The sequence below is a fragment of the Silurus meridionalis genome, chromosome 17 (genome assembly GCF_014805685.1).
Source record: "Silurus meridionalis isolate SWU-2019-XX chromosome 17, ASM1480568v1, whole genome shotgun sequence".
Taxonomy (NCBI): domain Eukaryota; kingdom Metazoa; phylum Chordata; class Actinopteri; order Siluriformes; family Siluridae; genus Silurus; species Silurus meridionalis.
The window spans coordinates 8,176,914-8,249,002 of record NC_060900.1 but is presented as its reverse complement, the minus strand read 5'-3'; the positions used below and the strand labels follow the sequence as shown (position 1 = coordinate 8,249,002).

Here is a 72,089-nt window from a genome sequence, read left to right as displayed (position 1 = left end):
ATTTATTTGCAGTATTTACTTTCAATCTATCAACATAGATACATTTGTTAGCTAAATCTATAAAAATGACCTTTCAGACCATCAGATTCAGTTTTATTAAAATACATCACTATTGTTAGCTATCTTGTAGCTACCAAAACCTGTGGTAGACGAAGTACACAAACCATGTACTTGAGTTAAAGTAGACATACACTTGATTTATTTTCCAGTAAAAGTCCTCCCTTAACCCTTCACTTGATTAAAAGTACAGTGGAACTCGGTTATGTCGATGTCCTAGGGGGTTGCCAAAAAGCATCGAGGTAACCGATGTTCGAGATAAGGCCAGTGCCTTCCTGTACCCTAGACTAGGGTAAGTTCCGAAGGTGCCCTAGTTCATCCCATGACCTGTTATGCCCCAGGCCCCAGACCAGGAAAAGCCAAACCGACTGTGTCTGGTGCCAGCACAAGTCTGTGGAGAAAGTTGGATCAACTGTTTGTCCGCTATGGCCCTCCAAAGAGAGGTCTTCCTGCAAACATGCAGACTCTCAGCAGATGGATTGTGGATGCTATTTCATCCTCCTATGAGTCCTCTGGTCGCCCAGCTTCTTTTGGGGTCAGAGCACACTCAACCCGGAGTGTGGCAGCATCTAAGGCTTGGTCCTCAGAAGCTTCTTTCCAAGACATCTGCAACGCTGCAAGCTGGTCCACCCCGCTGACCTTTGTCAGGTTTTTGAACCTCGACCTTAGTGCCACTCCTGGCCCCTCTATCTTTTGACCTAGCTGTGATCTTACACAGTAGGCAGGGACTGGTCAGTCTGGCGGTACTGTATACTTGTTCCCCCAAGCGTTTTTGACGCAGCTTGAGCTCCTGAAAGGGAACATCTCCAGGTAACATATGTAACCATGGTTCCCTGAGGAAATGAGACGCTGCATCTCCAGGCCACACTGCCGGCATCCCTGCAGCGCTTCCTTCCCTTTTACTCCATGTGCTTTTTATAGCTTCCTGTTCGTGACACCGCGCTTTCCATTGGACTGATTACACATGTGATTCAGAGCATGGACAACGCGGAAGCGCTAACAAAACGTTGTTGATGCAGTGTCTCGTTCCATCAGGGAACCATGGTTACATACGTAACCTGGAGACACTCCTTATGTACCACCACCATTCTATCTCCAGAACGAAACCAAATGATTTATAAACAAGCGAAGCTCTTTTGCTTTTTATCAGTGGTTGATACTCTTGTGCAAGAGCAGGATTTGGTACTGTAATGCATGCATATTTAGAATCATGTATATTTAGATCATGGCAGGAAGACCTATATACTGCTTTTTCTGTTTGCATCCACACACTAGGAAAAATCCTCTTGGGCTACATGGGCAGTGTAATAAATTGATTTTAATAAAATATAAAATCACAGAAAATACTTATTTATTTGACACAGTAAAAGTTATATAAAGTTATATGTTTAGGCACTGCATGTTTTTAATTTTAATTTAATGGATTTGGATGAACGTGGGAAAAGATTCCTTTTTTTTTGTTGAGTCCCCTTAACAAAAAAAATTGTTCTAATTGTAATCATAAAATATGTATTAAGTTCAGGTTGAAGGACAAACGGCAGATAACAATGAAAATAAACAGGAAATAGTGATTAAACATATGTTTATGTGGGATTGTGAGTTCAAGAAGTTCAACTGATACTGGTAAGTATCTGGTAAGTATCTGTTAAGTTTGAAAGAGTTAAGAGAGTGTGGGTGAGCCACAGATAATAATTATAACAAAGATCCTTAGGCCAAACATTATTCATTTCTGATATTTCTCCAGTATAAAACCTGCAATCACCTTAGGCCTTATAGGCAATTATGTAAAATGGCACTTTCCCAGTGTTGCTGTATAGGCATTTATAATTTGGCAGTTGAGTAATAAGTACAACTTTGGTTGCTACAATCAATCATTCAAAGGACAAGAGTGGCTATGTAGAAAAATATAAAATATATAAAAGAAAAACTAAGGTTACAGTATACGCTGCTCACTATTCAGTGTAAATACAAGAGTCTGTTGTGAGGGAATATCCCAGGAAAACACAAGTTCCTAAGTAATAAAAGATTAAAAGCAGACAGATTTAGTTCAGAAATCTTCCAAAAGGAAATATTTGGTCTTAAATGTGCCACAGAAGCTATAGATATCAGTTAGAAGCTATAAATATAAGTTGACAGGCACTTTAAATTTAGCCTACTTAGCCTAATCCATGCTAGTTATTAAGTGTCAGATGATGTAGAGTATAGGATCACAAACTGTTCACTATATATAAATATGTTGCAAAAATCAAAAGCAGTGCACAGGGAGAACAAAAAAAGGAGAAACGGGAAAAGAAAACGGAGCAAACGATTGCGCCTAGCATGTGTGTTTGCGTTTGTGTCAGCTGGGAGAGGTGGGTTGTGTTTGTGAACGTGGGTTTATATGTGTGCAGTGCACATTTGTGTGGGTGTGTGTATGTTCGTGAAAGAGGAAGGGTGCACACGTGTGCATGTGTGTGTGTTTGAGTGTGAGTGTGTGGGAGGGGTCTTCAGTAAGGAAGGCCTGTTAAACTAGGCAAAGATGACAGGATGAAGGGCTTATTTTAAGCTGCTTTCAGACAGCACTGAGCTCAATGTCAACATTTTCTGTCAGAGTGTTTTAGTTCGGCTGATTCCTCTCACTCTAATTTCAATGCTTCAATCATGTGATTTACATATAGGGAAGTACTCACACACTCGCAAATTCAGTTTATCAACAGCTCTAAATCGTTTGTTGAGCATTTACTGCGTGACAGTGCGAGTAAACATACTCTGCATGGGTTTTGTCCTCGTGGGGGTTGTAGCATTGTCTTTTAAACGTGGTAATAATGTTGTAAGTTCAAAAATACCATCAGATCTAGCAGCATGACATAAAACCCATATAAATGCACAAACACCCACATACCCTAAAACATACACACAGAGGCAAACATGCACAAAAAATGCTCACCCACACAGCTACCTATAGTAAAACTATAAATACACACACTGTACACATCGAACATTAGTCACCAGTTATTGCAAATGTAAAATACATAAAACAAAATTCATTATATTTTTGCATTATCCAGGAAACTTCCATGTATCTACAGAATATATAAAAATCAATGTCAAATCAATTTAAATGACATGATGGATAAAACTGAATGCATCTGTTGTATTTTCAGGATTTTTTGCATTTTAATATTCATGTAGTCCTGATTCTTAGCCATGGTGACCTGTTTTTTTTATTTTAAAAATGCTGCTATAATAATGCCTGTGTCCACTATTGACAGATAAGTGTAATTTCAAAGATGCAAATCCTAATAAGCATTGTCTCAGCACTTGTCCGAGTGGATAATTGTGAGTATGGATGAGTGACCATGCTTTTCAAAGGCTTCGCCCTATTTTAAGCACCTCTTCATGATCGTTTTCATTTTGCACCTGGTTTGTTTATTATATGCAAGCGTTCCCAATATTTGAACGAATCCTGACTTATGTGACTTATATGACTTATATGAGTTATACTGCAAATACTTACACACAAGTAGTTAGCGTGAAGTTTGTTGGTTGCATGCTCAGCTGTTTATTCACAGATATAATCATATTTTATATATGATATAATATTCTACATTATATCGACATTACATTATATTGAGATTTTGTTGATAATTATTACTGCACCTTTTGGTTAAATATGGGAATTGAATCAAGCAATAAAAGAGATGTGCCACAGGAACCATGTTCGGGAAGGAGCAGAACAGTTTCTGTTATTTGGGTTGCCATATTGGGGTATCTTCAACAAATTTAAATTTTCTAAAATAAGTCTTATATAATAATAATAATAATAATAATAATAATAATAATAATAATAATAATAATAATATCAATAATAATAATAATAATAATAATAATAATAATTATAATAATATTTATTTTCCAAAGCCTATTCTTTTCAGCTAGTTTCAGACCTTTTGTGTAGTTTTCAGGAGTAAATTGGAAAATGTTGCTGAAACTTGGCAAACCTGGTTAATGAGATTAGCCCTTCTGTGTATGCCTAATTGGCAATAGGAAACACACCTGCTGTATTAAACATGGTGGAAAAAGTTTAAATGAAAACTACTCAAAATAAACTGCTAGAATATACTGGATGTCTGTGTGCTGTCAGCTCTCTACTGACTATTACAGGATTTCTCCAACAGTCACTGTAGGTAGAATCTCATAGAATAAGTCAAGGGTGGAAAGCTTTCGACGTAATTACGTTCGAGACCTTGGGATTATGTTATCCTGCCTCATCCAGTTAATGTTAATGAAGTTAATGAATAATTATAAGTTGCTTGATTTAATTTGTTATTTCAAACAATGAAATGTACAACCCGTTTCCAAAATTTTGGATGCTGTGTACAATGTAAATAAAAACAGAATGAAATTATTTGCAAATCTAAAAAAAAAGAAATTATTGTATTCAAAATAGAACATAACCATCAAAAGTTTAAACTGAGGAAATGTACCAATTAAAAAAAAGAAAAAAAAAAAAGTTATTTTAAATTTGATGACTGCAACCCGTTTTAAAAAAGTTAGGATGGTGAAACAAAAGGCTGAAAATGTAAGTGTTACTTTTCTGTAAAAAAAAATAAATGTAATAACATTTTCAACTAATTAGGTTACCTTTCAGGACTCGAGCTGCGTAACAACGCTTTGGGAACCACGTGATCACGCTCTGAATTACGTGTTCAATCTGTCCAATGGGACGGTGCATTGTCATCGACAGGGTGATGTCACGAACAGGAAGCTATAAAGACACATGTGGTGGAGCCAGGGCTAGCTTCTGTTTGTTCTGGAAGCGGTCAGTGTGTGTCTGTTCTACAAAGGTAAGGTGCAGTAAACTTTTTAAATTTTTTATGAGAATGGATAGCAAGCAGTCTTCCGGCTGTTAGTTCCTCCTTAAGCCACTTTATCACAGAAGGGGGATATGCACAGTTTGTGTGTCGCTTGCTTTGGAGCGGAGCATGCTCAGTCGGCTCTCGAGGGAGCCGGCTGCTCTCATTACTGCCGCATGCCTGTGCGGACGCTCAGCTCCATAGAGCACTCCTAGAGGGGGGTGTGTGTGCTCCTCGCGACTGAAGACAAGGGGCTCGTAGTTAGATCTGGCAGAGGGTTTGGAGATGGGCCTGTTTCTTTCTTCTGCCTCACCTGTCAGATCCAGTGGGTTTGGAATCATGCCTTTCGGCGGTTTCTTCCCCTTGTACAGAGAGCGCTGGGCTCCACCTCTATTCCTCCAAGGAGGGGGAGGGTATGGATGCCAGCAATCCCGTTGAGGACACGCCCCCACAGCCAGTTTAGATTAAGAAACTGTTGGAGGTAGTTACTAATGCTGTAGCCAAGCTGGAGATCGCTTGGCCAGCCGATACGCAGAAACAACGTCCCCTAAGTAAGCTGTGTAAGCAGTTCTTGCAACAGATGTTGCAACCTCCACGTCTGGGTCTGCCTTTTTTCCCCAGAACTGCACACTAAGGTGACCTTATAATAATCCTTAAGGTCCTGCACACCAAACCTCTGAGGACTACCTCAACTTTGATGGGCAAGGCGTATAGACACCATGGCTGTGTTACAGGCTTATCAGGCTGACCTGCTGCGAGAGCTCAATAAGCGAGTGCCTATGGACAGTGACAGGGTTAAAGTGCTGCGCTGTGCAACAGACCTGGCTCTCAGAGCCACAAAAAAGAGACCGCTATGGCCATTGGCCAGTCTATGTCTGCCCTTGTCTCTACACACAGACACCTTTGGTTCACCCTGTCAGATTTGTCTGACAGGGATAGAGCCTTTCTGCTGACTGGCCTGTTTGGAGATACAATGAATACAGTTGTCGAGAAATTCCAGGAGGCCAAGAAACAGTCGGCGACATTCCAGCAGTTCCTTCCTTGCTGCTTTCACGAGTGCTGGACCTCATGAAATTCAGAGACAGAGTGTCACCACTCACGCTCCCCCAGAAACTATGGACCCCTATGCAGGTTAAATCTCTATCATTCAAAGAAGAAACCATATGTGAACATGATCCAGAAATGCTGCGACCCTCTCTGGGCCAAAGCTCATTTAAAAAGAACTGAGACAAAATAAAAAACTTTTCTGTGGTCTGAAGAATCAAAATTTATAATTCATGAAAACCATGGACACAATGTCCTCTGGGCTGTAGAGGGGAGGAAACATCCAATTTGTTATCAGCACTTAGTTCTGAAGCCTGCTTCTGTGATAGCATGGGGGTGCATTAGTGCCTATGGAATTGGTGGCTTGCACTCCTGGAAAGTCTCCATCTGTGCTGAAAACAACAACTGCTTCGTTTTAGACAATATCTTTTAAGGGAAGGTCTTGCATATGTCAGCAAGACAACACTAAACCATATACTACGTCTTTTGCAACAGAATGGATTAGTAGTAGAGTCCACGTGCTGAACTGGCATGCCAGCAGACCAGACCTTTCACCCAATGAAAACATTTGGCTCACCATGAAATGAAAAATACGACAAAGAACACCAGTCAAGCAGATAGAATGCATAAAGCATAACACCGCAAATGGTTTCCTCAGTTTCCAGATGTGTACAGACTGTTGTTAAAAGAAGAGGAGATGTAGTTGTGGTACACATAACCCTGTCCCAACTTTTTTTAAACGTGTTGCAGCCATTAAATTCAGAATGTCCTTATTTCACACATTTGATTTGTTTTCTATATTCTATTTTAAATAAAGTATGGGTTTATGAGATTTGCAATTCATGGCATTCTGTTTTTATTTACATTTTACACAATTACATAACTTTGAAAAAATTGTAGTTGTAAATAGATTTTGTTTGTAAATAGTCAATATTCAGATAGAGCATTGTGGACACTACTATAATCTATAACTGCTAAATATAAAAAAAAAAAAAACCCTGAAGTAATCAATTATTATTTTACCAGCAGTGATCAGTCTTAAGGCTTAACTCATATTTGTCAAATGCCATAAGTTTTGTTATATGAAGACAATTTCAAAGATTTTACGTTAAAAAGGCTTCCCAGGCCACCACACATATATTATGGAACCAAAAATATAAGAATCTTTTCCCACCTGCTTTGCACTTCAATGCAGTCTTGGTAAAGACGATTGTACATGCAGATCTTTAGGTCCATGTTCGGCTTGGTCACCCACACAGGAACACTCTCAGCCACTCCATAGGCTGACATCATAATCTAGATATAAAAAAATGTTTGGTCAGTTCTCAGTTAAGACCATATGACACTCATTTTAAAAGTCATTTTGCAGTAATCCTTACCGCCTCACAGTTGGGTTGTGAAAAGGTGATCTTAAAATCAAGTTTAGTTTCTCCTGGAATAGTTGGTGTGAAAATGATGGGCAGTTTGATGCTACCAAAAGGCCCCACTTCACCCTCAAGCACCTGAAGAGAAAATTATGATAAGGTTCATGTTAGCTTTAATAGTTCATTGATAACTTTTAGTAGCTTAAAAACTGCAGCACCTCTGGACTAACATTCAATAGTATAACAATACACAATACTTTTACAAGTTGAATCCTAGATATGAGTCAGATATAAGAATTGATCACAATTTTCTGCAGTTAACCCAGGTTGGCTGTGCTTGTGCATATTATATATATAAATTGCATATATATATATATATATATATATATATATATATATATATATATATATATATATATATATATATATATATAAACATATCCATGCTCCAGTGTAATGAGCACTTATAATATCAACAGGTCATTAACACATACACTGAGAAATTACAAATATATATAGCAGAAATACCCAATGGCCATAACTATCTGTGAGGACACCAAGGTCCAGAATTCTTTAGTTTCTTTAATTTTAAAAACATTTTTTACAGTTGCCATCAGTTTTACAATTGCAAATCAGTATAGAAACAAAAACATCATTATTAAATGATCTCAGAACAGCTAGCTAGAAGCATAAATTAAAATATTGCTTAGAATGAAATTAATCAATCTAACTTAAGTCTGAATAGTTTGTGAAAGAATAGAAATGTAACATTACATATTTTAGATAAAAGAAATGAAAAGTAATTGGTGTAATACATGTTCAGCATTGTAGTATATGACATTTCTGCAATGTGGATCTCTAAAAAAACATGAAAATTAAATCATTATTATTGTGTAGTCTGCTGCTGTATTTGGAAATCTAAGGTATTGCATGAGTGATATAAATGCATGTACAGTATGGCATGTGTCATTATTTGACACATATTTGATTGAAAAATGTCAGGCTAGTCTACAATTTCTTGTTAAAATATGTCTGTGGCTAAAATAACCCTAAATTAGGACAGGATTGCAGTGTTTTGCTTTCCAAAAGATAATGTTTAACAATTATGCTGACATTACAGTGAAGTGTGCAGTAGGAATGACAGACTGGTTCAAGGTGGAGGTAGGACTGCATCAGGTATCGGCTGTGAGCCCTTTCCTGTTTGCAGTGGCGATGTACTGATTGATGGACATGGTCAGAGGAGACTCTATGGACTAAAGTGTTTGCCAATGATATTGTAATTTGTAGTGAGATTAGGGAGCAGGTGGAGAAGAGCCTGGAGAGGTGGAGGTACGTGTGGAGAGGAGGAGAATGAAAGTCAGTAGGAGTAAGACAGAGTACATGTGTGTAAATAAAAGGGAGGGCAGTGGAGTGGTGCAGTTGCAGGTGGAGAAGGTGGAGGAATTCAGGTACCTGGGGTCAACAGTGCAAAGTAATGGAGAATGTATTAGAGAAGTGAAGAAAAGAGTGCAGGCAGGGTGGAGTGGGTGGAGAAGAGTGGCAAGAGTGTGAATTTGTGATAGAAAGGTATCTGCAAGAGTGTAAGGGAAAGTTTATAGGACTGTGGTCAGACCTGCAATGTTGTAGGGTTTATAGACAGTGGCATTGACTAAAGATAGAAGTCAGAGCTGGAGGTAGCAGAGTTAAAGATGCTGAGATTTTCCTTTTTTCCTTTTTCAGGATTAGAAATAAATTTATTAAAGGGACCACGCATGTAGGATGTTTTGGAGACAAAGTCAGAGAGGCCTGATTGAGATTGAGACTTAGGGTTTATCGGTAGGAGAATGCTGAGGATCATTTTAGTAACTTGGTTCTTTAAATCTCATTGATTAAAATGAACTAATCTTTTTTTGAGACATAAAGTTCATTTCGCTCCTTTATATAAGCATATCCCCCAACATGTCTGCATAAACAAACTTTTTGAACATTTCCTACCGAGTCACATTATAGAAAATGAACAAATCGTTCAAAAATGACCCATCATTAATCTAGAAAAATCTGTTTATAAAAGGTAGTTAAACTGGTTTTCAGTAGCTTATGTCCCCGGAGTATCTTTTTATCTTTTTCATATTAAAAGGCAAAAATAAAAAAATGTGTATCAATATATATAAACATTATGTTGTATTTACATTTTAAAACCTTTAAAAAACATTCATTCATTACAATTCAGTTTTTTTGTATAGCACTTTTAACAATTGACATTGTCCCAAAGCAGCTTCACAGAGATAAACAGGTTATACATTTTCAGTTTATACATTAGTATCTATAAGTTTAGTGCCTGAAAGTTTAACCCTTATAAGTTTCTCTCTTAAAATAAACATGCCACACATCCAGGAAGAAACTTACTTCCCCAATGCTAAATTCAGTGATCTCAGAATCACAGCCCTGCTCAACCTCTGTAACCTCACTCTCCTCCAAACCATCAGCTCCTGAAGCCTCAACACCTACAGACGTGTCAGAGCTGATTAGGGATGTACCTAGAAACACAGTTAATTTGAATTATTAGTCAAATAAACAAAAACCCATTGTAATGGAAAACTGTTCATCACTGCATAGTGTAAATTCACAAAGCAAACTGTAGATCTGATTCACCTGTTTTCTGTTCTGTTGGAACACCACAGTTGGTGTTTTCTCCCTCTGGATAAATTTCTTCCTCTTGAGCAGCACCTTTTACACTGTTGCTGTCACCAGGTTCCTGATAGTAGAACTATTATTTAAATACTAAGAAATGTCATTAAGCAAATGTTAAGTTGATGTGTTTGTTCTGGTGGCTAATTAGAAAAGTTACCTGCTTGCTAGAAGAGGAATGGTGCAATAGATTTTGCAACTGAAGGCAGTTTGTGGGGAGTGGAGCCAGTGAATAGCGAGTACCCAGTGCCCCCCTGTTGGTCAGGGTGATTACCCGTGAAATTGTCTCCCCGACCACATGCGTGCCAAAGTCAATGAGGCTGCTATCAACAACCATCTGGGGAAAAGAGACAAAAGGCATAACACTTCCTGGAAAAAAATAAAACACTCACAGCACCATCTTATCACTAAGAGAATAGACAGTAGTCCTCACCTCGCATTTTTTTGTTCTGCACTTGATTGTGACAGAGAAGGGGCCAGTGGGGGTTTGAAAATGGATCTTGCCATCCAAATCTTCATTCAGCTAAAGGAGATTGAACATTCAGTGTATAAAAGAATATTAAATTAGCCATGTTGCACAAAGAATAGTCAACATCTGGATTTCTGAGTGTTTCATCCTTTCAATTCCCATGACCCACTGGCAGGTCTAGACATTTCTCATAACTGTAACTGCAACCATTTTTGTTTATTTTCATTGAGAGCTGAATAAAATAAGAGCCATTTATGCATTAAAGCTTATTGTAAAAATGTATACAAAACAATTTAGTATACAGTACAGTGACAGTAATTTTTTTAGTCCAAGATCAGGACATCCAGATCAACCCATACCATACAAGTTTCCTATAAAACCTTTTTTTTTTTGCTTATGAAAAAATATGATTTTTAAAATTCCTTTAAAATTCTATTTCTAACTCTAGTCCTGAAACAGGCCAACTTCTGCAATTTTTTTGTGTTTTCACTGTTCTGACCCACCCTTTAAATCAGGAATCACTCAAATTTGCTTTTTAGTTGAAACAGGGTCTTATACCATGGAAACAGGAAAATGTGCGAAGCAGGGTCATGCATTTAAAACCTGTGCTATAAAAGTAATTAGACTCAATGTTTAAGCAGCATAAGTAAAATAAATTCCATAATGGTTCAAAACTGCCTTATGATTCTTTTCAGTAAATCTGACAGAGCCATTTCTTAGTGTTTTCATAGTTGTAACCTATCTAGAAAAGATTCTCCACATTTACTCTCTTAGTATATGCACTCCATATATAGCTTTAACCTTGTGAAATTCACCCTAACATGCTGGTGTGATGTCCTATGATGATTCCCTTAAATGCACTTGGCAAGCTGAAATTGCAGCTTCTAGAAAAAAGTAATAACTGTGCTTTAACACGGTTTTCTTTCCACACCAGAACCCTCATTTTAATATATTGAAGAGTGCAATTTAAATCTGGGCTGTCAATTATTGTTCAGCAAGATTTTTCATTCTTCATTCTCCAAATCCTTAGCTATAGATTGGAACAGGAAAATGTAATAAAAGTACTTACTAAAGGTCTGAAAGCAACTTCTAGTTCACACGCCATGCCTGCTGACATTGGCCCGGGAGGCTCGAAACTGAATTGAAGTCAAAAGAGAATTAGATTAGCTAGGAAATGACACAATTAAAGAATATACAAACTATACATACAAATAATCACACCAGTTTTTATGGATTCTTAGTAATAACAAAAAAACTTAAGAAACATGACATGTAACTCTAGAATATATTTTTACAACTGAATAAGTATAATCTTTTTTATTCTGTTTTTATTCCTCTAACAATGAGAGAGTGTTTGAGGAAATGCAGGTTTAATGGCTGATCCTTATAACAGACTTCTAATACTTGTTACTGTGGCACATGAACAAAAAATAGTGTTCATGATTTGAAAAATAAAGGCAGGATCAAGGGCTATCATTCATGTGCCTGTAGCTGTTGGCTCAGCCTCAGTTATCAGAAAATACAGCAATAATCAAAATAGCATTTTTGTGGCAGTGAAAAGAATAATACTTAGATGCATGGACGGCTGATAAATAAATGGCTAGTGTCCAGTATCATAAAAACTGCTTCTGCTGGTACCAGGTGTTCCCAAAATCCTGTGTTTGTTTAATCTATTCCTTTCATTTGTTTTCATCTCTCTCACACTTCTGAAGATTTCCTGAAGCTGTTTTAGCATTTTTCACACTGTTACAGAAGCGTAGGCACCTCTCACTCTTGACCTCACACAGTCATGAACTCTTCTCACCATTGCCTCTCAATACTTCAACATTTAAACTGCTTACAAGTGCACTAATGACTCTCCTTATGTTCTCATTCTTGCTGTTTTTAACCAGAGTTTATCCATCAATGTCCACGCAAGTACATAGTAGAAAACCCACATAAATCAATTCCACAAAAGTTCAGCAGGTACATGGAGAAGAAACATGAGTACAGACTTAATGTGGGTTGTGAAACTGGTATGCCGATCTGGTGCAGATTCCCTTAGGCACGAGTAGAGAAGGTGTGCAATAGAAAATATTGTAAAAACGTCCATTCATCTTCAGTATCTGCTTCAGGAATCTATCCTGGGAACACTGAAAGCAGTGAAGGGAACACAACCTGGATGGGATGCCAGGCTTTCACAGGGAACTATGCAATCACACACTCATTCACACTAAGGGGTTATTAGCATAACCAATTTACCTACTGGCGTGTTTTTGGGCATTGTTAGTATTAAGAGGGCCAAATGCTAGTTCTCTTAGCACAAATTCCTAATAGGTCTGTGCAGTGTCTATAGGATCTTTACGATGCGAATATGTAAGGTATACAGAATGTCATTGTCTGGGCTCACACATCCATGGCTCATTACCCAATAAGGAACAATTTTAGCTCAGGCTTTGTCCAATGTATATAAATACTTGTCTGTTTTCTGCATCAAACTGAAGAACAATCGTGCCACTTTTTGTGTGCTATGTGCTTCTTCCCTGATCAGAAAAAACATCACAGGCATTTTAGATCACATCAGAGACCCCTTCTAAAACTAGAATAAATTTTGGCTCGGGCACGATCAAAATGTAATAGAGAGCTGGGAAGAAAGCAGAGATCTAGAAGGAAACCTATGCAAAAATGGAAAGAACAAACTTCCCAAAGCTCAGGATTAAACCAACTATAAATGGATCTATTAAAATAAATCTATATTAATTCAAATTACCAAGCCTTAAGAACACAACAAATCTCCAGCATGATTTAACCAGCCAGAAGCTCATTAAGTTCGAAATCGTTACGCTCTGCAGTTTCAGTCCGGCATCACTGACATTCGCACCCTTTTGAGCATTCTGGTGTTGTCAATGAGTATCAAGCATAATTATTTCAGAACTGCATCTGCTAAATTCGGCAGGGGAGGACAACTTGGTTAGATTCGCAGAAGTTCTAATGCCTCAGAATATATCAGAGTCTTTCCGTCTCTACTTTTTCACGGTCTGTTTTATTTCAGCATTTCACGTCATACAACAGTCTGTCTTTCAGTTAAATTTAGCTCACAAAGTAACACAGACTGAAAGTAACACAATCTGCCAAATTTATCCCAAGTGGGCTCAAGGTCACAAATTCAGATGTAAAGATTTAATTAATAAACTGGCTCACAGACTAAGAACACTAAGTAATCTGCTGATTTACCCCTAAATGTCACCTGTTCAATTATATAAATGTTAAAAGGAAAGGAAAATGGGAGGGGGTCCTGCTTTCAAATATGAAATCTGATTTATGGACAGATCTGACATCTGTTGCATGTGAAAGATGGCTGAGAGGATGTAATAGGAAGTGATGAGCACATGCTGAGAAACATTTGTCATCTGCAGATTGTAAGAGGAAAAGGCTTAAAAAAAAACGGCACGTTATACAAAAATAGATGAACTGTTTTAAACAGTATGTGTGCCATCAACCCATTTCCTGCTTTTGGTGAACTGAGACATGAAGCTGAAAATGTGTGTGTATGAGAGAGAGAGAGAGAGAGAGAGAGAGAGAGAGAGAGAGAAATTCTGATACTCTGGAGAAGGGGGCTCTAGCATAAATCAAAAAAAAAACACAAGGAGAGAAAAAAACCAGAGAAACAAAGAGTGAGAGAGAAAAGAGAGCCGTTTTTAGATTTTTCTGGGGGCGTCAAAGGAGGCATGGACATATGGCAAACAGAGCAGAGTCTTATTACTGCTGCTCACTTCCACAGATTGGTTTTGCTTATATAGATATTGAACCTGACAGTAGGCTACGAATAATGTACATTAATAAACAACTGCAGCAGTGCAAGCATTTCATTTCAAATCCGCACTCTCTTTTTTAAGCCTTTTGCTTCAAATATCATGATCATCATCTCATACATTTTGCCGTTAGTCTCTATTTCTAATGATGTATACCCTATGAAGCATGGATTAAATATTTACAAAGCACACTGAATTAAAAAAAAAGATGCATTCAATAATCTTTCGAAATAATTTGAAAATAAATTGGACAGTGGGCATATACATAGGGAATGTGCTTTTGACAAAAATTCACTTAGAGTAGTACTAAGTTTATGTTTAAGGAGACTCGAGGCTGTAGTAATCTACTGTGACCACGAATCAATATTACGCAATATTAGCGAACAATTTCAGTTCAACCAAATGTATATGAATATTGAAATATTGGCTTAATAGAAAACTTTTTTTTACAAATCTTTCACTTCCTGCCCTGTTGTGTTTGCTCATCTTGTTATTCTTACCTTACAGATATGAAATCCATGAGGTTCTGTGAAACTCCTGTAAATCTACAGTGGTTTGTGACATTAGAGGTGTTTGTAAGTACTACCTTTTTCTTATACGTCTTTTCAAGGTCAAAATCCTGCAAAACACCATTGTGATGTATTAATGCATTCTGCATCAATGACAAACAGTGTAATTATTTATAATATTACATCTGAGAGAGTGTAATTTAGATGTGTCATTGTGCATTTACCTTAAATAAGACTGTTTCTGGTTTGCTGATAAATGGTGGACCTCTTTTTGTTTTCTTTGTTCCTTTTGATGTCAGAGTTTTGTCGATTTCTGGCTTCGTAGACCTCAAAAAAGATGTTTTGACGGATACATGTTTATCTGAAATCATCTGAAACATAAAAATGAAATGTTAAAAACGCATATTAAAATATATACTGTTTACAGTGACATTAAAACCATTAATAAATCACTCACTACTAGGAATATATTCGAATATATTCAACTAGAAGAAAAAACATCAAGTCCAATTTTAGTTTTTTGATGATTATATTGTTTATATCTTTTTGTTTATTACTTTTATAATTTCCAGTGTCCTGTTCTGAATAGTTGCTTATATCCTGTTACAGTGTTAACTTGTTTTTTCCATTATTGTGTATACTGGTATACAATAAAAATGCCAGGATTTGCCAAATTGCTGTAAACAGTAAGATACATTTAAAGTTTAGGAAATATTTTTAATTGACATTAATTGACATTAGGAACTCAACAGACGAACTCTTTACTTTTATCACCTTTAACATTTTTATGGACTTTGAATGACAATGTTTTGGTGATTTGTGTAGTGTTGTACTGCCTCTTTAAGAAATAACGTTCCGGCATTGATTGCTGTTGTGTTTTATGAACAGAGAGCATGTAGTGTTGCTAAGTAAAAATATGCAGTAAACCTCCTTGTGACGTACATGTCTCCGGTGTTGTCTCGGTCATTACAATGGCGACGAGTGAGTAAAAGGCAAAATACAGGTAGTCGTCGACCTACGACCTATGCAACTTACGACCACAATCGCTAGCCACGGTGTACGACAGTGCGTACCAGCTTCCGGCATCATTTCACAGTACTGTAGCCTACTCTACTTACGACCAGATCGTGTTACGACCGGTACGTCCCATTCGTGGTCGTAAGTCGGCGACTACCTGTAACGTGGAAAAGCAACCGAAACCAAAAAGAAAGGACAAACTGACAAAAAAAAGAGGGCTCAAACAACAGCATCCGTTCTCTGACCAGCACAAAAAAAACAAAACAAAAAAAAAACAAACAAAAAAAGACACAGGGAAAGCCTGAGCAAAACGCAGAAAAGTATAAAGTGGATGTCACACACGTGTGTAAACTTTATACAGCTTCACACGCTTTGCTAACGCCTGAATAAACGCTAAAAGCGAAAGCTAAAAACGTGCTCAACAACAAAGCTAATATCATCCGAAAAAACATGGATGCTACTGCTGTATTGCCACATTTTCCAAGATTTGACATTGACTCAGATCAAAGCTCACTTGCAGTGAAATGGAAAAAATGGTTATCGAGATTTGGAACATTTCTAACAGCTGCTGGTGTAACAAACAAGACCAGGCAAAGAGTGATGTTACTGCACTATGCAGGAGAACAAGTACAGGACATTTTTGACCCAATTCCAGAAAATGGCGACAGTGACGATTACGATAAAGTTCTGACTGAATATTTCAGCCCAAGCCGTAATACAGAGTATAAAGTATATGTGTTCAGACAGGCTAAACAAAAACCAGGAGAAACAATCGATGCGTTTCACACAAGATTAAGACAGCTTGCAACGACTTATGAATTTGCAAATACGGACAGAGAAATAAAATCTCAGCTCATACTCACATGCACATCATCTCGATTGTGAAGAAGAGCATTGAGGGACAGTAATCTCACATTAAAACAATTGCTAGACTTTGCCAGAGCCTTTGAAACTTCAGAGCAACAGGCAGCTGGAATTGAAAATGTCACACAGGCTAATAACGTTGAAAGTGTTGCAGCCATACCGAAAACAAACCTCAATAAGAGAGCACATACAAATCACCAACAGAAAATAACACAGAGAAAACCACATACAACATGCAGGAACTGTGGTGGCCCGTTGCTCGTTGTTGTTTAAGCAGACCATGGACGGAGCATGATAACGCAAGACACACAAAGTTACGACAAAGACAGGACATCTCACAAAAGGTGAGAGCAGTAAAGCTAAGCACAGATGATGAATATGGCTATGTCACAGAAGAACCTGCGAATGTCAAGCAACCAATGACAAAAGTCTGGATAGCTCAACAACATCTAGATATACTAATAGACACAGGTGCTACAGTCAACCTGCTAGACAAAAACGCACAAAATCAAAATGTCAACAAAACTACAACCAACCAACAAGAAAATACTTCCATATGGTAAACAACAACCACTTCCATTAATAGGAAAGCTAACTACAAACATCTCAGCCCATGAAAAAACCACTGAGGCAACGTTCTATGTAGTTAAAGGAGATCATGGATCTCTGCTCAGTCACAAAACGGCTTCTGAACTTGGACTCATTCACATTGTCCTTTCTACAAACATAATTCAGCCTATACCTTCTGTCGCTGACCAGCTCTTGTCAAAGTATCCAAACATCACAAATGGCATAGGAAAGCTGAAAAATGTTCACGTCAAGCTACACATTGACGACACAGTCAAACCTGTTGCTCAACCACGTTGCAGAATCCCTTTCCATGTTCGAAAGAAAGTCGAGAAATAACTACATCTTCTGGAAGATGAAGGAATCATAGAAAAGGTAGAGGGTCCAACACCTTGGGTTTCACCTATTGTTGCGATGCCAAAACCAAAAAATCCTGAGAAAATACGAATTTGTGTTGACATGAGGTTACCAAATCAAGCTGTATTAAGAGAGAGACACATTTCACCAACCATTGATGACATTATTCATGACCTAAACGGTGCGGTAATGTTCTCCAAACTGGATCTCAATTCAGGATATCACCAACAATTAGCACCTGAATCCAGATACATCACAACATTTTCCACGCATGTTGGGTTACGAAGATACACAAGACTCATTTTTGGTATCTCATCAGCTGCTGAAGTCTTCCAAAACACCATCCAACAGGTCCTACAAGGCATCCCTGGAGTTCGAAATTTCAGTGACGACATTTTGGTATATGGTACCACAGATGACGCACACAACAGATCCCTCGAAGCAGTCTTCCAACGGCTACATGAAAACAACCTCCAATCAACAAAGGCAAATGTGACATTTTAACAAAACGTCCCTTGAGTTTTTCGGATACCTCTATTCCAACAAAGGTATCGCACCTGACCCCCAAAAAATTGAGGCGATCACAGACATGCCACCCCCACTAAACCAAAGTGAGATGAGAAGTTTACTAGGTATGGCCAACTACAGTGCGAGATTCATTCCTAACTATTCTTCAACAACTTAACCTCTGAGAGAGCTCACAAAGAAAGACTCAAAGTGGATGTGTGGAAAATAACAAAGAGATGCACTGAAAACACTCAAACACAACCTGGTGAATGCCCCGTAATGAGTTACTTCTATCCTGACAGAGAAACCAACGTCATTGTCGATGCTAGTCCCGTTGGTCTAGGAGGCATATTAGCTCAGAGAGATAAAACCACAGATCACACCTACGTTGTCGCTTATGCTAGTAGAGCATTAACCCCAGTTGAACAAAGATACTCACAGACAAAGAGAGAAGCCCTTGCCATCGTCTGGAACTGTGAACACTTCCATCTATATCTCTACGGTGCGGAATTCAACATGATCACAGATCACAAACCTCTTGAGTTGATCTTCAATAACCCTAAGTCAATACCCCCAATAGAATTGAGAGATGGGCACTAAGATTACAACCCTACAAATACAAGGTTATTTACAAGGCAGGAAAAACAAATCCAGCAGACTATATGTCCCGCCATCCACAAAAACTTCACAGATCTACAATCACTGATGACGTCGACACTGGGATACATGTCAAATTCATTGCTGACAATGCAGTCCCCAAAGCCATGACATTAGAAGAAGTAAAAGCTGAAAAAGCCAAAGACATTCTTCAATATATTATCAACACTATGCACAACGGCCAATGGCACACACTGAATGATAATTTCACTTTAGAACGTGATCATCAAGGCCTAGTGAAAACAAAACAACTACTCATGGAAAAAGTTTGGTTTCCGGGAATCGACAAACAAGCAGAACATTTACTTTCGAACTGTATACCATGCCAAGCATCCTCAACGCAGATCAAACACTCACCACTTCAGATGTCTGAACTACCTGAAGGTCCATGGCAAAATGTTTGACGGTCCATTCCCATCAGGTGACTATCTTTTAGTTATCTTGGACGAATACTCCAGATTTCCTTTTGAAGAGATAACACCATCAACAACACCGTCTTCTCCATCGCAGGAATTCCTAACATAATGAAATCTGACAATGGCCCCCCTTTCTTCAGCCAAGAAATGGCTAACTTCGCTACACACCTAGGTATACACCATCGCAAGATCATGCTGTACTGGCCTCAAGCCAATGGTGAAGTTGAGAGATTCATGAGAACGATAAACAAAAGCCACATTGACAGCTTTTGCTGAAGGAAAACCTTGGAAACAAAATTGTACAAGTTTCTGAGGAAGTACAGAGCAACCCCCCCCATCAGACCACCGGAATATCCCCGGCCGAATTGTTGTTCGGTAGACCTATGCACATCAAATTACTGGAGAAGATGAAGCAATACTCGGACAAGAGGAAAAGAGTTTCAACATCTGGACTCACAACAGGAGATTCTGTACTCATTCGTTGAAAAGACAAAAGGAAAACTCAAAACACCATATACTGTAATTTCCGGACTATTAAGCGCACCCAAATATAAGCCGCACCCTCTGAATTTTACAAAGATTTTAATTTTAAACATAAATAAGCCGCACCTGTCTACATTGAAACTAATGAACTTTACACAGGCTTTAACGAAAGACAGCGTCTGTTACACGGCTTGTATCTAAACAGTAGCCTACCAAGAAAGTCATTGTTCACTGTCTTCCTCCTTCGTTTCACAACAATTGCTCTCAAGAGTTTTTCTTTTGGCATCGTTGTGCGTTTAAAAATCACCATCGGTGAATCTTTTCTCCCGATGCCGTGCAGCTCAGAACACAGGTGAAGTGTGTTTTTTCATGCCCGGTTGTTTTTAGCGTGACGAATGATTCACATTTCCTGTTGACAGTCTGAGTGAGCGGCAGGTCAAACATCAGAGGAACCTCATCCATATTTATGATGTGGTGCGGCCGATTCAGTGGGAGCGCATCTGATTTAATATAAAGAATTTCATTGGTTCACCTGAACCCGTTCATCAATTTCATTGGTCTAATGTTATGGGGCTTGTTTTTTTGTCTTGAAGTTTGTGAAACCTGGGAAAAACCCAGGAAAAAATCCATAAATTAGCCGCTTCGTTGTTTAAGCCATGTGGTTCAAAGTGTGGGGAAAAAGTAGCGTCCGGAAAATACGGTAATCCAAAACCATACAAAGTGATAAAAACAAAAGGCACAATGATAACAGCACAAAGAGGACCATACATCATTACAAGAAACACCTCACACTTTAAACCCCTGAAACAAAGAGTACATGTACCACTCTGTGAACTCTCTGATGATGAAATGGATGAATTTGATTATGGAGACAGACCTCAAGAACGATCTAATCCTAGAAGAGAGAACAGGAAAAGACCTCGAAAGCTAATGGATAACACTTGATGTACTAAGATTAAGGCACTATAAGGAACAATTATAGCATTAAAAAGAAAGTTAATATGCTCTAAGTTAAGTTTATGTGCAGTTAGGTTAATTAAGTTAATGTGTTTACAATGCTGAATGTACAATAATTCTATTGAGGATTTAAGCTTACATAATTTTGAGAAAATGCATTCCCAGTTCTCTCGAATCTCATCAATAATGAACATGCCTAGGATAATGTGTTTTTGTTGTCATGTTTTAACATCTTTCTTCTAGAGAGCATGTAGTGTTGCTAAGTAAAAATATGCAGTAAACCTCCTTGTGACGTACACGTCTCAGGTGTTGTCTCTGTCATTACAATTTGTAGTGTCTCTTGCATTTGATCCATGTACAGAATCATACCCATAATATGAAACTGTTAATCAAATATCACACAACAAATCTTATATATTTATAAATCAAATTGGAGTAGATCAGAATGCCTTCGGGGCATGTTCTGTTCGAGAGGTCTGCAGTTATGCTGACTCAATTCTTCAAACCTAAAAAAATGGCCATCCTGTACAATTCACCCACACTTATAAAGTGTCAGAGCAGGCTGTTTCCACATTTAAGATCTGACTTGCAAACCATGCCTTCCTTAGAGAGATACATGATTTATAAATAAGCAAAAAATCCTTTATGTATAAATTATTATACTATACTCTTGGATAAAATATTAAATTTTGAATGGTCTTAACATAAACTTATTGGTTGCAAGAATTAAACAAATAAGTAAATTAGTATAGGAAAGTTTATTTTCTTTAATTTCTTTAAATATCTAAGTCTTGTGGGTAAACTGTCTTTTACAGAAGGAAGAGTTATTGTTACTGTTCCATTCAATAATGGCTTCAAACAGCAGTTGAAATGATAAGTAGCATAAATACCTCTCCACCACCATGGGCAAGACCAAAGAGCTGTCAAAGGACATCAGGGACTTGTCCTTGTATTGTAGACATGCACAAGGCTGGACTGGGCTACAAGCCCATCAGCAAGAAGCGTGGGTAGAAAGAGACCACTGTTGGAGCAATAATTCGAAAATGGAAGAAATACAACAATAGTCAATCGCCCTCGCTTTGGAGCTCCATGCAAAATCTCAGCTGGGACCACAGTCATCAGAAAAACCATTGGTAACACACCAAGGACCTTCTGCTTAAGAATGCACATCAACAGGCCCATCTGAAGTTTGACAATGAACACCTGAAAGATTTAGAGAAGGCTTGAAAGAATGTGATGTAGTCAGATGAGACCAAAATATAGCTCTTTGGCATCAACTCGACTTTCCGTGTTTGGAGGCAGAGAAATGCTGAATATGACCACAAGAACACCATCCCCACTGTCAAACAGGGATGAACAAACATTCTGCTTTTGGGCTGTTTCTCTGCTAAGGGTACAGGAAGACTTCACCACATGAACAGGGACATGCACTGTAGAATCTTGGATGAGAACCTCCTGACCTCAGCCAAAACACTAAAGATGAGTCTTCCAACAAACAGTGACCAAAAACATATGGCCAAGGCAACAATCTGATGGTCCTGTAGCCCATTCCAGCCATGTGCAGATCTACAATCTCGTCCCTGACGTCCTTTGACAGCTTTTGGGTCTTGCCCATGGAGGTGGAGAGGTTTGAATGGAAGAGGTTGATTCTGTGACTGGTGTCTTTTATACACATAATGAATTGATATTAGGACAGGACTAATTTGGGTCTGCGGATTTGGTATAGATCGAATACTTATTTCTCTCGTTCAAATACAAATTAACTTTTAACCTTTCTTTAATGTTTTCCTTTATTATTTTTTAAATATCCTCTCTCTGTTAAAATAAACCTTACATAAAAAATCTAGATTGTTAATTTCTTTCTAACTCAGCAAAATCAGCAATGGATGAAATAATTATTTCCTCCACTGTATTGACCTGTTTCTAGTCATTCCCTAAACAGTACACTACAGCAAACTGAAACAAGTAAATAGTGGCAAAGAAAGTCCCATAAATACATTAGTTTTATTCTTGCAAATTTTCTAAACAATAATTTGTTATTCAGACTATTAAAAGCATAATTTCTCGCCATTTTGTGCTTGGTCCATGTTTTATACCCAAGAGCATACAATCCCATGAGAGTTTCCAGTCTCCATGAAAATACTTTTATCCCATTACTCCCCGTCTCTGCTACTGAATGCACATTAAACAAGTAAATTTCAAAGAGAAACATATTTGTGTGAGGAACCATTTCTGAGACCCTAAAAAAATAATAAGCTTCAATCACATCAATTAATGAAATGTATTCTGGTGAATATTTCATTGATAAGTTATCAATGCAGAGTATGCAAATGTGATATGTGAATTGATGGAACTAATCATAACTGAAAAGTCTGTGCCTCTTATTTAAATCATTACCATGTAATCCATGTGTTTACGATCCCAAAGGCCAATGAACTCAGGCTGGACCATACACTCTTGATCTCCTTTCTTTTCCATTAGCCAGTCTGCCTCAATTCTTGTACTCGCTTCAAGTTTCTGCAATGAGTCCAGAGAGGAGCTGATGCCAGTTCTGGAGCTTGCAGGAGATGACACAGGGCGGGTTGGGCATCTATCCTGATTTAACTACAAGAGAAAAAGCACTAAACTAGGACTTAGTATTCTCTGTTGTTCTATAATTAGAATCTATAGTGGACAAACAGCCACAGTATTGAATTCAAATCTAATTTTTGCATTCTCCACCATCTAAACACACTAATTACTATTACAGAGTGAACAGAATTAGAGCAAATTCTATATATGGAAATATAAAAAACGAGAATAAAATCCTCAGTGTTAAGATTGGGAAATACTACTCCATACCATCATGGAGATAATAAACAATAGTCCATCGTAGAATTGTTACAAAGACAGTAAATAATTAAACATCACACACATTTCTATTTTCAGTGCCTCTAATGGCCCTACTGTAATAGCTTTTTTCTACCTCTCTCTCTGCATGTGCTGATAGAGGCAGTACATTCTGTTGCAGTTTTTCCCATCGCTTTAGCACCATGCTTTGAGTCACACGTGCCGATGGCTGGATGAGGAGCGAATGTGTTTTTTTCAGTTTCTCCTTTTGCTTTTCTTCCAGTGGCAGTTTGGAGACTATCTCTATCTTTTTGACTTTTTGTTTCTCCTGGAATGTCCTTCGAAAATATAAAAAAATTCAGTTTATATTTCTTGTATCTTACATATCAATACAAACTGACCACAAGATTTTAAATCAATTAACATCAATATAAATAACATAAAAATAGGTTCTAATTAAATTAGGAAAAAAAAGAATTAGGGAAAAGGAGGTCACTTTATAGCTGTGATATGATGTTTTAAAGAAATTGAATATAGCTCATATACTCTTATATAGCAGGCAAAGTGTGTATTGTATTATTTATAACAGAGAACCATGAAAGCAAAATTATCTTTTTGACCAATTATGATCTCATGTGGCCAGTGAGTGAGCATAGCTGGTGAACTTTATGCTATTCTATATTTATATCGATATTTCTATCACTGAGCTTCTGCATGTTTTTATTGTAATGTCTTTCATTCTCTAAAGTATGCTAGCATGCTAGCATGCTTTTAATTATTGTTAATTTTTGCCATTTAAAATTAAAATGTGCACATTTGCATCCATAAAATATTAACATTTTTGCATCTGTGATGCTCTGAGCCATCAATTACTTGTGTAATAGTAAAAAAGGATACCAAAAATGTACAGCATTGTGATGCTTTGCCATTGTGCATGCGATTCAAACCAAAACGGCAAAAAACAAGTTTGACATTTCATGTGGGAAAACAAAAATTAGCATTAATCCTCACTCCTGCTTTCTGTAGAGGTCTTCTTGTGCTTTGTGCAGGTGCATGAGCTTGATGCTGTTCAGTCCTGCTTCTTGCAGTAAATGTTTACGGAAATTTTTATCCTCTTTCAGCTTCGGCAAGCAGGCCTTCTGCTTAAGCTTTCTCACACGCAGAGCTTCCTGCAACCAGAGACATTTTTAATCATAATATTTTACAAATGCAAATTATTAAGCATGTCTGAATGCAACACATTGCATGCTGAGACTCAATGCTTGATGCATTGTGCATTCTGAGAGGATTTTCTGCTCATTACAGTTGTAAGGAGTGGTTATATGAGTTACTGAAGACTTCCTGCCTTCCTGAATTTCTGTTTTTTTGTTTATTTTTTGCACCAATCTGTATGACTTATATTTCAATATATTTTTGTTCATAAATTTGTATTTCCAATTGTAAATTCTCTTCATTCCATAGTGTTTCTCTCGGGTGTGTTGCCACTGCTGTGCCACCAAGTATAGGTTTACTCGTTTAGGCGTTTAGGTGTTTCTATCCAATCAGATTTCAGCCATCACATCACTTATTGGGGGCATTATTATTAGGGGCAACACTGTGAGTACTGCAGGCTTTTTTCTTAGTATAAACTCTATGTTGCCTGGAGCTGTTACATTAACCATTTAGAATGCTATTTGGCCACTCTAAGGCCCCTTTGCAGGCTTCTAATATGTTAGCATTTTCACATCCTTTAACTTGATGGTCAGAGTGTGCTCTAGTCAGATTCGCAAACTGCATCTAAAATATATTCATGTGGATTTAATAGCTGTTTTTTCATTCCACAATAGCTGACAGAGAAGAAGACTTACAAGGACATTTAAAAGACAGACTTTTCAAGAAAAGCTGGACATTTTAAGGAAAGGTCGGCCAAAACAGTTTAACACAGTTGTTCAGCTTTTTCATGAACCATCTTTACTACTGCGTTTTCTTTCCTGTAGAATTTGCACAAAAGCACAATTTGCCATAAATTTCAATCCCCAGGAAAAAGCGTAATGCGTACAAAAATGCACAAACATGCAGGGAAAACCCAGGGTCATTTTATGGGGTTAATATCGATGCTCCTGCTGGAAATGATGTGTGCAGGAGGTGCAGCAGTGGCTGCAGTGAAAGGAGACTTGTTGAATTGTTTGTGGGTTTCTTTCTTTATTAATGCCATTCATTCTCGCTGTGTGAGATTACTGTCTATGATGCAGCGCTCTGCTATACTGCTTTTCTCTGTAATATTGATGGTTTCTATAGCTGTGGTGTGATAATCATGGTATTAAGAGGTGAGTAGATTTAGGTAGGACACCACGGAAGGCGTGAGATAGGTGTGAAATGCACGGCTTGCCACTGGTATTTAACCTCTAGAGAATGTTGTGTATGTTGTGTAAATCCCAAGTATAGCAGCACTTTCTGAAACACTTTGTTACCACCATACATGCTACAATCAAAGTAACCCAGATACATTTGTCTTTCTCTTTAGATGTTTTTACCCAAACATTATCTGAAGTGCCTGATTACACAGCCTGAATTAATGACCTGACACAAATGCTTTGAGAGAATCAATCAAATAGATGTTGTATAAGAAGGGCATAAACAGATATAATAAATCTATAGGGTAAAATTATAAGGGTTATATAATGAATTCCAGTCACATACCTGACTGGCTGCTATATTGCCTTCAGTGATTCTGCAGCTTCTGTCCTCCTCTTCATTAGCTCCTTCTTTATCTTTTCTCCTTCCTCCTCTTTTTCACGCATTCTTCAAGAAAGAAATAGATTAACGAACTGGGTAAGAATATACAACCACTGTGGCAAATGTGCACGCAGGTCGTACCTCTCGAGAGTCTGTTTAAGAAAGAATGCTGCTTTCTGTCGGCTTGCCTGGATCTGTTCCTTCTTCCTCATCTTAAGCTCCACTTGTTCTTGTAAGGTCTTTTTCTGCTCACTGACACAGAGCAAAAAAAAAAAAACTTTTTCTTAAATCAAGTCAATCTTGTTCAACATTTTATTGTAAGTAAAAATCTGGTTTTACTTTTTATAAATTTGCTTAAATTAAATGTGATGTATTTTTTCCTACATCTACTGTATGTTTCATCTATGTATCAAAATGGTACTTGGTACAGCAAAAAGTTAAATGTGCCACGGGGTACTTTTTGGCATGCAGTGCTTTCAGTTTGGCTCTCTTGTTGATGCTCTTCTCTATTTGGAGTCTTTGACTGTGTTTCTCCTGATGCAGAGCCCGCAATTTCTTCTCCTCATGTTCCACCTCCTGACGAAGACCTAAGTACTGACCAAGTTCTATCTCCACTTGGCAAAGCTCCAGTCTGGACAAAAAAATTAAACATTTATCTGCTTTTAGACACTATCAGTGACAGAACAATATTTTGAGAAAGTATATTGCACAAGAATCTACTTTTACATGACTGTCTCTCGGTCATGTATGTAACCCTGGTCAAAAACGCTTAAGGAAAGCTTTCCCATTGTCCACGCTCTGAATCACATATGTAATCAGTCCAATGGGTAGGCGTGACATCACCGGGGGGGTGACGTCAAGTCAAGTCAAGTCAAGTCAGGTTTATTTGTATAGCGCTTTTCACAACAGACATTGTCTCAAAGCAGCTTTACAGAAATCACCAGTTAAGGTGAATGGTGTGAACAGGAAGCTATAAAATCACATGCTACAGAGCTGACGCTAGCTTCGAAAGTGAAGAAAGCAATGCAGGGATGCCAGCAGTGTGGCATAGAGATACAGCGTCTCGGTCCCTCTGGGAAACAGTGTTACCTACGTAACCTAGAGACGTTCCCTTTCAGGAACTCCAGCTACGTCAAAACGCTTTGGGAACAAGTTTCCTCCAGACTGACCAATCCCTGCCTAGAGTGGAAGAGCACAGCTAGGCTGAAGCGTTGCCAATGTCAAGGAGCGAAGCTCTATAGGACAAGGCCTCAAAGACCGCCACACTTAGAGTAGAGTGAGCTCTGACCCGAAAGGCGCGGAGAACCAAAGGACAATCCACCTGCTGAGGGTCTCCTTGTTTGCAGGATGGAGGAATAATTTTCTAGGCGCATGTATTGAGCCGTTGGGCTTCCTGGCCTGAAGGGGAGGTAGTTAGAAAGCCCGGAGCACGACTGGTCATGGGACAACCGAGGGCACCTTGGAATATACCCCATATTGGGGTAAAGACAGCACTGAGAAAAGATCCCATTACTGAACCAACCTGACAATAAACTAGGACTAGCAGGTGGTACTCACACCATCCAGTAACCTTCTGTGGCCTCCAAGGCTCTGGCGGGGAATCAATAAGGTTCCAGAGGAAGCTCACAGGGAGGGCATTTGAGGAGGGCTACCAGGTAGCAACCACAGTATGCCTGGCCACCATAAGGCCACCAAGAGGAGACGAACTCTGCCCTGTCAAACTCTCTCCAAAACTCCCAGGAGCAGCGACAGGGGAAGAGGGTACAGGCCATGCCTGTACCATAGCATCCAGCCCTCCAGAGGCTGAATGAAGAAGGGAGGACTAGCGAGGACAAGTACGACAGATCCACTTACACTCTGCAACTTTTCCATATTACTCCACCACATGTGGGTGGGGTCCCTATTCTTCAGGCCTCAGCCTCAATGGGGCATTTGCTCCACGTTAAACTGCTCTGGGATGTGCTCTCCATGTGGAAAGCAGCTTATGTGGCAGGGTTAACACGCTGTCTACCTGTGGGTGCCGGGGTAGGGCGGGCACTGTAAACTGAAGTACACCATGCCCCCCACTGGCGACATCCCCAGTTAGTCCTGAACATCAGGACCAAACGAACCTCAGGGACTTCTTAATAGTACGTATCCTTGAGGTCTGTCTTAGGCCCACTTTGAGACATGACCTGCTTCAGGGTCGGCACCTCAAACCTAGGTCTGATTAGTGAGTGGTCGAGCGGACACAGATTTAATATAACCCAATCCTTCTTGGGATCCACGAAGCACCAGCTGTAGGACCCAGAATACCTGAGTAGCGGAGGACCCCATAAATGGCCTCCTTCCTTAAGAGAACTTTTCTTCTTGTTCCATAACCAGAGCCTGCCTGAGCCCCACTAGGGTGCTCCTGTTGAACCGGGTGGAGAACTATACTAGTTATTAAAGCCTCATATACAGTACACAGGACCCTTTGAAGCACATTCAGCAGGTTTCAGCCTTCCAGACAGTCTCTTAAAGGAAACAGTCTCTCCAGACTGATCTCGCGTTTTTGGATCAAATTTGTCAGGTAACAAACTGCCGAATATAGTGTTTAAAAACTGACGAAAATAGTGCTTACTCTTCATAGTCGCATTCTTTTTTTTCGTATATATTTTTTGGACATTAGCACATAATATAAGACAAAACACAAATAGAGCGCTTCCTAAACAAAGATAAGCTAGCGTCGTCTCCTTCACATGTGCTTTTATAGCTTCCTAGTCGTGACGTCACCCCGTTGGTCACGTCGCACCTTCCCATTGGACTGATTACACACGTGATTCAGCGTGTGGACAATGCGGAAGCGTTCCCAAGCATTTTGACGCAGCTCGAGTTCATGAAAGGGAACTTTAAATGACATCTCGGTCTGTTCTAATTTTTATTCAAAGGCAAGTTAATGAAAGGTTAGACACACTTAGACACAATTAGAGCAAAAAAAAAAAAAAGGTTATTTTATTAGTTATATATAAATGGACAGTGTGTGCTTAGGACTAATTAGCTAAATGACATGTCGAGGTGAATCTTGTGTAATGGGGAAAATGTTCTAAATTACTTCCATATGGATTTAAACTGTTCCCCAGGAGGCACATTTTTTTATTCTTTTTAGAACTAAAACATGTTTTTTTTATGAATTGGTTAATTTTTTAATGAAATAAAATAAAACAGAAATAGAACAACTTTTAAAAAAGAGATCTTTATCAGCCATAACACTGAAACAACTGACAGCTTATAACATTGATTATTTCATCCTAGCACCTATTAAGGGGTGGGATATATCAGAACAGTCTTTTCTCAAAGTTGATGTGTTTTAATCAAAGATCTAAGCTGAAATTTGACATAGGCCAAACTGTGATGACTATAAGATTATGCATCAGAGCATTGGTACCAACCACCAGTGACCAGTGAACCAGTGACATGGGCACCCAGTGCTTACTAATGTGTATAGAAATTAAAAACTAGTCCATCTGGTCCCACAGAAGAACTTCTGCAGCACAGATTGTTGCAAAAAGTTGGTATGTTGGTTTTACTTATCTTCTCTGTTCTGGCACCGAGGTGGTGGAATGAACTTCCCCTAGATGTCCGTACTGTCCCTGACTATCTTCAAACGACGACTGAAAACCTACCTCTTCCTGAAATACCTAAATTAGTACTTTCCAAGTTTGTAGAATTCGAGTTATATTTATATTAAGTTTGTAATCTTGCGTACCAGTGTAGATTTATTCATTACTAGAGACTCAAAGCACTTTTGTACGTCGCTCTGGATAAGGGCGTCTGCTAAATGCCACAAATGTAAATGTAATGTACCACCTACACTTCATGGCAACAATGTTCTGTCACCAGGGATCAGCTGCTAGCACCTTGATGCCAGATACCGCAGTTTATCTTTACACAGGGTCATTTTGAGTCTATACCTTGATGGATCAGAGCAGGTTTTTTTGCCACATGGGAAACCTACACTATATGGGGCAGGTGGTTTTAATGTTATGGCTGTTCTGTCTACATGTTTAATGTTAGTAAAGTTAAACACACTGATACAATTTATTTGACACGGATGAACTCAAAACATTTTCAGTTGACCTTGACAGAAAATGAGGGTGCCTCTTCCACTAGACAAATTATTACTATAAAGGGAAATAAGCAAAAAGGAAATACTGGGTTTCCAGAGTGTGTCAATGAGATAGATAGATCAGAGAGTTCAAAACACCTGCACAGATGTTCACAGCTAAATCCATTGGCTCATCATACATATTAACTGTATAAAATTAAATGTATACTGTATATATATAGCAGAGCTCCTAAAAAAGTGTAATAGCATTAAATATTTAGTTTTTTAGAATTTTCCATTACCCCATGTTTGCGGTTCCAGTATTAACAGCTTTGACATAAGATGTTTTAAATAATCTTCAACCAGCAAGTGTTACATCTGTCAACACCAGTGGACTTTTTTTTTAGCGACTTAGACATATAATTCTTAATATTGAGGTATAGGACTTACTCATGCTCTTGCAGGACCATGGCTAGATGAGCCTCCAGCTCCTCCTCTGCTTGAATTTCGGCACAAACACACTTGTGGCGGGCACGTAGGCGGAATACGGCTGCGCTACGGACAACAACACACACACACGGAGGTTGAAGTGACAACAGATACTTCTCCTTCCCACCTAGAATGTCAATACATTTGCATTTTACCTGTTCTCTGCCTGCTTCTCCCTTTCTATGTCAATTTCTAGGTGGTCTCTTTGTTTTTCCAGTTCAGTCACATGAAGGCGACAGACTTTCAGTTCCTCCCTGTTAAAAAGCATGAGGGGAAGCATGAAGGCTTGTTAGAGTTTGAAAATAAAAAAAGGCTCCAAGGCTTTAGTGGCAAAATGTGCCTTTCCAAATTAGCTTGAAAAGTATTTCTTTTAGCAGCAGTCACGAGGGAGCTGGAAAGTGATCACACCTCAGTGCACCACAGACAGCAACACATAGCGAATAGTGAGAAAAGAGACCTTTTTTTTCTCAAGATATAATATATTGTATATCAGTTGGATTAGATGAAACACGAATGTATGCAAGAGCCCAAATGGTTCTCTATTTAAATAATATAAAGAAAATATATAGGAAAGACGCTCCTTTTTTGCACTGCATGTAATACAAACGCAGTAAAAATGTAATCTTCCAGCTCTTAATGTGCAGCCATGTGGGAAAAAAATGGTGAGTGGCTCTTCCAAAACTACCTGAATAGGACATAGAGCTTGATAGAATAGTGAAGCCGAAGGGGGCAATTGTATTACAGAGGGCATCTGAATGTGCACAGCAGTGTGTATTTCATGTCAGAATGTTGCAGATTTATGACAGCATGTTTGTTCCACGCTGCTTTTCAAATACAATGTAACCTGTGAGTCGCTCCATCCGCCCACCTAACAGCTTCTCCACAGCTCAGGCTAAAGGCTAGAAACACATATGGAAAATACTTATGTTTTTTTTTCTGGCTGGAGAGATCGGTTTTAAATATATCCACCAATTAAAGTGTGAGGATTTCTTCTGTTAAATGCAGTGGAGAGAAATGATTCTGAGTTTCTGTTATGTTGTATCTATGTGCATGAGCAGATGTGTGCACATAGATGTGTGTTGTGTGTGTGTGTGTGTGTGTGTGTGTGTGTGTGTGTGTGTGTGTATAGAAAGACCTAGCCTTTATCACGTTAAGCTCCTTCTGTTTGTAAAAATGGTCCAGCTGGTCCAGGCCTCTTCTCAGCTTGAACATCCGAGTGCTGTCCATGTTACTCTCGTCCCTCTCATCGAGCTCCACATCTCCTGACTCGGTGCTTACATCCCTGTTGGAAAGACCAAATGTGATAAAGATCCCATCAGTGTTTTTACACAAAATATGGCGAATATTAGGCTTACCATTCAAGGTCATCTATGTCCATGGACCAATCAGCATGAAAGCCATCTTCATCCTGAAACACTGTCTCCCGTGTTCCACCTTCTTCTGCTGGAATGGGACACATTTTTAGATGTACATCACATAATTTCCTCTATTAATGATGATACCAAAATTGATTAACATGCATTAATGCATTAACATCTACCTTTTGTGTTTTCAGTCCAGTTGTTCTCTGGTGCTTCATGTTCAGAGATCTCAGATGCATTATCATCCATTGCAGTATGGACTGGACTCACCAAAAAAACCCTTTATAGTTGACCTGTAACATTATAATGCTTTATAACAATTTACCATCACCTTATACCACCATAACAAACAGCCACTAGCCACTTTAATAGGAATATTTGTGATGTCACACAATGATGTCACAGATGTGACAGTGTCATGTGACACTGACGTATCACATGACATCAGTGATAACACATTAAAACACTTCTTCACAGTTAAATAGATTAACCCACATATTAATGCATATACACATTAAACAAATCAAACACAGTACCTTGTTCCCGTTCCAGCTAGGTGCTTAATTATCCCATACTTTTCTTGAGAACTTTGTACGATTTCAGAGCATTTTAGCGACATTACTTTCCTTTTCCATGTGTGCGTCTCACTAACTAGTGGAGGCGGAGTTAAAGATCTATACCATATGGGGTCGGAGTTAAAGGACTATACCATATGGGGGCGGAAGAGACCAAACAAAATGGAGCTCAAAAGGATTACCTTATTCACCTTTTTCTTAGAGTTAGTTACACTCACTACTTTGTAGAATTAACCAATCATAGGACAGCATTGCATTAAATTGTTGAGCTGCAGAGACAGAGCTTCAGTTAATGTTCAACATCAGAATAAGGAGAAATGTAAGCTTTGACCATGGCATGGTTGTTGGTGACTGTTCTGAGTATTTCAGAAACACTACATTAGGCTACAGTTACTCAAATAACTTTTTACAAACTCATATTCCAAAAAGTTGGGACACGGTGTAAAATGTAAATAGAAACAGAATGCAGTGATTGGCAAATCTCATAAACCCATATTTTATTCACAATAGAACATGGAAAACATATCAAATGTTTAAATGTATGATTCTTTGAAACCTTTGCTGATATTATATACTGTAAATGGGTAAATATTCAACTGTTTTTCTTTTTCTATTTTTGTTATTCTAAAAATGGTGCACAATTTGAAGACACAGTTATTTACAGATCGATGTAGCAATGCCTATCTTTAACTCTCTAAGATCATCTAAGATCCTAGATCCAAGATTTTTCCGTAAAATGGTAAAATTTTTTCCCATCCACATCTGACCTCATCAACAGGGACTCGCCATCATCTCTGGTCTGCCTCCAAATCTCTAACATAAATATAAACCTTGCACTTTCATCTCATAACACAACACATAACACATTAACAAAACCAACATGGTCTACTATACTGCAACTCTGCATCTTGGACTTATTTGGAAATCTTGTTATTTGCACTGCCTCACTTTACATAACCTGCGCAAATTATACAGTTAATGTCTTTATCTTTATTTATTCATTTATTATTTCATTTTCCTATATTTTATAGTTTTTCATATTTTTATAGCACTTGCACACCATGACAAATTCCTTGTACATGCAGCCCATGATACTTGGCTTGACTATACCCCCCTGTCCTCTACATCTGCCTCTTTCAAACAAACTACCTGCATGTCTTCCCTCACCACATCCATAAACCCCCTCCTTGGTCTTCCTCTTTTCCTCCTTCCTGGTGGCTCCATCCTCAGCATTCTCCTACTGAAATACCCCATGTCCCTCCTCTGCACATGTCCAAACCATCTCAGTCTCGCCTCTCTTACCTTGTCTCCAAAACGTCCTACATGTGCTGTCCCACTAATAAACTTGTTTCTAATCCTGTCCATCCTTGTCAAGTCAAGTCAAGTTTATTTGTATAGCGCTTTTCACAACAGACATTGTCTCAAAGCAGCTTTACAGAAATCAATAGTTAAGGTGAATGGTGTGAATTTGTCCCTGATGAGCAGCCGTGGCGACTGTGGCAAGGAAAAACTCCGTTAGATGTAATGAGGAAGAAACCTTGAGAGGAACCAGACTCAAAAGGGGAACCCATCCTTATTTGGGTGACATCAAGAGTTTGATCATAAATCTTTCAACAATATAGAACACTGGAGTGTGAGAACTAACATGATTACTGGAGTATAAGATTATAAGTAATGTTCTTTCTGCAGTCTTATACAGTCTATATGGTTAGTAGCTCCTAGTTTTATGAGCTCAACATTTGTGATCATCACAGATCCAGCACTCCCAATAAAAACCTTAACATCTTCAGCACTGCTACCTCCAGCTCCACCTCCTGTCTTTTAAACCATACAACATAACAGAGTTAAACAGGGATAAACATTTTACAAAGTGTCCCTTTTTTTGGAATTGGGGTCGTACAAATATGGTATCTCAGATCATCAACACATCAGGCGCATAGTCTATAAAAGCAAAATGTTCTCCTATCAGACATAAACAGGAATATGAGGCTAGAGTGGGCACAGATTCCGCAAAAGTGGTCAGGGGAATACCCAGTTTCTGTGAGCCTGTGCCCACTGTAGCCTCAGATTTCTGTTCTGAAAAACTCAAACCAGTTTATTTGGCATGAACAACCATGGCCAGTGAGATCACTTTTTTCCCAATTCTGATGTTTGATGTAAAAATCAACTTAAGCTTTTGACCTGATTTAATGCATTGTGCTGCTGCCACATGATAGGCTGATGGAATATTGTATTAATGAGGAAGTGTATAGATGTTTCTCTTACAGTTTGTTCCTAAACAGTTGTTTAATAGAGACAGCAATCACATTCAGGGGAGGATTAGGGGTTGGTTTTAGAGGATTGGTCAATATATACTGTATCACAGGATGTGTCTGATGTCTGATATTGTATGTACTACAGGTAGACATAACAATTTTGTTGATGTCAGTCCTTTTCATTTTTTTCATTTTTATCATGTTACCCTATACCATCATTCTAGGTTTTTGTAATAATAATATCAACTCTATAAAAAAAACACCTTTGAAGAACACACCTATGTTTCCTAAATATGTGGTGCCAGTTTGTGTGCCATTGTGTTTTGTGTCAAGGTCTTTTATACCACTCTTACAAGAATGGAGACAATATATGTAGGTTTTTCTTCCAAAACCTTTATTTTTTTTATTAACCAAAGATTTCATTTTCAAATTGACCTAGATTCATAAAGTCATGTTCATTCCTATTTATAAGAATATTACAGCAGATTTTTGAGAATTGTTGATAATGGTTAGATTTACATTTGAATCTATCCTGGAGAACATATTTGTATCAAGTGCTAATTAATTGTATAGATAGTGTTCTTTATTTAAAAGAATTAAATCTGTAATACTCCCCTTTTACTGTAGTAATGGAACTTAACATTTTCTCAATACCCATTTCTATTGCTTATTGTAAAAATTAAACCAGGCATTTATGTTTTTAGAACACATTAATCTCAAGATAGCGAGAAGAAACAAGATGTTTTTGATGAAATAACAATATGTTGTACAAGACGCTTTTCTGATAATAATGAGATGTTTTTCCTCATATTTGCTTTTCTTGTTATAACAACAATTTCTAACAGTAAGAAGGTGTTTTCTAATAGGAAGAAGATACAAGATGTAAAAACAAGATGTTAATCCCACAAAAACATGATGTTTTTCTTATAATAATGAAACGTTTTTCCTGAAGTAACAAGTTTTTTTTTAATTGAAATCTCTGAAATAAACCAACCTTTATAAACAAGATATTTGTATCTTGTAAAAAAGGAGATATTTTTCTTATAATAATGAGACGTCTTTAATAACACAAATTTTTTTTCCTTATAACAAAGTCATTTTAAAGATTAACAAATGCTGATGAGGTGTTTGGATTTACAAATGTATTTTTTTACATGTACTATATAGACAAAAGTATTGGGACACCTGACCGTCTCCAGCCACATGTGGGTTTTCCCCGAAGTTTAATCGAATATTTTTGGATGCGGTAACATTCACAGTGTCACTGTGTTTACTGTTTTTGACAGTCACTGTGTCTACTGTCTCCTTGTCTCAAGTTGTCCTTGTTTGATTGCACTAAATGTTGCACATGTGCACTTTTTGATGTTAGCTTAAAGTTTTGTGTCTTTCCATGTTCCTTTTGTTAATTCATGTTGTCTGTTGTAGCACCTTAGTCCTGGGGAAACGTTGTTTTGTTACACTGTGTACTGCACTGTATATGGTTGGAATGACAATAAAGACTACTTGAACAGGAAATGGGAACTAAATGTGGAATGGGATGTTCAAAAAGCACATACGATCTTATGGTCAGGTGTCTGCAAACTTTTGTCTATATATCCCAGTAAAAAAATGAAAATTTGCAATATTTTTTCCTAGAGCTGTCTCTTTACTGAACTCTGCCCCTCATTGATCCTACAGCCCTTCATACACTGCTACTTTTGGACTTTTGTTTCAAAGTCCATTGATACAGTGCAGAACAGGCTACATTAGCTAGCTACTGTAGATCAACTTCAACCAGGAGTATTGTACCTAACTTCCTTTAACTAGAAAGTGAACTAACCTATTGTTAGCCCAGAATCTGCAGTGTTTATCAACATTTTACAAGTTTTTTCCTTACCAACTTGGAGACAGCGCACCTCTCGCCCTTCAGCTGTATTCTGTTGAGCACCAGCGCCTGTTTGCTGCGTTTCCATGGACACCGCTGGCTCGATTCCAAATGGAGTTCCGGATGTAGGGCGCCTATGTAAGGAAATGTAAAGCCATTTGGAATCCAGCCGTCAGTTGTTCAGCAGGCAAACCAAATCAGTTGGATCCTGGGGAGCTTTGTACGGAAGTCCTAATATTTAATTTATTGTTTTCTCGTGATCTCGACATAACAAAAGTTGTTTACTCGTTATCACGAGTCCATTTTCTCTTGATCTTGACCTAACATTGTTTTTCTTATGATTAAATAATTTAGTTTTTTCTGTGTATTCGGCATAAGAGCATGTTCTAAATGCAGCCTCATGAATAATAACCTTGTGGCAGCAGGCGCGTGGACATGGTTCTTATCCATGGTGCTGAGATGATGCTTCCTCTAGAACATGCTCCTGTGCCTAATACACAGAAAAGTCATTACTGATCACGAGGAATGTTCAAGATGCTGTAACATGTAGAAAACATGGACGAGCCCTGCTGCCACTTTAAATGCGTGACGCTGCCACTAAAACATGCTCTTCTGTCTAATACACACACAAAAAAGAGTACTAATTACGAGGAAACGATGTTTGTTAGGTCAAAAATCACGACAAAACAGCCTTTAAAATAAAAAATATATTAAAATGCATGGCCTCTAATATGTATAAAAAAATAAAAATAAGTGGAAAAGGGGAAAATTTGTCTTATGTGGTTTTAGATTTTATTTTTTTCTATAATTAAATAGGATAAAAGCTGGGAATATGTTCAGACAGTCCTGAACAAAAGAACAGATTTATATCTCCTCTGCATCTCTTAAGGCAAAACATGGATTACACCAGCTCATAAGATTTTAGATTCTTGTGTAATGGGCCATAGGATGTTTTGTATTGTGTGTGTGTGTGTGTGTGTGTGTGTGTGTGTGTGTGTGTTGGGAGGTCCATGTGTATTATTGGTCACATTTAAGCAAGGAAATGCTTGAAAATAGTCAGTTTCTGTGCCAAAATGCACACACAGAGAAGATGAGTGTAGACGGGTGGGTATAGTATGGTGGGTGAGTATAGACAAATTCATTTACTTTATCAGATTTAAACGAAACAGCATGCAAATCGACATCCTCCGTCTATCATTGTGTCGATAAGAATCTGTTTCTCATCAGCAGAAATTCACGGAAAGTAAAAAAGCTCTGAATACGCCGATTACAAATTTTTCAACGTCCTTCAAATGCTGCTGGTTTTCTGGGAGCATGTGCACATTTATGTGAACCAGCTTTTGCGTGACAGCCCAGAGCACGTCGTTCAACTAAAGAATTGGTACCGTATTTCAAATTATGCCATGCTGACAAAGGTTTGTGTGATGTGCTGAGGGCAGGAGACAACGTTCTTCATTCAAAAACACTTACTCTATTCCCTTGAGGCCTGAAATGTAGAAACCAGGGCAGATAGGAATACACAAGGAAACACAGGCTGCGTCTCAAACCTCCAAAGAGTTGCGATGACACAGATACTTCAAGCAGTAGCTGCTAGCTCCCTTACTCACTGCTGGGCAAATAGGTGAAAAGCCCAGCATAAACCAGTCGTGCTTTGGATTGATTTTTTTTTCCATCTATAGTTTGTTTGTGAGGCCAGACAAGAAATGACTAGAGTCAAGAAAGTATTATTTTAACTTTAATATTATTATTATTATTATAAGTAGTAGTAGTAATAGTATTGGTAGTAGTGGTAGTAAATTATTATTGTTGCTGTTATTGTTTAGTTGTTGATAGAAATTGTAATTTTGTAAATCATTGGACTGTAAGCTGCTTTTGACTTGAAAATCTGCTTCCTGGACATGATCCCTCTCAGCCGTCACGATGATTTATAACAGCGATTTGCTTTTAAAATGATTAATGGCTTGCTTGCTTGTTTTGTACGATTACGCTTTCAGAACAATATCAGTTATCCACAATCCACTAAAGTAATTTCTTGTTCTTGTTCTTTTTTTTTTTTTGCAGGTTGCAGGATTTGGGTTGCACTTAAAAAAGCTTTAGATAAAAGGGCAAACAGTTGTAGAGGAAAGTATAGAGAATAAGTTCAGATAGCCTCAAACATCCAGATCAACAAAATCTGGTCAGGTTACCATCAGTTTATCGAATCAGATAAAACCACAAAAAACATATAGTAAGCAGCAACAGTTTATGCATGTTGGTGTTTAGTAGATACAGTACAGACCAAAAGTTTGGACACACCTTCTCATTCAAAGAGTTTTTTTTATTTTCATGACTATGAAAATTGTAGAGTCACACTGAAGGCATCAAGGGCTATTTGACCAAGGAGAGTGATGGGGTGCTGCGCCAGATGACCTGGCCTCCACAGTCACCGGACCTGAACCCAATCGAGATGGTTTAGGGGTGAGCTGGACCGCAGAGTGAAGGCAAAAGGGCCAACAAGTGCCAAGCATCTCTCGGGGAACTCCTTCAAGACTGTTGGAAGACCATTTCAGGTGACTACTTCTTGAAACTCATCAAGAGAATGCCAAGAGTGTGCAAAGCAGTAATCAAAGCAAAAGGTGGCTACTTTGAAGAACCTAGAATATGACATTTTTCAGTTGTTTCACACTTTTTTGTTATGTATATAATTCCATATATAATTCCACATGTGTTAATTCATATTCGTTTTGATGCCTTCAGTGTGAATCTACAATTTTCATAGTCATGAAAATAAAGAAAACTCTTTGAATGAGAAGTTGTGTCCAAACTTTTGGTCTGTACTGTAATTCAATTCAGTTCAAAAGATTTTTTATTTGTATAGCCCTTTTAACAATGAACATTGTCTCAAAGCAGCTTTACACAGATGATGTGGTGATAAAAAATGAATATGTTCTTTATAAGTGTAAGTTTGTCCCTGATGGTGCCGGTGGCGACTGTGGCAGGGAGAAACTCCCCGAGATGCATAAGGAAGGAACCTTGAGAGGAACCAGACTCAAGAGGGAACCCATCCTCATCTGGGTTGCACTGAATGTCCATTTATTTCAGATATACGATGTTGCATATCACACATGCTATACTCAGTCTGCATCTCAACACGCAATTCCGAAAAAAAAGTCAAAGGGAAAAACACTAGTTTTAAACCTGAGCCAGCATGAAGAGCCTCTATTGCCATTTATCCAATCAATGCATCATCGGATCAGAGTCTAATTATAGCTACTAAAGACATTTTCTCAGAAAAGGAAGTGTTAAAAGAGTCTTATATTTATCCTCTCTAGTTTTTATGGCAAATGAATACTTATGGAACGTTTTTCATTTCTAAATAATGAGTGAAGGGAATCAACTAAAGATCTCCCTTTGACCAAAAATCCTGGATAGACAAAAACACTGCATTAATTCCTGCTTTTTTTTAACAGTATGCAACAAATACATTTCAGGCACGCAATTCAGCATGCAATGCACACTAATTTAAGACTGCGTTTCAATTAAGACAGCACTGTGACGATTGGATTTTGTCTTGTACTGATGGCAGCAATTCATGCACACACATACACACACACACACACACAGCCCCCCACACACAGTGACCCCTCAGCTTATGCACGCTTACATACATTAGTGCTCTTATACAACGGGGAATTAACCCATCAAATGCAGATTTATAAAAACACTGCTTGCTGGTTTTACTGCAACACTGGAAAACTACACTCAACACTTAGCTGCTGTCTGTTAATCCACTATACACTCTTTCTATTTTCTCTCCTTTTTCTGCTCATTACACTTCAGTACACCCAAACCTAAAGTTCATGTATATTCATGTGCGAATTTACAGATACACATAAGCTGAAAGATATCGCAAAGAGTTTTTTCCTCCTTTCTTTTTCTCAGGTTGTTGTGGCAACTGCATTGCATTGTGTCTACAGGAGCATATACTGTATACTGAGAAAATCAGAAAATTACAAACGTGCCCACACACACACACACACACACACACACACACACACACACACACACACACATACACACACACAAAACACCATGCACTTTAGTACTAATTTAACATCACCGTGATAACTGAACCGATCTGCAGATCGTATTTAACACATGCAGCGTCAAACTCGGGTTTACACTGTTGAATTAATAGGTGGTACTGTGGTGAAGAAGGTAGCGTTGCTACCTCACAGCTTCATGGTGTCTGCTTCAAACCCAAACTCTGATTACTCTGTGTTTTTAGGTGTGTTTTAGCCATGGTTATTTCCTCCAAGATCGCTGGTTTCCAACTGAAATGATGCTGGGAAGTTGATTGCCTGTGTAAAATGTATAAACAAGGGTGTAAATGCATGTGTATGTGAATATGTGTGTGTTTTTTTTTTTTACAGACTCTAACCTCATCCAGGATGTATTGCCACATGACCTACAGTGTTCCCAGGATATACCTACCTGTCCCGCATTGTTCCCAGGACAGGATCTGGCTCCACAGTGAAGTTATCCACTAGGATAAAGTATGTTCTAAAACTGCATTACGGCAATTTGTATCCAATTTTTGGTTTACATCAAGATCAGAAAATTGTTTATCTTTATTTTTAAGAGTAATGTATTTTTATTTATGGAGGAAAGAAAATCTTTGCTTTTAAGATGTTGAGGTGCCCAAACTTTTTCCTGTAATGGGCGAAAAATCTAACTTTTGATGTAAATCTCGCATGAAATTGTTTATTTCATAATGACAGCAAATATTGTTTTATTTGAAAACAGCAGACAATTTTCTCTTGATGTGTGCCATTCAACTTTTCCATAATTAGCTGTTCTTTGAGTGTTACAAAGCATTCTGTATCTGCACCTTGAAGTATGCATTTACATTGAATTTATGTAAAAAATATAACAAAAAAAAATGGGTTAGTCATTTTGTTTATCTTTTTTTTCCAGTTCTTATATTTTCATTGGCAGGCCAAATCAAAGTTCACCAATTTTGCCCTCTGGGACCTAAATTATCTTTGTCCATTTTGGTGTTGCTATAGTCTTATAATGTACCTTGAAGACTACAAACATATTTTAATGATTTCTGGATGGATGTAGGGATGGATTTAGATTTACGGCATTAAGCAGAAACACTTATCCAGAGTGACTTAAATTTTTAGTACATTCATACATGAGCAGTTGAGAGTTAAGGGCCTCGTTTAAGGGCCCGGCAATGCGGCATACTGGTGGTGGGAGCTGACCTCACAACCTTCTGTTTATAAGTCCAACAAGTGAGCTAACCTTTTTCCCACACAACTTCTAGTACTTACTTGTTGTTGTTTCGTGATAATTAAAGTTGTTGATGTTCTACTGCGGAGCCGACTAATCAAATTCAAATTAATATTATTTATAGCACTTTTAACAATACATAGTGTCACAAAGCTACTTTATATATAATATATACATTTTGGATATAAATAAAAAATCCTTAATGAGCAAGCCAGAGTCAAGTGGGGGAAAGGAAAAACTCCCTGAGACAACATGAGGAGGAAACCTTGAGAAGAACCAGACTCATAAGTACGCCCACTCTCATCTAGTTGACATGGATATTATGATTAGAAGCAAGTCCTTTCAATAACTGCGTAATATATTGTCACATGTATGCAGTTTTGTAACAAGCAAATTCATTACCGTTTTGACATCAAGTTATCAGACTTGAATGTAAAACTGATCATGGCAGTTATACTCCTAATGCTGTAATAGCAAATTACTGTCCAGAACCATCTTCATGCTTTCTAAAATCTTCAGGCTGCCCATATGTCCTTATCAGAAGCAGGTTTCCAGGTAATGAGAACCAGATGTGAACATCAGGATAAATCAGCCAGGTCCAAAATGGTTCATCCATAAAAAGTTCACACTTGGGAAAAGATTTTGTTCTTTTGGTATCAGTTATGAGAAAACATTCTAACTGGAATGATGGCAGCTCAAATTAGAAATCAAGCAAATGATGTTGGAATAGAGAGTTACATAAGAACCTCGATTTGATCTGACGCTGTTCTGTCTTCTACTCAGACGGGATGGGATTACTGCTGATCAGCGGGTTTTACACTGCTCTCTGACTCGACAGAGAGAGAGAGAGAGAGAGAGAGAGAGAGAGAGAGAGGGAGAAAGAGAGAGAGAGGCAGAGAGGAGAGACAGAGAGAGAGAGAGAAATAGAGAGAGAGAGAGAAAGAGGCAGAGAGGAGAGAGAGAAAGAGAGAGAGAAAGAGGGAGAGAGACAGAGAGAGAGAGAGAAGAGGAGAGTTGCGCTCAAAGCGCTTCATCAGTTGGGACAGTAGGACGCAGGGACGTGTGGACACGGGGACAGGAAAAGCTTTCGGACCGCAACATGGATCAGCCCGAATGTTTACTTTCTTCACTCTGCACCACATAGGACGGCAATCCAAACTCTGCCTCGATCTTCCGAACCTCCTCTGGACTACTTCAGCATCTCCGAGCGAAAACAATGGAAGCGACGTTCATGCTGTCGATGGTTTTCTCCATTATCCTCATGGGGAACGAATTGACCAGGTATAGAGTTGCGCACGCCAGGTTTAGTCTTCAATCTTCTGAATAAAGTGTCTTAACTTGTCTAACGCTGCTTATTTTTATTTAGGAGAAATATAAACAGCTTATTGCAGGGGTTCAAGGCGCATTTTATTTTTCTTTTACGCACACGCGCGAGCGCGCTCGCACGCGCCGCAGCACGAGTGTATGTGTATGTGTGTGTATGCGCGTGTGTGTTAAAGAACTCGTGTCCTAACCTTCTGCATCCAGTTGAGTTCATTTTGCAGATTGTGGTGCTCGAACTCTGGAATAAAAAGCGCACAGTTTGGAGATTTCCGATATCTGATATCTGAGGTGTCACTCTTCTCAAAGATCTAATGCAAAACTACAAAAGTGCATGGGATAGATCAATGAAATCGAATCCAACCTAGATTGTGGGTCTGGAAATGTAAAGAGATCACGCGCACACACACAGAGAGAGAGAGATAGAGAGAGAGAGAGAGAGAGAGAGAGAGAGAGAGAGAGAAAGATTTTCAGCATCTCAGCCGACTGATCAAAAATTGCTTACATCTTCACTCCAGTAGCACAATCCATTGCATTTTTGGCACCTGAGAAATACAGAAAAATGGAGAAGAGGTTTGCACTTTTGAAAATATCACGGATTATAAGTAAAAAACAAGTTTTCACAAACAGAACAGTTTTCACATAGTATTATACACCGTGGATGTAATCATAATCATGGTTCATCTGGTCACAGTTCCACTAAGAACCTACAGCAACACACACGTATCGCCTATTGTACATAACTCAGTATAACAGCCAGATCTCTGAGAGCATTGTTGGTAAAGTTGACGATTCAGTTTGATACTGTCCTCAAGTGACTGTGTATGTGGAATTTTCCATGTACTCTCCATGTTTGCATGGGTTTCCTCCACATGTTCTCCACCTCCCAAAACATGCAAGTAGCTGGACGGGTGAATTCACACTAAATTCCCCTAGTGTGTAAATGTAAAAGAGAGAGAGAGTGTGTGTGTGTGTGTGTGTGTGTGTGTGTGTGTGTGTGTGTGTTATTGGTTAATGACGGTTACTAACAAAGAATATATAGAGATTCTGGTTAAATAAAGGAAATAGTATACCAGAAATGTGTTGTTCAAGGATAATTTAACTGTTCTGATAACATTTTACAAAAGAGTTGGAGTCTTCTCAGCTAGGGAACCGCATCTATAGGTATAGGTTTCTACACAGACAAACTGAAAATTGATTTTCAAAGAGTTGAATGATTGTTGTTGTTTTTTAAGATCGCTTGCAGCAAATGCAGGATCTCACTTTCAGCTTGTGACAGCGATACAGGAAAACACCAGTGAGCTCATATGAATATGGCTGCTACAGCACAGCTGCAGTTCAGCCTCATTACGTAAATATATATCTCTAACCATTCAGCATTACATCATTTGTATAAAATGGTACAAAACCTTTCACAATTCACCGATCAAATTCTTCATTTGATATTTTCCATGTTATCATACGGATAATCAGCAGGCTATTGACTAAAACACTGTTTTGTTTTGTTTTTTCATGGAAATGAAATGCTGCATTAGATATGGCTGATTGAATTTATATTATTTTTGCCAAAATTTTAAAGCCCTGTAAAATCTTAAATGTGGCTGTACTTCCAGCTGGGCCACTTTTGGTCTGGTATTCTTGTAATCATGTTGTACTTGCCACTATATTTCACCAGGAATCAGCTTCTATGTGAAGTATTTTTTATACATTTTAGCTTAATATTGATTTTGTTAATGCTGGATGATTCGTAAAAGGTGTTAAACCTTTCAACAGCATTGTTTACCTTACAGTGTCTCAAGTGCTACTGAAGGACACATTAGTAGGACATATGGCAAGGAAGGGAAGGAAAGGGAAGGGCAGATAAAGTAAGGATGTACTGCATTTTCTATTAGTGCACCAGGCCATGCATAGAAGCAGTAAGAAAAGATCATTTCTTGATTAATTTCAAGCGGCAATAATTAGTTAATCCCAACTAGGCAATACCTACTGTTTTATTTCATTTGATACTTTAATATTGAACCTTTATTGTGTAAAGGGAAAAAAAAAACCTCGAAATGATATAATCGTGTTAACTATAAATGAAAGCACTGTTGGTTGACATACGTAATCTGTTATAATCGGTTACGCAAACTTGAGAAAAAGTGTGAACCCTTGTCTGTCTCTCCCACTTCTTTGTTGACTCATTACGTCAGTCACGCTATTTTCCAATGATTCATCCAACACATTTTTTTTCTGGCACTTTGAATTTCTGTATCCCTGTTCACAAGAGTGAGTGATTTATTTCTGGCGAGCATGTAGGTTTTTATTATTATTTTATTAATATCCCCTTTCTCCTTCCCACTTACGCTGGGTTTTTTTTTTGTGGCGCCGGTTCCAGTACATGCCAGGAGAGTGTGAAGGCAGCTGGTGTTACCTTGTCACCTTCTGTGAGCTACAGCTAACAGTTTTTCAGTTAACCCTCTGCACTTGCAGAAGGTCCCTTGACGCTTTGCTGGCATTACGACCAGCGAAAAATTTCCTGTGAAACGTTTACGGTGTACAAAGTAGCACTTATACGCGCACCCTGGAAACGTGTACGGACTTCACACGATAAATTGATGTGAATTCATCCTCAGAGGGATGTATCTTTGTCTGCTTTATGTCGATTCTTTTATGTCGACGAACCCTAATATCTCGAGCACAAGGGGGGGCAAATCTCACTAATGTATTTTCGCGTATATATGACGCGTCTTATAGAAAGTTTTACATACCCCTCACCCAGGGTGCATCTTATATACGCGAAAATACGGTAGTGAGACGGCACTGTGCAGCCGCAAAAAAACTCGCGGAAGTGGCGGAAAAATCAAGCCTTACAGATGCTACAGGTGTAGGAAACTTTTCAGAGCTGTGGGTCAGAGTGAAATGACTCGAGAATTTAATGTTGACTCTGGTTAGCTTTTTGTAAAAACGAACTACACCCTGCACGTTTTTTGTGATTTTGTGAGCGATCTTTGTGTTTGCAATGTTGGAGAATATAGTAAAGGTTTGTTTTAAGAATCGACGGTGATTTGTATTGTATACTGGTATAACTCCAAAAACACGTGCATGTACATTCTCATCTAATAACGCACATCATGTACATAAACAAATTTCAAGCACATTAATATATTGCCGCCATATTGGTTTTCGTTTATCTCGATCATCGGTTATCTCGACGCTTTTTGGCGTCCCCCTAGGCCGGCGACATAACCGGGTTCCATTGTCTATTACTTATACTGATTCTAACAAACTTTTACCGATTTATATTATTTGTTGCTATGAATTGTGGGTGACAAGTGCTTAGTCATCTGCGGTTTATAACTATAACACTGATCATCACAGGTCCAAATGTTGTAATGTTGTCTAAACCGACGAATAGTGAATGTAGTCACTTGGATTTTATTAAGAAATTCAATTCATTTTGCGAAGAATTACATTTAAAATGCCGTCATCATAGACATTATAACCTCATACACTTATAGTTACGTTATAAAATCTTGCTAGGATGTTTGCAATGACTAAAAGAAAACTCATACTTTTTTTTTTTTGCAGTGACTGTACTAGTGAAGAAATCTGATTTAATCCAGTAGGGCAAGATAGCACAGTGGGAAATGTTGCAATCCTACAGCAACAGGGTTTTATCCTAATATCAGAAGAGTGTGTGGAACTCTGCAATTAATTCAATCAACCAATGTACACTTTTAGGTGTATATAAAATGATTAATTACAATTTAACAACAATTAAACAAAATCCTTCATTAAGTGTTGATGTAGGGTTTTTTTTTGCGCTCACAATAGTCACCATCTGATTTGTTTTAATGAAGTTATAAGTATATTTGTCACCATCTCTGTCCAGTATAACCATCAAGGTCTCTATTCTCTACTCCCATTTATGTTAGTAATGGACATTTCTATATATTTTCTACCCATATACTACCATTAACAATATAATGGCATAAGGGATATCAGTGCTTTAGACAAACAATAAGCTTATAAAAGGGGTTTTTCACAATGGGCTGGTGTGGGAGCAGATTTTCATTCTAACTATGAACATCTATGCCATTATATTGTTAATACAACCAATATATTGTATATTTCAGTTTATGATCATCACCTGCAGAAGGTTCTGTCTGTTTTAAGATTGCATGATAATTTATGCTCTGTTTAACAGTCATGACTGAAGTGTTGCAGAGATGCAGGGATTGCTACAGGCAACACTTTGGGTTCAAATTCTTTATAGTTGCTGGGATTCAAAATCGTATAGAATTTTTTATGTTTTCTGTGAGGTTTTTTTCTGATGAAGATTGTGCCATCAGAATGCTTGATACAATACTACTACAATATAATTCACAAGTCTATATAATTCTATTTCATAATAGAGGCATGCAATAAGATAAAAAATTAACCAAGCAAAGATTATCAACAAAGTTAAAACTCAGAAAAATGGCAAAAAATAGTTTTTCACAAGTACAACAGACAAAAATAAACAGAAAAAAATGGAACAAAAAAAGAAGAGCTGGGCTAGCAACAATAAACACCAAGCTAGTAAACTAAGGAACAAGGGAACTGTGTATACACAGGGGAATGAGACACAGGTGGCAGCAATGACATCATTAAAAGACAGAGGAAAAAATACAAGGAAACAGTGGTTGCCTTCAGTGGCCAATATACAAAATGACAGTTATTCAGAGTCCTGTTATTAATTAATTAATGAATTTTAAAGTTAATTAGTCACACCATGTAGTTATGGGAAAGAGTAGTGGAAGCCGGGCTGAAAGAAGAGTTGACCATCTGTGAGCAACAGTATGGTTTCATGCCAAGGAAGATCACCACAGACACATTATTTGCTTTGAGAATATTGATGGAGAAGTATAGAGAAGGTCAGAAGGAGTTGCATTGTGTGTGTGTGGATTTAGAGAAAGCGTACGACAAGGTGCAGAGAGAGGAGTTGTGGTATTGTATGAGGATGTCAGGTGTGTCAGAGAAGTATGTGAGGGTGGTGCAGGACATGTATGAGGACAGTGTGACAGCAGTGAAGTGTTCATTAGGAATGACAGACTGGTTTAAGGTGGAGGTTGGACTGCATCAAGGATCGGCTCTGAGCCCTTTCCTGTTTGCAGTGGTGATGGAGAGGTTGATGGACGAGGTCAGACAGGAGCCTCCATGGATTATGATGTTTGCGGATGATATTGTGATTTGCGGTGAGAGTAGGGAGCAGGTTGAGAAGAGCTTGGAGAGGTGAAGGTACACGTTGGAGAGAAGGGGAATTGAGGTCAGTAGGAGTAAGACAGAGTACATGTGTGTGAATGAGAGGGAGGGCAGTGGTGTGGTGCGGTTGCAGGGAGAAGAGGTGGTGAAAGTGGATGAGTTTAGGTACCTGGGGTCAACAGTGCTAAGTAATGTAGATTGTGTTAGAGAAGTGAAGAAAAGAGTGCAGGCAGGGTGGAGTGGGTGGAGAAGAGTGTCTGCGAGAGTGAAAGGGAAAGTTTATAGGACTGTGGTGAGACCTGCGATGTTGTATGGTTTAGAGACAGTGGCATTGACTAAAAGACAGGAGGTGGAGCTGGAGGTAGCATAGCTGAAGATGAGGTTTTTGTCGGGAGTGACGACAATGGACAGGAGTAAAAATGAGTTTATTAGAGGGACAGCACATGTAGGACATTTTGGGGACAAGGTGAGGGAGGCGAGATTGAGATGGTTTGGACATGTGCAGAGGAGGGACATGGGGTATATCGGTAGGAGAATGCTGAGGATGCAGACACCAGGAAGGAGGAAAAAAGGAAGACTAAAAAGGAGGTTTATGGATGTGGTAAAGGAAGACATGCAGGTAGTTGGTTTGAAAGAGGCAGATTTAGAGGACAAAGTAGATTGGAGACGGCTGATCCACTGTGGATCCCCCTAATGGGAGCTTTGCTGTATTTTGGTAAACTAAATATGTGGTAGAATTCAGCTTAATGAACTGAAGAGTTGAGGGGCTCAGAGGTAGCTTTCTGAACATCCTACAATTTAATTTAACCTACAATTTAAACTTAAGTATTATTGAATAGTATTGGTACACAGCAACACAACTGAATTTCAGCATGTAAAGTTTAGATATGGAAATAGTAGCATTGTGCAAATGGACAGTGCAGATAAATATGTAAATATATGTAAGAGAAATAACTCCAAATCCCCCCAAAAAGTAAAATCTAAATAACAACAAAATGCAATGATTTTTAAATCTCATAAACCCATATTTTATTTATATTAGAACATAAAAAAAACATATTAAATATTGAAACTGAGATAATGTACCATTTTAAGAGAAAAATAAGGTATTTTTGAATTTGATGTCTGTAACACGTATCAAAAAAATTGCCATCTCCTCTTGCTTTAACTCTTGTCTGGTAACCGAGGAGACCAGTTGCTGAAGTTATGGGAGAAGAATGTTGTCTCATTTGTGTCTGATACAGGATTTTAGCTTAACAGGCCTGTATTTCTTTGTCGTGTTTTTAGTTTTATGTTGCGCCAAATGTTTTATATTAGTGAAAGTTCTGTTCGGCATACAGGTCAGTTCAGTACCCAGACTCTTTTACTACGAATCCATGCTGTTGTAATAGATACAATATTCGATGTGGCATCCATGGTTTCTAAAAAGAAATTAAAATATTGATTCGTCTGACCATAAAACAGTTTTCCATTGTAGCCTTGGTCCATTTTTAATGAGCTTCGGCTCAGAGAAGATGGCTGCATTTCTGGATCATGTTCACATATGCATTGAATGGTGTTAAAGTATGGAATGGTGGCCATGTTCAACCATCTTCAACCTTCCTTCAGATTTGGACTCATCTCTCTGCCCTCAAGTTTCTTCCAGTCTTGCGTGTTTTTATCTTTTATCTAGTTTGTTGCATTTAAACAAAAACAATACATGTATGTGTCTCATAAAATGCTAAAAGACTACACGCTTTTGAACTGACATACTGTATAAAGTGTACTGGTCTTACCATATTGTTTGGTTGCATAATTCTATGTTTTTGCTATTGGTATCATAAAACTAAGATTGTAGTTGATTACATTTTCCAGGTAAAATGTTGTGCATATATAACGGCAAGCGTTTGCATCTCTATTCTGTTGTTTTGAACTTCCTCACTGCACCATGCACGTTATTAAGCTAAGGCCTCGAGGAAGGCTGCATTAATGAAGAGGAATAAAAGAGCAGGAGCTGTAGAGAAGGAGAGGAAATTACCTCTTAACAGTTTCGAGCGAATGAGTCTGAGCCTTGAATTTAGAAAGCAGTGCTCATTGTTCAATCAAAGGCACAGCATTATGATTTGACAATTTTCTCAATTTTCCTGTAGAGCAGCTTTCTATAATTTTTTACACAATTCATCATATAATAAATATAAGTGGAGTTCAGTTTTGGAATAGCAGTAAATATCTGCTAACATGCTCCATTCAATTTAATCCAGTACACTTCAAATATATTTGTATAGTGCTTTTAACAATGGATTATGTCCCAAAGCAGCTTTAACAAATTAAATAAAATGCCCTCACAAATTTTTGCAGCATAAACCTTTATTTAATTTTAATAAATACAATTCTATAGCTCCTGAATAGTTTAAAATATTGTTTCAAAAACAACTTCTCAATTTGTTCATGCTTGTTATTTTATATAGATTCTAAAATATATTTTCTAAATATGTATTTTAAGCCCCTTTATGGATTGAGATCTTGTAGTAAAGTTTTTTTTTTACCTCGGGCTTTCACCACCTGTAGTAAAGGGTGGGTGTCAGGGACAATGCCATTTGGGCTATTGGCAAGTAATGGAAAGACCCTTGCAATGGCAAATCTGTTAGGGAATGTTAAAGTGAAAGTCTGTGAAAGTCACTTAGCTGGCAGAAGAAAAGACAGATTATTATGATATGGCAATGGTGATATAGATAAAGTAGATATGCAATGCATAGCATATTTATTTATTTATTTATGAATTTAAGTATCATCTTTATAGGTTTTTTCCAGTAGGCTATATGAAGTAGGGTAAAAAGGTTTTAACTAAAGGTCGTTTTTCGTTTATCGGTTTTGCTGATTAATTTATATTATTTATATTATTATTATATTTAATAATCAGTAAAAACTATACAGATTTTTATTTGCGGGTTGTGTTATCTCAGTACGAGAGAGGCCTTTAGAGGCGAATCACTGACGCCACATGCTGTTTATTTGAAGTGTCTTTTTTTATTCATTTTGGATGTAATTGTTTTTATTTGGGGGGGGTGTTACTTTTTGTTTCAGTTTGAATGCAGGCCTTTTATTTACCTTAACATTTAATAATATAATCAATATATTCATATTTATATAATGCAGCACATTTTCATGATTCTGTACTGTATTCTCCTTTACCATACTGTATCTTTGTAAAAAAGTTCAGTACTGTTTTACAAGGAGTGTTATGTTTGTTTGTTTATCCAGTATTCATTAAAAAAATTATTTGGTTATCGGCAAGTACGATCCAACCTAGCTATCAGTATCAGTAAAATCCACTATCTCCACATGATCTCTACCCTCAAGATGCTATCCTAGATGCTATCCTAGATTAAAAACAAATGCTGGAAATGCATTTTAAATTTGAAAATATATGAAATATATCAGTCTGGAAATTAGAAAGCTATTTATAATGTCTCTAAAGCTTTGTGACTCCATTGACAACAATGAGAGCCATTATCTCCAAATGAAAAAAAATTGGAACAATGATGAATCATTACAGAAATGGCTAACCTAAAAAAAATTTCTCCCAGAGGCCATCCACGACTCGACAATGAGAATGGGCTAAAATTATATCTATTACATAGTTAGGACAGTTACAAGGCCAAAATCTCTGCTAATAGTTTACCTTTGCAAAAACTAAATCCATCATGATGTCATGCGGGATAAAATTCTGTACACTGAAGTGTAGAAAATATTTGGAAGACATTACATCTGGTTTAAACCCATAATTCCACAATAAGTACGTCATACCAACAGCCAAACATGGCCAAGGTAGTGTGATTGAGTGGAGTTCCTGACTCGATTGAGATCATGTGGCAGTATTTAAATAGGTTGCTTATTCTCCAGAGCAATCGGTTGTGGCAAAGTAATTCACCATCAACAATTGTCCACCACAATGACAATGACTGCAGCAATTTGAATTGTTTGTTTGCAGTTTAAGTTTGTGTGAAGAATATGAAATTAGGACCATTTAGTGTGAGAAATATGCAAAAATAGGATAAATTAGGAGGGTGTTAATACAGTCATGGCCCTGTGGGTAATCTCTCTTCTACTCCAGAGTTCCCCAAGGAGACCATACTCACCAGTCCCACCCATGCTGAGGCACTCACAGTAGGAGTTTTTCCCCAATGGACAAGAGAGATCTCAATAAGTCTCCATTAGAAACGTTTCAGTGTTGTTTTTGCATATGCACCAAATAACAGTTCAGATAATTCATCTGTTTTGGTGAAGGTCAAGCATATGCCACCGTGAAGGCATTCACAGTAGGGGTTTTCCCCAATGGACAAGAGAAATCTCAATAAGTCTCTATTAGAAACCTTTCAGTGTTGTTTTTGCATATCCAAATAACAGTTAAGAGAATTCATCTGTTTTGGTACAAGTGGAGCATATGCCACCCTGAAGGTTCCTCCCTCTGAGTTCATAGTGCTTGTGGGGGATCATTTCAGTGATCATTGTAGAAATAATAGAGCTACTGGATATTGGAGAGGAATGATCAGGAGAAATCAGGTGTCCCCATCTCAGGAGGGGAGATGGAACCATGAAGAAGTTCTGCTTCATAGTTTGAAAAGAAGCAAGTGTGAAAGGAAGTGTTGACCTCTACTAGTCACTCTTCTGAGGTAAACCAGCAGACATGCCATTTCCTAAAGATGATATCACTATGGCATTTAAAAGAGTTTAGAGAAACAGAGAGTCAAAGTTTGGCCAGAGAAACTTTAAGTTGTGTTGTGAACATGTTTCTTTAATGTTCCAAAGACAGCTAGGGTAGTGGCATTGGGCTTAAAAACTAGAATGGTGGTCCCTTGCTGATTTTTCACCAGGGATGTAATGTTCCACTTTGAAATATATAACTTTGAAGAAGTTAAGAAATGCATTGTGTGATACACACTGCACTACAGTAATAACCAAGAAATGACTTGAAGTTATAGTTAGATGAATAAGAATGTAGGATGACCAAAGGTTCACACCATTACAGCAAAAAAAAAAAGCTATTCAATGTTTAGCAATGTTGTTACATTCCTCTTTTTTATTATATGTGCAGTGTGTTAGGCATTAATGCCAAGCTCCATAGTAAAACACTATTTGGAATACAGTCTATTGTTCAGTATTTGGGATACTACATATCACATATTGCCTTCATATCGCATACATATGAAATATTTAAAAAATTGTCAATTATTATGTAAATGTTAATATATACAATTTGTGTCATTCACATCTATTAATTTGTCGTATACAGTCTTCGCTTGATTCATTGCAGTTCGAATCTCACGGTCCCACTTTTTTCAATATGGCACATAACTATTTTGTTTTGCGAATGGTCCCGATTTAGCACGAAACATCGAAACATATCGTAAATTGTTTTTATGGAGTTTTATATTGAAATAAGGTAATTTATTCATAAAAATATACAAAAACTCCCTGCATGGATGCTAAATATCTACATAGTAAATTGCTTGTTACTGGGTTTCATGCTGATTAAGGTAATTTATTAATACAAATATAATTATTAATTATAAAATGAAGCAAAAGTATACGTAAAATACCGTACAGTGTGTATCATAAATGTACACGAAACAAAGAACACATGTAGCGTTGTGTAGGAAATTGCGGTGCTGGGATGCTAAAAATCCACATTATACGGCTGAAGGAACAAGTCTGGCTAATAATTTGATGTACTGTACAATCCAAACAAAAAGATACACAGCACTCCCTTATTTAGTAATGTATGTAGCATAAGAAATGATTAGCATTAAAAGAAACCGTACATTTTCACTTTTTTATTGGTTATTGTATCCTCTGACTTCAAAAAAAGGGCGGAGTTAAAGACATACATCACCAAATGTAGCCAATGAAAATAAAGAATGCAGTGTATCTTTAACTCAGCTGCTTCACTCAGCTTTTTTGACGTCATAGGACACCTCAACTAATAAACAAGCAGAGAAACTATGCATAGGCTACGCTACAGAACTGTAGTGTACTACAGTACTGTACAGTACTCACTATAAATGTGATATTTCTACGAATGTACACAAAATTCATCTCGCTATTTTCTTGCAAATGGTTTCTGTATGTGTTTAAAGAGTGTGGGAGGACGATTTATTTTTGGGGTGGCATCCATTTATCGTGGAAATTCATTTTTCTTAGTCGGTTTTGGCACGTAACTACCGCGATAAACGGGGACGACTGCATTTTTATTCAACACAAAAAACCTCATCATCTGGCCAAAAACAAATGTGAAAAAGATGTGGGAAGAACAGACAGTCACAACTAATACACAAACCCACAATCAGAGTCAAAAGAGACACAGATAAAACTAAATACAAGGGTTGGAGTATGTGCTCCAAAAACTAGTCACGAAGCAGTCAGTCATACAATGCATGATGCAATTAAACAATTCGAAGAGGGCTAACTTGAACAGAATGTAAAGTTACACACGTAATCATAAGCAACCCAGGTTATTAATCACCTCAACAGGTAGCACTACCCGAAAGACACTTGCACAGAAAGGCAAAGGGAAAGTACAGAGGATAGATCAGAGTCTGATCGTAATTCTGATGTTCATGAAATTTATTTTCTATTGACTTACATACATCCTACTGTAACATGTTAAATAAATAGAAGTGTCAGACGAGGCCAGTTATATATATATAATATATAATGGCAGATAAGACTGGTATATAATGCATTTATATGTCTTAAATCTTGCTATGAAGAACGTGTGTGTGTGTGTGTGTGTGTGTGTGTGTGTGTGTGTGTGTGTGTGACATCACTGCACTGTATAATCTCCCAAAAAAGGTGCTAATTAATTATATCCTTTGCCGCACTGTAATTACAACTGTCTCCACTTTGACTTTCCTATTGCGCAAAAGCTGTAGCATGAACAGAATTTGTAAACTTGTTTACGCTAGCTAAGTAAAATTAGCTGGCTTGAACCCTCCCATAGTTGCATTGTTATATCTGCTCATTAAATGCAACTGCTCACTTTTGTTAACTTGTTAAATTGACTTGTTACTGTTGTTCTGCTATCTTCATTTAGCACAGGCCACCCAAGAGACAGACAGTAACAGTGCTGTCGCTCAGCAGATGTTTTATTCAGCTTTGAGGCTTTACAGCATGTGTGCCATAATAGTTTTGTCCTGTGTTCCTGCAGGCATACACACTGTGTGTACAGTAGCGTACACTTATTCCGAAAACTTTTCTACCTTTATTATTAACAGGGGTTTCTTTCACCTAGAGAGCTAAATACACTGGCTACTGTATGGGCAAACCATTTTCCAGCATTAGGATAAACAATTCAATTAGGTCTCCCTAAATGTGTCAGCTATGTGTTTTATTTTTGTGCTACTTCCGTAACACTAAGCAGACCGCAATTACAGCAGCAGATAATTACATCCGCACCAGTCGTGCTCGCGAATTTCCATGCAATTTGTCTGAGCAGTCTGTAGGTCCAGAGTTCTGCCTGAGGTCTGAATACGAATAATTTGAGTATTAACTCCACATTACATGCATGTACCTCAGTGCTGAATAAGAGATGATGCAAATCATGATTTGAATACTGCAACTCGGAAAGTGTCATGCACAAACACATTCGTACACTTATTCGCACTCAAACTCAATTTAGCTTAGCCAGTTCAACTGCTGCCACTTTTTTTGTAACATAGGAGGAAATTGATGACCCAAAGGAATCCCATGGACGTGGGCAGAACATGAAAAAGCTCTAAACAGTAGCCGAGCTCATGAACCTAAATTAGGGTTATGGGACTGGGAAGCTTGGTGGTTTGAGGCATCAATGCCACCCACTGCATCACGATTGCATCCCCTGTGTAACAATATACCCACGTAAGTTTTATGAGGGAAAAAATATTCATGAGACTAAATTAGACTCATGATTTAGATTAGATTTTATGAAAAGAAACAATGACAGTATAAAGACAGAAGTTCTTTTTAGACAAAATGTAAATGTTGTTTGTGTGAGAAATTTGAATCAGACTGTGCAATGTTTGTTTTATGCAATGAATAATTTAAGGTCAGTGCTTATGAAGCTGATTTAACTTACAGATCAATTGTTCAGTTAAGTCCCTTTAAGACCTTTAGCTTTACACTGCCCTCCTGTGGCACATTTTTGTACTATTTATAATGTACATGGGTCTAAAAATCTTTATGAGCAAGTACATTTGTTAAAACAAATGTATTTATATTGTCACTGTTTATAAGAAAGGAAAAAAAAAACATTGGGAAAATGGCAACCAATGTCTTCATAGACCTCATCTTTTGCACATGATGGAACAGGGTTGGACTCAGGTGTCAGCCGACTTTCAGGCCATATAGTGTAATGTTTTGTATGCCATTTTAAGACCGGTGTAGTAGATAGCCATAACACATGGAAATATTTTTCATGAACCAGAAACGTAATGCAATGTAAGCTTAATTCATTAATTAAAATTTAATAAAAACTCATATTTGGTTTCATTCCTTGCTTGCAAAAACTGCACTAATTCGGCGACCCATGACTATGATCAAACTGTTCCGTTCTTCCTTTATCCTGCTTTTCCAGACTTTTATTGAAACTTCTTTCAGTTGTTTATTTTGTGAAGTTTCCATCTTTCAGTCTCCTCTTCAGGATCTGAAATGCAAATTGAATTGGGATTAGTTCAGGAGAATTGACCAGTCTAAAACCTTCCACATTTTCCTCTCTGATTAAGTGCTTTGTTGTGTTATCATTACATTTTGGGACATTGTCTTAGTGCATTCTGAAGTTCCTTCCAATTATATTGGACTACTCTGTGAATTGGTAGATACAATTTCCTTATACTTCAGAATTTATTTTGCTGCTATCAACATGATGTTTATAAATCATTGAGCCTGTTCCAGAAGAAGCCATTTCATGACACACCAGGACCTCCACACTGCTTGACAGATGAGCTTGAATGCTCTGACTCATGAGCAGATCCTTTCTTTTTTCTCACTTTGGCCTAACAAATATGTTTTTTTGGTAGAGCTTAATCTTGGTTTCAACACTTTTCTGTATTTATGATCCCCAAATCTTGTAAAACTTCCCTGTGGAAGTTGTTGGACTACAGTTTGCATCAGATCACGATCACTGCACACCTCAACATCATTTATCTGTAATAAATGGATATTCGGTGCCACCCAGATGAGGATGGGTTCCCTCTTGAGTCTGGTTCCTCTCAAGGTTTCTTCCTTATGTCATCTTGGATAGTTTTTCCTTGCTGCAGTCGCTCGCTCATCAGGGACAAACTTACACATAAAGAACATCTTGTTAGTTTTTTAGCACCACATTATCTGTGTAAAGCTGCTTTGAGACAATGTTCATTGTTAAAAGTGCTATACAAATAAAAATTAATTGAACTGAATTGAAGCCACTGCCTGTTGTTTAGATTTTTTTTTTCACAGCTCTCACAATGTCATGAGCTGTTGTTTTCCTTGGATGACCTGTTCAGTTTCTGGCTGCTAATACACAAGTTGTTTCTTTCTCTTTAGGACATACCAAATTGTTGTTTTGGCTATGCCCGATGTATTTGTCTTAGTTCCAGAGTGAAAGATATTTTTGTTCTTGTCCCATAAACAGCTTTCTGGTGTCTGGTCTGCATTTGGACAAATGCAATGTCCAATGTGACAATGTGGAAAGTGCTATACAAATAACATTTTATTGATGAATGTAACTGAATTATATTATAAAAGAGCACACACATAATACTTATGTTCGCCATTTATAAAAGTGAAGAAAACTAATTCAACATCAGATATTAAAGATTGAAACATGACAGTGGAGCAATTTTATAAATTATCATTTTAGCAATATAATTTAAAACGAAATGGCAGTTCAATTGTTCTTTCATTCATCAAAAAGACACCACATTAACACTTTTTGTTTTTTACTATTTCAGTTAACACTATAGGTTACTGGAATTTGAATGTAAATGCATGTTTACATGACTATAAATATGCAATGACCACAAAAACATGATCTAATATGACTTTTGGAGATCATGAAATTCATCAAATAGAGGAACATTTTCACATAAAACAATAAAAATAATCACTAAATATTATATATATATATATATATATATATATATATATATATATATATATATATATATATATATATATATATATATAGTTTAACTGTACATTATCATTTAATTGCTTAGTGAAATCTTAAATACCCATAAATGTATATATTTTTCAGTTACACATGATTTGTGTATGTATGGCTTTTTGTTTTTATAGGGCCATGCTAAATGACATCGGTGACTATGTAGGAACAGATATTGAGATCTCCTGGTTGCCTAATTTGGATGATTTAATGAAGGGCTATGCTCGAAACTTTCGTCCAGGAATTGGAGGTGAGTCATTTGATTGCACTTTCACCCCTTTACATTTCACCCCTCCTTACATGATATGCACTTGTATACCCTACTATATAGCAATAATAGTACTGTATATACTGTAGTATATGCTAGTATTTAAGAGCACACATGCTGCGTGGATTCAAGCCCTATTTCTGCTCAAGGTCTAGAAGAGGTAACTTGTGTTCCAATTCCTGAAAATCTAATTTTAAAGTGTTATATTTAGGCCACGCATTTTTTGCCCTGTCTAGATGTGACTTTGCACATTAATGAGCACTAAATGTGTGAAGAACAAGTGAGCCCACCCAACTGTCCTTATTTGCAATCAAATGCATTATGAATTAAAATAAGTATTTTTCACACATCAGTCAAACAATTGTCACAGTGAAGAATTCTGTTTCCCACTGCTTTCCTCGGTTTCATCAAGGTGAACATGCATTTAAGCGTTATATTGGTTGTATTGTTAATATTTCTATAATGGAACTCGCCTGGCATTTTTTGCACAATGTATGCTTTATTAGGAACATGTTCACACCTGCACAATTTAGCATTTATCTGATCAGCCAATCATAGAGAAGCAGTGTAGTACATAAAATCATGCATATACAGGTCAAAAGCTGCAGCAAATGTTGACTCCAAACATGAAAATGTAATCTTAGTGGCACTAGCTAGTTTGAGAAATTTGTAATAAAATAAAAATGTTTTTTATAGTTCAATAAGTGGAAGTTTGTGGATGCTGGCTTTATAAGATGCATCAAAAATCATTAAGTGTAATGTAAAAATAAATTGGAGAAAATCTTTTAGTCAGCTAGTGTGTCCATATTTAGAAAGCCATAATGAAGAAAGCTAATATTTCAGGTTTAAAAAAACCCAATTGCACTAATTAACATTAATGTTAATATTAACATTAGTGTTTTTGAGTCTTTAGGGAGGATGTGTAGGAGGTAAATGTTGCTTTGTCTCGTGTTTCTCTTCAAAGGACCTCCAGTGAATGTTGCCATGGCTATTGAAGTCGCCAGCATCGATCACATCTCAGAAGCCAACATGGTATGGATTGAAAAAAGAAGAAATCATTATTTTATATTTTGCTTTGCCTGAGTTAAAGTGAAATTGTTGCTTGTAGGCTGTTTGTAATGTTATAAACAAGTAACACAAGTCTACATGAACCACATTAATAACGACGCCTAATTTTACATACATCTATGAAGTAGTAAACAATTATTTATGTGCCATGTATGGAATTGTGTTTATTTGTTCAATCGTTTTATTAATCTAGTGTAAATGCATAGATATTAAAAAAGCAAAAAGTACTGTATATCTTTACTGTTAACGCACTAAATAAGCTCACTAATGACATTTCTTTTGCATATTATATATCAGCAGCTGGCTGGAACAGCAGATGAGATTGTAAATCAGCTGTGTTTGGTCTATTTACAGACATTCAGTCAGCAATTTTCTCTATGAAGTTTATTTTTTGCGGATTGTTTCGTATAGTATTTATGATTCAGCAAACTGCTTTCCAGTTTATATTTGTCATAGTTTTTAGACATATATCGACACAAATTTGTGGACACTTGACAAGATTCGTATGTGCTTCTTAAACATCTCATTCCACATTAATTCTCCATTTGCTGTAACCTCCACTTTTCTGGGATGATTTTCTACTAGATTTTGGACTGTTATCAAAGAGGTTTGTGCTCATTTAGCCACAAGAGTGTTAGTAAAAGCAGGCACTGATGTAGGTTGAGGAGGTCTGGGGTGCAGTCAGCATTCCAATTCATCTCAAAGGTGTTCAGTAGGGTTGAGATCAGAGCTCTAGGGGCACTCAAGATCTTCCACTCCAACTCATGTAAACCGTGTTCATGTAGCTGGCTTTGTGCACAGGGGCATTGTTATGCTGTAACTGGATTAGATTTTCTAGTTCAAGTGAAGGTAAAATTTAATGCAACTACATTTAAAGACATCCTATACAGAGGTGTGCCTTCAACTTTGTGGTAATCAACAGTCAGGTGTTTCAATGCCTTTGTCAAAAATCGTGTAAGCGTAACCATTTTCTTTGTTTGCGATTTTTTGCAGTAGAAGTTGACAGAGTTCAAATATTCACAGATTTATGCCGTGAGAAGTGTATGAAGCAATTGTTCTATCCTGTTTTATTCAAGCAAGAAAAACATCTTCATGGTTTTGTTCATATAGAATGAAGAGTTTTAAAAAAAGTCAATGCAGTATCGAATATGTTTCTGAGGAATTGCATTTTTCCGAAATAATCTTTCTGTTACATCATCAAATTAATATGCAGCTGTGTACACTATTGATCATAGCATCAAGTTTACAATGACCAACATGAACCAACACCTTTAACATAAAAAAATTTGAATCTAAAAAGCAGACTAGAGTTCAATTGGCAGTACGGGTTTGTTATATCAAAAATGCATTAACGTTTGGATTATTAACTAATTCAATTTAAACACGTTTATATATGGTTTGTTAATCCTGTTTATAGTTTATTAATGTTAACTAATCCAATAAATATTGTTTGTTGGGAAAAACTAATATGAACTGGTACTGAAATTTACCTGGTTTGTGTATGTCTATGTGTGTGTGTGTGTGTGTGTGTGTGTGTGTGTGTGTGTGTGTGTGTGTGTGTTTTGGCAGGAATATACAATGACTGTGTTTCTGCGTCAGAGCTGGCGAGATGATCGTCTTTCTTACAACCACACGAACAAGACCCTGGGGCTGGACAGCCGTTTTGTAGATAAACTCTGGGTTCCAGACACGTTTATTGTCAATGCCAAATCGGCCTGGTTCCATGACGTCACTGTTGAGAACAAGCTCATACGGTTACAGCCTGATGGTGTCATCCTCTACAGTAGCCGGTGTGTGCGCAAGCTTGTGTGTGTGTGTGTGGTTTTGCATCATTATTAATATATAACTATCTACACACTGATTACTAAGGAATAAAATCAACAAGTAACGGACCTATTAACCAAATTCCAATATCGCAAGTGAATCCATTTTTAGTTATTTTTTGTGCTTAGATAAAAGCAATTATTATATAAGAGAACAAAACTAGCAGTATAACTAGTAATATTATGTTAATAATATCAAGCAATAATCCAGTTTACATTACCTAGAGGCTACTCATTAAGTGTGCTGAAATAAGTAAATCCTTTGAAATACTGTGTAAATCTAAGAACACAGAATTCATATAAATTGTAATGGGTTATAGAATTCAGCTGTCGTATAATAAATCACATTTTAAATTGCAATTATATGCTGGTTATAGGTAGTGACATGTGGTACGGGTGTCTATCTTTCTCTTTTCCAGAATCACATCCACAGTAGCCTGTGACATGGATCTAACCAAATACCCAATGGATGAACAGGAGTGCATGCTGGACCTTGAGAGCTGTATGTTGCAAGAAATATGGGGAATAGGGCAGATGGGGGTGGGGTGGGGTGGGGTGGGGTGGGGTGGTTAATTCAATTGAAATATGCAATCAATCTGCAAAAAATAGCCCACGTGTAAACCCGGGGAACATGCTTTTTTTTGCCGCAGGGAGTAGGTTTTCTTTGCAGACTAAAAAACAATGCTAAACAAAGTTATTATTTGTTGTAAGTTGATCTATATTTCTTTCTTGTTTCGTTTTCTTTAATGTTAATAAGGATACAATGTTATGCAGAGGTGTACTTATAACAATTTAATAGACAAATGATAGTCAAGTCAAGTCAAGTTTATTTGTATAGCGCTTTTCACAACAGACATTGTCTCAAAGCAGCTTTACACAAATCAACAGTCAAGGTGAATGGTGTGAATTTATCCCTGATGAGCAGCCGTGGCGACTGTGGCAAGGAAAAACTCCCTTAGATGTTATGAGGAAGAAACCTTGAGAGGAACCAGACTCAAAAGGGGAACCCATCCTCATTTGGGTGACATCAAGAGTATCAATGATACTATTTACAGTCGCGGCGGAGAGTTGGGGGGTGCGAAATGTTTACGTCTTCCTAGGGAAGGCGTAACAGAAAATAATTGAGAAGCACTGTATTAAGGTCACATGACGCAATGATGCCATCAATGGACAGTGTTCTGTTTATGAGTCTTATTATATAAACTGGTTATATAATAGCTTGGTATTATGGGATATTTTTGGTAAATGTATTGCATTTCAATCTGCTAAAATACTGTTAGGCAGTTATGACAAATTCTCTTGTCTAATCATTGTGTATTATTGGTACTGCAGATGGCTACTCTTCTGAAGACATCACTTATTACTGGTCAGACAGCCAGAAACATATTCATGGCCTGGACAAACTTGAACTGTCCCAGTTTACTATCACAGACTACCGCTTTATCACTGAGATGTTGAACTTCAAATCGGGTGAGTCATAATGTTTTTACTGAATCCTTTTTATCAGTGTACCAGTACAACTATATCATTGGCTTTATTATATCCCATCTGTCCATATCAATTAAAAAAATGTTACGGTCATTTCTTTTTTATCACCAAAGTAATGAATAAATGAGTCAAATGGCTCAAAGGGGCCAGCTTTTAATTGTTCTACATTCCTAATAGCTGGACATTTCCCTCGGCTCAGTTTGCACTTCCAGTTGAGGCGGAATCGAGGAGTGTACATCATCCAGTCCTACATGCCCTCAATCCTTCTGGTTGCAATGTCCTGGGTGTCTTTCTGGATCAGCCAATCAGCTGTTCCCGCAAGAGTATCACTTGGTTTGTTTTAATGATTTGTCGCATAATTATATGATTTATGGCACAGATACAGTAAGCTATATGATATATAATGTATATACTGTATGTGCAGTATTTCAGCTGACAACTCTATTTATAAAACTGCATCAATTATCATACGTACATTGTCATAAGGTTTTATAAGACACTTGAACAGTAGGGTATTTCAAGAATCATTAGCCATCATTTAATAATCATAAAGTCAAAATTAGCATTTATGCAACAGTGCCGTTCAGTTTTGATTAGTAGGAGGTTATTGATTTATTTTATGTAACAAAGAGATTTTATTAATGTGCGTGTTGGAGTGCACAAATATTTCAGCTGTAACAGCTAATTTACATAGACTTAGTCTAATAATAAATTGTTTAAATGATGTTGAGATTGCAAAGTATTTTGTGAGAAGCCATTTTTTTAGCATTTCTAAAAGGAGTCTCCAGTGTTAAGACATTTAAAGGTAAAGATTAGAGTTTACTAACTTTGTATTATTACCTTCAACAAAGGAAAAAGAGTCATATGAGAGAATGTTTGAAGATATTGTGATAACAGGAATTTGCCTCTTGAACTTCCCATGTTGTTAAGTGTAACTATAAACAGATCGAAAATAATGAGATGACATTACCGTCATTTAACTGTCATTAAAAAAATTTAACTTCGGGGTGGTCACAGCATTATTATTTGTCATGTGTTATCCTCACAAGCATCAGTAAAGAAACTCTTTATAAAACTTAATATATGGATCAATGTTAAATGCTTGGAATGTGTCTCATTTCTACTGTCACACCAAGATTTGAAATACGCATTTAAGACAATATGTTTAAAAATGACCCTCTTTTTCAACCATTAAATATTCCCTTATGACTTATTAAATGGTACTAAATAGTGATAAAACTTACAATAAAAATGTGCATTTCTATGTCTGTATGCGTGAAGATATACTGTACAGTAACAAAATGTCACAACTGACCGCAGGAATCACTACTGTGCTGACTATGACGACACTGATGGTGAGCGCCCGCTCGTCCTTGCCACGTGCCTCCGCCATTAAAGCCCTGGACGTGTATTTCTGGATCTGCTACGTGTTTGTGTTTGCTGCCCTGATTGAGTACGCCTTCGCTCACTACAATGCCGATTACAGCAAGAAGGAGAAGGCCAAAGTTAAAGTCAAGAAGACTACAGAGGTAAAAGAATGAAGCCTAAACCTACTACAGTTTGTTTATTGTATATATAGTGTATATAGTTAATTCAGTTCTTTTTATTTTATTGAAGCACTTTTAACAATGATTATTATTACAAAGCAGCTTTAAAAATTCCATATATGGTTTGAATATCGGCTTCATGAATTTAATGAGCATGCCAGAGGCGACAGTGACAGGCAAAAACTCTCTGAGATAACTTGAGGAAGAAACCAGACAGGAGCCAGACTCAAAAGGGAACCCATATTCTGTTTGTCATATTGAGATAGTGCAATTAATTTACGATCTTTATTTATACATAACTGTATAGTATAAAGTTTTTTTTACCTTTTAGTCTTTAAATCAGAATGAGACTTGAACTCAGACTGTAAATGCAGAAAGTGCAGTCATTAGGCTGTATAGTTCAAAGCATCTTTGGCATAGAGTTCATTTCTTCTGTAGGGAAATGTAAACTTAATCAGAGAATAAACTTTCTTTCGGCTTCTCCCATTAGGGGTCACCACAGAGGATCATCCGCATGTTTGATTTGGCACATGTTTTTTTTTTTTTACGCTGGATGCCCTTCCTAACGAAACCCTCCCCATTTATCCGGGCTTGGGACCAGCACTAAGAGTGGCTGGGGTTGGTTCCCCGACCAGGGATTGAACCCGGGCCGCAGCGGTGAGAGCGCCGCAGCCTAACCACTAGACCACCAGGGACCCTGTAAACCTAATGAGAGAATCATTTTCATTAGGAGTTTGAGAACAGCCAATAAATTTGCCTTATGATCTATGTACTGTAGTCAATCTATAATATTCACATCAAACATCAGAATGGGAGAAATGTGTGTGGTATGGTTGTTGGTACCAGACAGGGTGGTTTAAGTATTTCAAAAACAAACAAACAAAAAACATCTAATGAGCTGCAGAACTGCAAGCAGCAAGGCGAGGATAATGTAGAATGGCTGGACCAGTTTAAACGTACCATTCATACAAATATAGTAAGCAGAAAAAGCACTTCAGAAAGCACAACACGTGAAACCTTAACATGGACAGACTGTTCCTGATTTTACTCCTGTCAATCAAGAACTGGGGATACAGTGAGCACAGTTTCTAACTGAAACTGGGCAGCTGGAAACTGGAAAAAGACCACGTGATGTTTTTTTTTTAGTAATAAAATGTTGAGATTGGGTTAGCCAGTGCTCACTGTAAGCTTAACCTCCTGCAATTGGCTGTCTAGAGTGGATTCCGATATAGTGAAGATTCATCTGTGCTTTAAATCAGTCAGGTTGCCAGAGATTTTCTCCTGTTGAGAAAAAATATTTTATGAATGATTTATTTATAACCTAAATACATTTGTACAATTTTATTTTGTATGATTAATTGTTTTAGTATTCTATTTTTTGTCATGTCCTCGAGTGTGAGAAAGGTACCATATGAATGAAAAAGTATCATACAATAATATTCTTGTGATTATTTTACAGTCCATGGTGAAGAACGGAAAGCAGGCCATGGTCCTCTTCTCGCTGTCAGTGACAGGCATGAATCAAGGCCTTGTGGTCTCTAACCGGCAGAACCGCGGCCAAACAGAGACACCGGTAGAGCCTCAAGAAGAGGCAGAAACAGTTAAGTCAGAGGGCAGCGAGGAGAGGAAGTGCTGCAAGTGCAAACCAATCGACGCTGACACGATCGACATCTACGCAAGGGCTGTCTTTCCTTTCACTTTCGCCGTGGTCAATGTCATCTACTGGGTGGCTTATACCATGTGACATACAGATGCTAAATAAACTGAAATCTTGGATTTTTACCTTATGGGATCATTGCTTTTGTCAAACTATGAAACTATAATCCTAATGGTTGAACTCAGACTGCTTAGGTTTTGTGTGGCTCTACATCTGATTAAGCCAGTAATCAAGATGAGTACATCTGGCAAGGAAAGACTTTTCCTTTCAACAATCTCAGAAGAAATTTAGTGGAATTCGAGGAAAAGCTGTGGAGGGCTGCTGGTTGTCTCGCCTCTGCAACATTACATTGCCTTGGTTTCTATTTATGTGTTACTATTATAATATTTTAGATATTATTTTGTGAACTGCAGTTCTTTCTCACCTAAAACCTGGGATAATTAAATTGAACTACATGAATGCATGGCTGCTGTTTTTGTTATCAGTCAAGTTTCCTTCCATTCTCTAGGTTTTGGTCTGCCCTTTACATTCATTTTAGTCCTTGTGAAATTCTATTCAAAGATCTTCACTGATTCGCTGATAATGACTTCATAATTACTTGAGCAAATGACTGAAATGTTGGACCAGCCATGATATAAAGCCATAGCTTAAATATGTTCATTTACAATTCCTACTTGCATGTTAATATACTTAGTAATGTAAACTTAGGTAGCCAAACTAGATTTATCCCAGACTAGCTGTATTTCTAGGTAAATTTTTGGTTTTAAAATAGCTGCAAGGTATTGAAAATGATCGACATCCCAGAACAAGCAATGTACGCAGAGGGTTTTAAGGCAATCTTTCTTAAATAATTCAGCGCACACTTTTTCATATAGTTTTCTTTTTAAATGAAAAATACATTGTATTAAGTCTTTATAGGGGTGACGACTGCTGCAATAAATTTGAGAGTGATCAAAGCGTGTGATTTACTTGAGTAGGCCACAGATTACAAGATCTATGCAAATTATCAATGATCACATGATCATTTGTCTTCAAATGGAGGCCAAATGTAAACGCTAACATGACCAAACTAGAATTAATAAATAAGAGAAGTCAAAATGCCAAAAGACATCTTAACAAATGATGCCTTCTATGAAGACAAATTATGATCTTGAGTGAATGGGTCACAATTGCAACGCTGACCAAACATTCAAGCCATGGAGAAGCTGCAGAATTTCTTTAAGCTTTGCCTGGGGTTGATATCTTTGTTCCATTGCATAGCAACCAGGGTATCTGAGCATTTAAGGATAGAGAGGAGATGGTTATTGCAATCTAGCAGCTTAGCATACCATAGCTCTACTACTGGGTCACAACTAAAGCTCTTGGCTTTAGTTATTTGTCTTATATCTACTGAAAAGATCTTGTACTGCACCATGCCTTACTCACCTGGCCTGTATGCATCATAGTGCCTGAGGGTCAGGTGGCAAGGAGGTTGGAGGCCTTGCAGACCTATCGCTTTGCAATCTGGCACTGGGCAGGGTGTCCGCAGGCCAATGCTGTTTCTTTTTTGCAGTGACTTTGCACTAAAAAAGCCTGATCCCTGGGAGGCCAAAATGGACATCAGAGAGACGAATGAAGAGCAACATCAAAATTAATGGTGTGGTCATGGAATTGAGGTTAGAAGGGTCTCTCGTATTTCCTTGGAGAATTGTGTAGCTGTACTCTTTACTATGGGAAAGTCTGACACTGTGTGGTGGACTCGAGGTTGTGCAGATTTGTTGTTCTTTGACACAACCTGCCACTTTGGGATACCAGTCAGAAGGTGTACGGGAAGATGTTTCAAGCAGGGAAGACAGTCATGTGAATGTATATGTGGCTTGCTGTAGGCCAATTGCTATAGATCTGCCATACATTAAAACCATTACAGTTGTAGTCAATAATAATAATAATGATTTTCTTTATCGCTCAAAGTTAATGCATCTAAAGTGAGAAAAATGGGCAAACGTAGTTTATTTTGACGGGGATTAAATTGTGATGGCTAGACTGCTGGGTCAGAGAACCATACCTACCCAAAGTGTTCTAAGGAAGGACAACAGGTAAACTATCAACAGGGTCATGTATGCTAAAGGCTAACTGATGTATACGTTTGGACACACCTTCTACAGCACTGTTTTTTTCTTTATGTAAATTATTTTCAACATTGTACATCAATACATAATACTGAAGATGGTCATTTTTGTGTTTTATATTTCAGATTTTCCAGATTAGCTATGTTTAGCTTTGATAACAGCTAGGCACACACACAGAATTACTGCCAAGACATCTGTCATCAAAGCTGAATGTAGCTACTTTGGACAATCTTAAATATACAATAAAGCAACTTTAGCTCCCATTTTACTGAAATCACCTTCACAGGAAAACAATGCTAGAATGGACTGACATTTAAAACAGACGAAGCCCATGTTGAACAAAATTATGCTTAAATTACAGCACAAGATGGACTTTTGACCGGGCAATTGTGAAAAATCATGGTGATCTTTTTTTTCAGTAAAATGATGAACTACAAGGTTTTGTTTCAACAATACAAAACAATACAACTACCATGTCTAAGCCATTCAGACCACCTCTTCATGCTTCTAACTCCATCATACAACCCCCTCTGAAGAAAAGCTCAACCTACCACAATGACTGTTAAAATCTGGCTTGAAGGAGCTTCCTCATAGCTGCAGGACTGTTTTAAGAGGACAAATTGGGGCATCCTAATAGATAACGGCCTGGAGGTGTATACAACAATGCTCTGTTATATATAAAACTGTGTTGACATTGTCATGGCGGACAAACAAATCAGGATGCACCCCATTTAGAAGCCCTGGATGACAAAAGAGGTCAAAACACTCCACAAGTTGCTGCTAGAGCCAACCTAAAAAGAGGCATCAAGCAGGCTAAAAACGGCCTACAAGAGAAAAATCAAAGATCGTTTCATTAAAAACAACCAAAAAAAGGTGTGGCAAGGTGTTCAACACATAACCACTATAAGACCAGGTATTGCAAGACGTACTATGAGGTTTTAGCAGCAGAGACCGTTATGACATCTCCATCAGTCTCCAACAACCACATCCTCATAGTGCAGAAGCATGAAGTGAGGCATGAGCTCAAAGCAGTAAACCCATAGAAAGCTGCTGACCCTGATGGCATGACAGGAAGGGATTTAAAGAAATGTGCAAACCAGTTTTCTGCTGTTTTTACCAATATCTTCAACCTATCCTTGTCCAAATCAAGCATACCATTCTGCCTGAAGTCTGCTAATATCATTCCACTGCCAAAAGAAAGTGTTGCCAGTGGCCTCTGTGACTTCCACTCAGTCGCACTCACTCTTAGTTAGTCTCCTACCGTCTTTTGACCCTTATCAGTTCACCTACAGAGCAAATAGATCTGCAGAGGATGCCATTGTCACTGCTCTTCATACTGCACTAAGCCACCTTAAAAATCAGGAGAACTATGTGAGGATGCTTTTTCTGGACTTTGCTCTGCCTTACTGCCATTCCAAGTAGATTAGACACAAAACTTGATAGTCCTGGACCACTGGATTAAGGACTTTCTAACAGATCACCAACAGTCTGTTAGACTAGGTCACTACCTCTCCTCCACTCTTACGATCAGTACTGGCACCCCACAGGGGTATGTGCTCCTACCAACAGCATTATCAAGTTTGCAGATGACACAAGTGTGATTGGTCTCATCTCAGAGGGTAATAAAATACCCTTAATGAAGTCCAAAAACTGTCAACAAGGTGTTCAGAAAACAATCTTATTATGAAATTATCTGCACTGTTCCTGATCTGATCTACATCCTTCTGAGAGCCCTTCAGAGCCCTTGTCATCACCTTCCAAAAAATCATCGGCTGCTTATTACCCTCCCTGGAAGAACTATTTAGCATCATAAACAACATTGAACACCATCGAACACCATCTGTTTGACTCTCTACCGTCGGGTAGACGCTCCGGACAGACTCAAGAACAATTTTTACTCTAGAGCTATTAGTGAGCTGAACACCAAGTAACACCATCAGTGTTTGCTTGGAACAATTTGCACCTTACATACTTGCATTTATACACTTCACAGATTTCTACCTCATATTTATTAATTCCCAACCGCAGTCTGTATAGAGACTTAGAATGTGCAATTCCTAAATATTTAAATGTGCAATACCTTCATATTTTAACAGATCACTAATATTTACATTTTTAATACTTTATATTTTTTATTTTTATGCACCTTAAGGACTGAAACTCAGTTTTGTTGTACCCTGTGCAATGACAATAATTATTATTTTTTAATACTTTATTCTACTCATATAGTTGAGAAATGGCGCCGCTTACTGGATTAGACCTACATCGCCTGCCTGAAAGCTCAAACAGATAAAGATTAAATCAAGAGTGACTTGAAAAAATGTTGCTTATAAGAGATTGATTGTTTATATTGTTTAGTTGCTGGGAATTCTATTAAAACTGACAGTTTACCAACTAAGTGTTACTGTCTTGATTTCCATACACCTACGGTTAACGCTGCTGTACTATTTTCCTTGTTATACTGATGTATAAATCATCTACTAGTTGTCATCTGTTTTTTTATTGATGGCCAATTACTAATTTATCCTTTAGAGATCATTTCTTCCCAGTATTCCCAGCGACAATAGCACAAACATGTCATGCATGGTGGTTAAACAGTTGATGATTTAGACATGTTTTGCAGGCACACAACCTCAAAAACTTGCAGTCATTAGATAACAGTAGACTCCATTTTACAACAGAATATTCTCAAGATAAATTTGAAGCTGTCCAGCAGTTTAAGCTGGACTGAAATTGTGTCATGCACAAGACTAATGATTCCAATCACACCAGCAAATCTACATCCAAATGGCTGAAGAAGAAAAAAAATTAAGGTGTTGTGAAGTCAAAACCGTATTAAAAAGCTGTGGCAGGATGTTATCACAAATCTGTATAGACATGCCTTAAATTTCAATGGACTGCAGCAATGTTGTAAGCTCAAATTTCTTTAAACCTGTTATAGAAAAAGTTGACTTCAATTTATTATTGCTAAAAATGGCTCTGCATGTTTAAAAATTATAATGTGTATTTATTCTTTTCCAACCTGTTATCTGAATGTTGCATTGATTTAAAAAACAAAACAAAAGAAAAACAATGATACATGTTAAAATGTCATTTGTGTTTGTATGCTCTTCTTGTAGTGTGGTGTGCTCCCCACCATAACTCTATTCTATTGTATTGTATTGTATTCTATTCTATTCTATTGTCAGGTTTTTATATGCATTTAAAAATGTAGCATTCTTTCAAGCGACGCTTCTGATTTATGTAATAACATTGTCTAGCAGCAAAACAACTCCATACCATCACATTAACACCAACATGTTTGATAAAATGACTCTCATTGTGCCTTGCTGGGGTCCTTTAGATTCAGACATTGGTTTCCAACCCTTTCTATCATTCCATAACATTCTTTCTCATCTGTGCCTGCATTTCACTGGTGATTGCATTATAGTGTGAT

General features: G+C 37.6%; 2 protein-coding genes across 2 annotated transcripts in view; one reads left to right on the top strand and one right to left on the bottom strand.

Moving 5' to 3' along the window:
- cfap74 (cilia and flagella associated protein 74) overlaps nucleotides 1-37,433 on the bottom strand; it is a 58,846-nt gene extending 21,413 nt beyond the window's left edge. Inside the window, 22 exon segments of the mRNA XM_046870910.1 lie at nucleotides 7,111-7,232; nucleotides 7,316-7,438; nucleotides 9,686-9,816; nucleotides 9,932-10,046; nucleotides 10,128-10,304; nucleotides 10,401-10,490; nucleotides 11,506-11,572; nucleotides 14,728-14,846; nucleotides 14,961-15,107; nucleotides 22,959-23,165; nucleotides 23,527-23,728; nucleotides 24,402-24,559; nucleotides 26,070-26,089; nucleotides 26,092-26,171; nucleotides 26,247-26,357; nucleotides 26,563-26,736; nucleotides 30,622-30,726; nucleotides 30,816-30,914; nucleotides 31,796-31,942; nucleotides 32,016-32,103; nucleotides 32,201-32,314; nucleotides 36,728-37,433. Of these exon segments, the coding sequence (XP_046726866.1) occupies nucleotides 7,111-7,232; nucleotides 7,316-7,438; nucleotides 9,686-9,816; nucleotides 9,932-10,046; nucleotides 10,128-10,304; nucleotides 10,401-10,490; nucleotides 11,506-11,572; nucleotides 14,728-14,846; nucleotides 14,961-15,107; nucleotides 22,959-23,165; nucleotides 23,527-23,728; nucleotides 24,402-24,559; nucleotides 26,070-26,089; nucleotides 26,092-26,171; nucleotides 26,247-26,357; nucleotides 26,563-26,736; nucleotides 30,622-30,726; nucleotides 30,816-30,914; nucleotides 31,796-31,942; nucleotides 32,016-32,103; nucleotides 32,201-32,270 (2,552 nt within the window). The 5' untranslated portion in view covers nucleotides 32,271-32,314; nucleotides 36,728-37,433.
- Nucleotides 37,434-42,936: 5,503 nt separating this feature from the next.
- gabrd (gamma-aminobutyric acid type A receptor subunit delta) lies at nucleotides 42,937-67,510 on the top strand. Its single transcript, XM_046870258.1, has 9 exons — nucleotides 42,937-43,273; nucleotides 58,829-58,944; nucleotides 59,927-59,994; nucleotides 61,600-61,820; nucleotides 62,273-62,355; nucleotides 63,186-63,323; nucleotides 63,519-63,674; nucleotides 64,662-64,870; nucleotides 66,348-67,510. Exons 1-9 carry the CDS (start codon nucleotides 43,209-43,211, stop codon nucleotides 66,630-66,632), a joined length of 1,341 nt encoding a protein of 446 aa, XP_046726214.1. The 5' UTR covers nucleotides 42,937-43,208; the 3' UTR covers nucleotides 66,633-67,510.
- The last annotated feature ends 4,579 nt before the right edge of the window (nucleotides 67,511-72,089 follow it).

What these genes read in the sequence shown, in the direction of transcription:
- gabrd (XM_046870258.1), top strand. Translation starts at nt 43,209, where the DNA reads ATGGAAGCGACGTTCATGCTGTCGATGGTTTTCTCCATTATCCTCATG. An exon ending in CTTTCGTCCAGGAATTGGAG is followed by an intron (nt 58,945 to 59,926) that starts GTGAGTCATTTG and finishes TTCTCTTCAAAG; the next exon opens with GACCTCCAGTGAATGTTGCC. An exon ending in TCCCGCAAGAGTATCACTTG is followed by an intron (nt 63,675 to 64,661) that starts GTTTGTTTTAAT and finishes AACTGACCGCAG; the next exon opens with GAATCACTACTGTGCTGACT.